General features: G+C 28.9%; 2 protein-coding genes across 2 annotated transcripts; both read right to left on the minus strand.

Annotated features, from left to right (window-relative positions):
- Positions 1-18,086: 18,086 nt before the first annotated feature.
- LOC107451532 (uncharacterized) lies at positions 18,087-32,930 on the minus strand. Its single transcript, XM_071183697.2, has 2 exons — positions 32,794-32,930; positions 18,087-20,597 (listed from the first exon to the last, which is right to left on the minus strand). The coding sequence occupies exons 1-2, from the start codon at positions 32,794-32,796 to the stop codon at positions 18,894-18,896; spliced, it is 1,707 nt and encodes a 568-aa protein (XP_071039798.2). The 5' UTR covers positions 32,797-32,930; the 3' UTR covers positions 18,087-18,893.
- A 26,979-nt stretch (positions 32,931-59,909) lies between these two features.
- LOC107451529 (uncharacterized) lies at positions 59,910-71,296 on the minus strand. Its single transcript, XM_016067661.4, has 2 exons — positions 71,157-71,296; positions 59,910-61,191 (listed from the first exon to the last, which is right to left on the minus strand). The coding sequence occupies exons 1-2, from the start codon at positions 71,193-71,195 to the stop codon at positions 60,031-60,033; spliced, it is 1,200 nt and encodes a 399-aa protein (XP_015923147.3). The 5' UTR covers positions 71,196-71,296; the 3' UTR covers positions 59,910-60,030.
- Between the last annotated feature and the right edge of the window lie 793 nt (positions 71,297-72,089).

Consider the following 72,089-nt stretch of genomic DNA (forward strand, 5'->3'; position numbering starts at 1 on the left):
TTTTAGATGAAATGCCCAATTAGTATATTACATGGAAATAGAATGTATATTTCCGTAAGGAAAATTTTACATTACAAAAACTCACATACCATATACATTTAAAATGAAATAGAACCATACAGATAGATTTGTAATGGTGTATTATATAACTTTACTTTGAACTTCTAAATTCTTTTCCTCTCGAAATTATGTTTTCGAAATCCGGTGCTTGTAATAATAAAACAAAATATACCGAATATATTTATGTTTTTACAGCAAACCAATATTATTTCAGTTTTATTTCGAAAGTAGTGATTGTTTTTTTCCTTACTGATTATAGTTTTGCTTGGAATCATACATTCGTAAAAATACCCTGTTAAAATTATAAAAGAAAACTATCAGTTGATACGCCAATATAAAAGTGTTTATTTCACAGAAAAATACTGTTATTTAAAGACGGTTGCCTTTTTTTTAAGCGTATAAGTACTTTTATTTTAACAAGCACTGTTATTTTACCAAAAACACTTTGTTATTTTTATTAAAAACAAACAAACCATAAAATAACTATGTCAGCATTATTATCAGTGCAGTCCGAAGGCTGAATTTGTTTGATCAGTCAACGCCGGTAGTTTGGTTATGAAGAAAGATATTAAATTGTTTTTATTTTAAAATTCTTACTCAATGAAATCGAGTTTAAATGTAAAAGCGGTTAAAACCACCCTCATGAAATTTTTTGGCAATATAAATTTACAGAAAAAAACTAAATATAAAGACTGATAATAATGAGGTAGAGTATCAATTCAGCAGTAAAGTTGAATCTCAATTTTATTGATAAGATGTTAAAACTATAAAATAATTTCCGAAAAGCAAGAGCAAATCTACAAAATAATTGTGAAATGATTTGAGAAAAGATGAAGTGACCTTATGGTAAACAAAACTGCATGGTTAAAACCAGAATTTGAATGGACAGTCTTGATCCGCTTATAATTAAGGTGAAAAACAGTGAAAAACTGTTTTGTGAAACTGTTTGATCTTTAAACCGTAAAATATATAGAGAGAGTCAGGAAAATGAGAGACAATTTTTTTGCATCGAGCTGGTAACGATTAAAACCAAAGAAATCTGTTTATATCTTTAAAATATTTTTTTTGTAAGAAAATTATTTTTTTCCGAGAATTTGCAGTTTTGTAATAATGTATTTTTTTGAAACTGACTAGTCCAAAATTATCTTATATTAGAATAAAATACCACTAATTATATTAGAGTAAAATAAGAAAGAAACTTCATTTATTTCAAAGAAAATCCATTTACAAGCGAGGGTCTTTTAGACCTAAATGAATGAAAACAGAAGTATTTAAAAAAATACAAGAAAAAGATTGTTTTATGTATAATTGTAGCGATATATATTAATTAAAATACCACGATAATAGGAGAAATAAACTATGGACTAAAAGATATACATTTATAAAATACTTTTTTTAAAAATGATCTAAACATGTAGCTATAACATGTAGATATAAACTTGTAGCTATAACAAAGAAAGATAAAGATATTGAACTCTTTAATACTATGAAACAAAAATCTAGTAGTAATTTTAAATTTTAATGCGATCACTTAAGGATATAATGTGTGTGTGTGTGTTAATAGTTCATTTTTTTCGGAGAAGAGTAAAATTTGAAATGAAGAAATAAATAATAAACTTCCCTGGAAGGAAAAAGGAAATTTTAGAAATATAAAGGCTTTACAACTAAAGCTGGCAATGATATTTTTTATTTATTACGGTAAGGAGGTGAATATTTGTTTTTGTAATGTGTTTCGTAGGGAAACTACTGTCCCTTCAAAATAGTTCCATTTTTAGAATGCTTTTTTATATTCATATAGTCTTACTCCATAATCTTATAGAATGCATTTACGAAATAAAAGGGGAAAAGCTATAGAAATTCTGAATTTTCTTTTGCGGAGCGCTGAAATATTCCAAAATTCGAAAACATGAAATTCTAGTTTGTTGTAGGAAATAGAATTCTGAAATTATACAGCTAGTTTTTTGATAGAATCTGGCAAAGCACACACTGTATTTATGCATTTTCTATTTTCCGAGGATCGAAAATCCATTAGAGTGTTGTGACATGTAAAAGTTAAATCTGATCTAAAAATTCCTTCTTCAGAATAGGAATGTTTCCGCAGGAAATATAGTCTTAATAACATGGCTCTCAATTTAAAATTATAAGTGCATAGCTTTAAAAAAAAAGTAAACTTAAACTTAAATTGTTCAACTCACTTGATATTTACTGCAAATATTTTAGTAAATAAACAATGGACGTTAAAATAAAGCTGAGTCACAATGGCTCAGTGTTGAAGGCACTGAATTGTCATTGTGAAGTACTGGGGTTCGATCCTCGACGACTTCAACCAGCTTCAGATCGATGAGTAACAGCTTGTCCTTGTCTGGGAAGCAATTGCGGCACGAGCGCAATATTGACCATATTGCCACCAACATGCCATTGTTCACGATATTGTTAAGCTTTTATATCCACGACCCTTCTCTTGCGATCTCAACTTTCAATGTAGAAATACGGAGTCCTGGTGGCTCAGGGGATTGAACGTTCGCCTCCCAATGAGATGAACCGGGTTACAATCCCAGCAATGGCTGGTCAAGTCCGCTCCCGAATGGCACCAGTCACAGTGCTGACGTAAAAATATGAATTATGAGTTAGGGTTAGATCGTGGTTTTCCTCTCCATATGAGGCGAATGCGGGTTAGTTTCCTCAAAAAGTTCTCCACGAAGGCAAATTTCAGCGAATAATTGATCCAAGAGTTCTCTTGTCGTCTGGATTAGGTTCAAAATTCCAAGGTTACGAGTCCCGCAGTGGACTGATCATTAAGACACGGTTCCCAGCAGATCACCGAAGTCAAGCATCACTGGCTGTGGTCAGTGTGCGGGTGTGTGATCACTTGGATCAGTCTGCGTAGGGACCGAGGGTGTGCGGTATTGGTCCTCGTTGAACTGTTCTACCGTAAAGTGCTCGACTTCGCGTGCAGGTCGTTGGGCTACCGAAGCAGGGGTGCCATCCCCTCTGCAGAGAATCAAAATTGTGATGGCATGTCCTCGGATCATCCTCAGGGATGTTTCCCAGACCGTCGACAATAGCCCATTGTGCAGCTCTAGTGCGACGTAAATAACTACAACAACAACCAAGGTTACGAAGTTGAACATTGGTTGCCTAAATTGTAGCCGTAAATTCAAATTTGATTAGACTATAATAAATAAAATAAAATAAAATGAAGAAACACATAGTTTTTTTATTCTTAAGCACCACTTATTGTTGATTAATAATTTCACATAGTATGAAGTACATAATAAATTTTTTTAAGTAATCCGTCTATTGTCCAAAACAATCTCTGCATCAATTTTTCTTTTTCAAAATCATTTCGAAATTTTAATATAAATATGTATCGTAAAGAAAGTCAGTTGAATATAGTTACTTATTCTTAAAATAATATTAGTTTTTCTAGATACTTTTAAATTAAGGTATGAGACAAATCAGTCAATACTTAGTAAATGGGAGTTTTGCAACGTTTAGTAACAAAATGGATGAGTTCTGGTATGTTCAATAATAATTAAATATTTCTTTGAAAAATCTTAGTCTTTGACTATTAAATATAAATAATTAATTTTGCACTGTCACGAAATATTACAATGTACGAAATATTTAAAATAATAAAAGTTCAAATTGGAATTAGATCCTTTTATTAAAACGCAGAAATCTTAAATTTATTCAGTTGAAAAATATTTAATATGTTACGCTTGTTTGCTTTTAATTCTGGCAGCAAAAACACTGAAATATTTAAATGCTATTAACGGCTATTTTTAAAGATTTTTAACCCAAAAATTACTTGAGTTAAAAACAATATTTATAGTCTATTTTCATTTCTTCCAGGCTAATATATTTATTGCAAATGGATTTGTTAAAACTCTGATTTGGAAAAAAAAGCGAAACGTATTTGCTCGAATAAGTAATGTCATTAAAAATTTGAGGTAATAGAAAAAATAATTTTTTTCAAAATTTATCTCACATAATCAGTTGTTTTTGTTTGGATTTCATTTATCTTCGCCAATTTCACGAGCCATACCTTCCTTCATTTTTCCTTTTATCGCCAACAGTTAAACGAAATGATTTAAAACCTAAATTTGGCTTAGAAGAGCATCCAAATGCGTATCAACCTAACATCGTTATTTAAAAAGTGTAAAAGAAATAAAGTGAAATAAGCGAAAATAGAAATAAGCAGATCAAGCACAATGATATTTCGCCATTCAAACTAGCCACTAATATGGCGACTAATGGCCTATTGCAGGAAAGTTACATTTTATAAAATTCGGTGGATTGTTTTAAGGATCAGATTTTCACTTGGTGGGATGAAATCTTAATTATTTGAAAGTTGAATACGGTGTAATATATACGGTAATTAATTACTGCATACGATAATTAATACTATGAAATAAGATACAAAAATGAGCTTTCCCTGTAAATGGGGTAATCCTACCAGTAAATGGTAAATAAAGCTCGAATCTCTAAAGACGTCATAATATTTTTAAAATCTGCAAATTTAGGTAAATGGCAAGATATTTGTTGTAAAAAGAAAATTATGTAAAAAAGGGAAATTGAAAGAAACCCATATTTTAATGTTTAAAGTAATAAATTGCGAGATAGCCAAGTGAACTAACAGTTCTTAACAGTGAATGAACACTATTTTTCCAGTCAACAAATACTTGATATTCTGATATTTGATGACTTATAAACCTCTCAAATCAATTGTTTTGAAAAATTTCATGCTAAGTCATGAAATGTAAGAACAAAAGTAACTTAAATAAAAAAGTCAATTTTCTATTTCTTTCACATACTTAATTATTCTGGTTGTAATGTAAAATCTAGAAAAGGAAGTAGATAGCACAGATGCGAGTTGAAAAAGATCAGTGATTGTTTTTTAAATGACGAATTTTGTCTTTGTGTCGAGTCTGTTTTCAAGCGAGGCTAAGTGAGCTGCGCATTTTTTGAGAGCTTATTTCAAAATCTTCTTATTCAAGATACCCGTGAAGTACTTGAAAATTCACTCAAATATTGACTTTTAAAATTTATTGAGTTGAAATATCAATTTCCTCAGTACTTGTAAGGATTCCATATTTCTTCTTATACCACAGATATCCTTTATGATTTTGTTGAAAAGTGTTGTTTTTGGAATTTTCAACTGAATAAATACATTGTCCTGACCGTGTTGTTTTGATTTTATAAAATCTAAAGCCTTGTTAATAACTAAGAAACTATAACAGTAATTTGTTAATGACTGCTATTAAATAACTAAGCCTGTCATGCTTTTTTTTTCAGTTAACATTTCTGGTCAAACGTGAAATGACTTTCAATAGGCTTCTTAAATTTGTTCTCATCGGAAAAGTAAGAAAATAATATCTCATTTCTTTAAATTTATATTAACTGCTTAATGCACAAAATAATCTATACTATCAGTTTTAAAACAAACGTAAAACGTAATATTATGAGGGTTCCTGTTGACCTTTGAGTTATATTCGTTAAGGGCTCAACTTTGGCTCTTGTTTCATCATCTTGTTGGCTAGTTCTTGGCTTTTTAATTTAAACTTGCAACTAGTGTTTGCAAATGATACAATTAGCCGTGGTGTCTCAGGGAAAAGAACATCCACCACCCCATGAGGTGATCCAAGCATGAATCCCGGCGGTGTTCGGTTGATACGAATTCTGCTCCTGGCTCGAACCGACCACAGCGATGACACAAAATATATATCCGCAGCGCGATAGATGGATCATGAGTTCAAATACCCTGGCCCTCGGGCTTAGCGAAGAAAGTTTTGTTGGATTTTTCTTTCCATGTCCTACACGTAGGTAAGTGTGTCTCATTGCTAGATTCGGGAGTTCCCTTGTCTTCTGGGTAGGGTTCAAAATTACAAGTCTGCGGAGTTGAGCACTTGTCGCAAACTCAGAATTGGGTCTGTTGTTCAACACCGGTTATAAAATAGTAAGAAAGGATTAATACATTAAAAAACATAATAGGAAGATTATTTTGATATTCTACACCTTCGGGAGTTAAATAGGGATTGAAAGGTTGTAATCTATAATAATAAAAGGAAGAGTCTCTCTTTTTCGTAAAACTCTCGAACAGTTCACACTATCATCATAAAATTTGAAAAACACTTAAAAGATGACATTTTTGTCCACATTCTTAAAAATTGCTCAAAAATTTCATTAGATTGTTCGAGAAAGACATAATTTTTTTTTTGTCTTAGCTGTAGCCATTGTTTTTAATTAAACGATAATTCGTTTTTCCTTCACATATTTAAAAAATAACAAAAAAAAGATGTTTAGTGCGTGTTCTGCTATGCTAATTAATTTTTATACATTACTTCAGATTATATGATCACCCTGTACGGCGTAACATAGGCTAACTGAGTGACCAAATGAGTATTTTTAAAGTTATTTTCGAAACCAATGTTTATATTGCTTAAAGTTATGCTTTTAAAACGTGTTGATGTAAGACAAAATTGTTTAAAATGCAGGCAATTAAAAGAAAAAAAGTTTTTGTATTGCAAAGAAACATTAAGGGAGAAATAGTACTGACTCGCAGAATAGAAACGTAAAAAAAAAAGAAAAAAAATCCATAATACGCCAATATTATCAATAGCAGCCAATGATACTTAATTGAGCCGCTCAGAAGAAAATGCGGTTAAGTCCATTTTTTGATATTTTCTGATTTTTGGAAATTTTGATGAAATAAATAATAATCTTCTTAGCTATTGAAGGATTTACTCGTTGGTTACTTTTTTCTAGGTTAGACAGCAATTTTTTTAATAGCTTCTGAATATATTATATAATGATTTCAGAAGCCATTGTGAATAAGTACACCTTTTATCAATATTTTGTTACATAATTTTTGAAATAAAAATTAAATTCTTCTTATTCTTTCGATATTTGTTAGTAACACTGAAAAACAAGAAATTCATAGTAACCAGGGTTGCCAGACGTAGTATTTTTAATACTACGGTAGTATTTTTTCCCCAAAAAAAGGGGTATGGTATTTTTCGTAGTATTTTTTTAAAATGTGGTATTTTTTATTTTTTTAAAAATTTTTATTCATTTCTTAAAACAAAGAAAAGTGCCACTTTAGTTTTGAAGTGAAAAACAATTTTTGAAATAATCCAACAGTTTATTTTCTATTAGTCACTGTATCTAGTGATGATTGAGAAAAATCGAAGTTCGTTTATACTAGAAGACATAAATTTCTTATCTTTTTCAGCTGCCAAAAGGTATAAGTCCTAAACTTTTTAAGATGCTGTCATTATTTCAATAAATACTTACGTTTTTATTTACATATCCTGTACATATCTTGTTTTTTGCAGAGTTAACACCTCGAAAAAAGAGTTTATACACTTTTCTAATTAAATTAATAAACCAGGAATTTTAAAAACTAATGTATCAAAAAACATTAATTTTCTCAATTGTTGTGTTTTGGACTTAACCGCATTGGCTTCTGAGCGACTCAATTAATTTTGACAATAGCTACTGATAGCTGAGATAAAGAAAATAGGATGTAGTTAAAAAAAAACAGAATTAATGGAGGAAATATGATTATTTACTATAAGGAAACGTAAAATGTCCCCATACTATTAATGCCGGCAATGAATCATAATCAATTACGGTAAATTGCATTTCTGGCATTATGGTAATTGGTGCGGTTTTAATAGATATCAGATACACTCATAAAGATTCAAAGAATTTAGGAGAAGAATTTGATGTCAATCGTTTTAAAAATTGCACCAATACTGTACATTTTTATTATAAATATCATGGAAATATGTTTTTGAAGACATTTCGAAAGAAAAGTGCAGGAGAAAATTTCTCAGCGTGGTAAATTTTAAATATCGTGAGTTGGCCTCGAGTAACATCATTATGCCAGATGATACTGAATAAAATTAATTAATCTTAATTTTGATGAGATGAGCTTCTAGCACCTGTTTTGCTTAATTTAATAACGTTAAGTCAAGTATATAGTTTTTAAAAAACGGACAAACAAGTCTTTTAATTTAGTGCATGATTTAGTAGTGTTGTTTATCACTGATTTAGTGACTTTTTATTCCTTTCACACCTTACGAATACAGGGCATTCATTCAGCTAGTGGTCTATAAATGTCTGAATTGAAAAATTTTCAAATTTTTGCATCACTTTAGAGTATGCAATTTTAAGTGAGAAAATACAAAATTTTCATTAAAACATCCAAATAGTTTCTACGTTCTCACGAACTATTCAACCATTCATGTTTCATGATTTTAGATTTTGTCATTTAATACTACAGTACCGCTCAAAAGTATCAGTACACCTAGAAACTTATAAAAAAATGGCAAAATTCGAAGTGTCATAACTTCTTTAAAAATGATCAAAAATGCTTCTGCTTCAGCTCATTTTGAAGCTTAAAATCTCTACTTTTATGTACTCTAATTGTTTTTAATTAATATATTTTGCAACTATGTACAATTACACTCTAAACAATCACTCTAAACAATCGCGATGTACGGGCACAAAGGGGTTAGATATTGTTAATTTTTACTATACCATTGAAAAATTTGGACTTTTGGCTTTCATTTAAAGAAAAAAAATTCCAAAAAAACATGTTTTTTGACGAAGTTATTGTCAAATAAAAAAAAAGATTTTTTTTCAGAATTTAATGATTTTTCAGCAATTATAATGAATTCTGCACAGGAACTATTTAGGTTCGTCCTCCTACCTTCGGTCTTCGATCCATTAACCAGCATAAATCATATGTGGAAAGTCCTTCAAGAGCAGTGGCGAAAAATAGACAAGATAACATTAAAAAAGCTGATTGATCGGATGCCTCGAGTGTGTGCTGCAGTTATAAAAGCGCGGGGAGGATATTTTGAAGAAAGCAAAATATGATGTAAAATATTTTTTTCATTATTTCATTTTTGTTTTCAAATTTTTTCTGAGAAAAATGCGAAAAAATAAATTTCAAAATATTAAATTGTAAACGTTGATTCTTATTTCATTATTATATTTTCCAAAAAAAAAAGAAGTTAAAATTGTTATAATAAATTATGTAATAATATTATCGAGAAATATTAAATTTTAATTTTTTTTAATTAAAAAATTTTCATATCATATTATAATTACACTAAAATTCATTATAATTGCTGAAAAATCATTAAATTCTGGAAAAAAAACCTTTTTTTTCATTTGACAATAACTTCGTCAAAAAACATGTTTTTTTGGAATTTTTTTTCTTTAAATGAAAGTCAAAAGTCCAAATTTTTCAATGGTATAGTAAAAATTAACAATATCTAACCCCTTTGTGCCCGTACATCGCGTCAAACTTCACAAAAAATTAATACAATTTTCTATGATTGTTTAGAGTGTAATTGTACATAGTTGCAAAATGTATTAATTAAAAACAATTAAAGTACATAAAAGTAGAGATTTTATGCTTCAAAATGAGTTAAAGCAGAAGCATTTTTGATCATTTTTAAAGAAGTTATGACACTTTGAATTTTGCCATTTTTTTTATATGTTTCTAGGTGCACTGATACTTTTGAGCGGTACTGTATTTAGTCTAAAATGTAAAAATTCGCGTGTTTTACATTAAAAAATGACCTATAATCTGATAAATAATAAAAATAGTAGAAGCAATAAATAGTGAAAGTAATAAATAATAAAAATAATAAAAATAATAAATAATAAATATAATAAATAATAAAAATAATAAATAATAAAAATAATAAGTAATAAAAATAATAAATAATAAAAATAATAAATAATAAAAATAATAAATAATAAATAATTAAAATAATAAGTAATAAAAATAGTAACAAATAATAAATAATAAAAATAATGAATAATAAAAAAAATAAGTAATAAAAATACTAAGCAAATTAAATTTTTTTATTGATTATCTCTGAATAAACGTGTTGATAATTAGCTACAACTTTTTGACATTTTTTTTCGCGCGAAAATAGCTGCAGAGTTATGGCAAAATAAGCGAAAACTGAAATTAACATGGAGGTACTCGCACTTTTGACTGCTCTACTGACCAAACAATTGAGACCGTTTTTTCAAATTGCGGGGACCCCCATAAAATTGAAGTCAAAACTCAAAATCCTTTGAAAAAAAAGTTATCCGTAGAGCGTGCGTATGTCTGATTTTGCAACTGAAATATCGTCTGCAGAAATGATGTAGAATACTTAAAGCTAGCTCTTCGAACAGTTTGCTTCTTAAGGTGATCAGAGCATTATAATCCGATCATTGAAAAAAATGTTCTTTAGGTGTTGAATTTGTTTTTCGCACAGTGTGCAATTAAATTATTTTTCGACTACCTTATGTATTATGTTACCACATCTATCCAGGATTATTGGTACCATTATTGCCCAAGTGACGTCATTTTCTTCTAATTACTTTCTATAATATATAATGACAAATGTTTGCCATTTTGCTATTAGTCATTGACTGTGAAAGGACAAATTTTTGTTGAGTGGATGGATATTTGCTATTACAAAATTAGTTCAAATGGACTTGAATTTTAGAATTGTTTTGTAATTTATTGCTATTATATTTTAATTTTCATATTAAATATTACATTAAAAAAAAATTCTGGTAAAATTACCTGACTGCATGGTAATAACGTTTCTGGTTTTCAAAAATATAGTTGTTATTATCACATATTTAGTAAAAAATGGCGAACTGAAAAGCAAATTTAATCGAAAAATAGTTTTCATGGCATGCTCTAAGGTTTGTGCTCTAAGGTATGTTTTCATGGCATGCTTCCAAATTTTGCCACAATTATCAAATTTTATCCCAGATTATAAAACTATATTTTATTGATAATTTTTCCGAATTCATTACCAAAGAGCTTGGGCAAAATAACTGAGCATATTGGTTCCCATAGAACCAGAAACACGGTAAATTTTACCATATTCTGGTAGTTTTAATCATATTATTTTGTTTCTCAATGTAGAAATAATACTATAACACTAAAATTTAGTTTTTGATAAATATTTTAATTGTGTTGAAATACGAAAATAAATTATCTAATTATTTTAATTAAACATAATTTTTTTGCTCCTTTTGGCTGTGGTTAAGCAGTTTTCATTAACGTGAATGTTTAGAAGACCGTGAAGAGTTAAAAAGTTCACCGTTAATAAAAAGGGATTTACAAAGGAAGTTACAAACTAAAAATACCCCAAATTCATTTAAATCTAATAAATGCACTTTACGCTAGTAGTAAATTGTATTTCATATATAAATGAAAATTCTTTGACTAAATAATGGAAGAAATTATATTATCTTTTGAAAGAAGGGGCTAGAGAATTTTTAAATATTTACCTCCTTTTATGGCATTTTTTTGCTTGTGTTTAAATCCTAATACAAATAAAAAAACAACAACAACAAAGTTCTGCATATTCTGAATATTTTGATTCTAAATGCCACTCTTACAAGTTAAGTACATGTCAAAATATATTAACAAAATATTGTACTATTATTTTCAAAACTATTCTTCGTAAGGAACATTATATAAATATTCGTTCTTATACTGCGCACTCTGTTTACTTTCTTCTTTGAAGGCAATAAACAGAGCATTCCATTTTGGTTATTCGAGTTCAAATTGAATTAATCGAGTCCAGTTTCTTAAAGAAATAATGTCCGTAAGTGGGAAAGAGTCGTAAATTTGATTTTATGTCATTAATTACATTTTATTCGCAAACAAATACATAATTGAATTGTAAGTAGGAAATTTTCTTGTCGCTGCCGATATGTTGCCAAGGAAATGTCTTAATCAAATATCCGCTATGTTTTAGTTTTTAAATTTACTCTTAGTATAGTTTCATGCAAAGCATTGATTATAAAAATGGGGAAAAGAGTGAAGCCAAATGGTCATTATATGTACATCAGTTTAGACATACTTTTTGTCACTATTTTTTTTTTTACTTCAATAGCATTTCAAACATGCTGTTAGTTTGAGTGCTTTCCCTAAGTTCATTAGTTTTATAAACATTTTATTCGTTTACAAAAATATATATTGCACTTCTGACGCTTAAAAAGCTTATGCGTAATTCAAATGATAATTAGAAAGGAAAAAAAACTTAATTGTTTTAAGTCAAAAGGGAAGTTTGTTTTTCTGGAATGTTTATTATACACTTATTTATTTTATTTTCGGAAGTAATGTATTGAATAGGATTTTCATTGTAAATAAATTATTCAATAAATAAATAAAAAAATAAAGCGTAAAAATTTAACCCAATTATCTTTTGTGAAAATTTCTCTGATTTCTAAACAAATTGTAAAAGTTAAATTCTTAGTTCGGCACAGTACAAATGGACTTGAAAAGGTAACGAGTAATGCCATATAGCATTTCTGAAGACGTTCTCGAAAGCTATAGAAATTGTTTTTCTTACTTCCGAGTATTAGAAATGTCCTATTTTTTGAAACTGTGTTAATAAAGTTTTGTTTCTGTTTGTGAAATCTCTCAAATATAATTCGGAAGGATTTGAAATACTTATATTCAAAAGTAAGGAAGTAAATAATTATGTGCTGCCATCTATTTATTTCAGAGGGAAAAAATAAATTAAAGTAAAAACGGAAAACAATTATATATAAACTAATTATGTAATTTTGCTCAATTTATAAAAATGTCGCGCATTATTCTCTAATTATTTGACCTTTTGCCTCACGATCCCCAAACTATAATTATTATTCTTTTGAGATTCGACCTCATCAATTTCATTCTAACGAATGCAATTATAATACTTATTATACCGAATCTAATAAAATATTTCCGTTCGATTATTTATGCATTTTCTATACGCACATCTAAATTTAAGTACTTTTCAAATTAAATAATTAAAAAATCTGTCACAACTACCAAAATGTTTTATTCTAAAACTGTGGTAGGTTGCTCTACCCTCTTCTCGATTCGTTCACAAACCTATTGTTATTTCTATACAATTAAGTTTGTTTTTAACTATTAACTGATTATTCTGCAGAATTAAAAATTGTTCAGTTAAAAGGTCCATATTTTATCGTAATGACAATGATTTTGCTTTCAAGTATTTGATTCGATTGGGAAAAAAACTTACATTGAATCATTGTATTCGGTTACCGTTGCACAATTTTCTTTCCTAAATTATATTTACTTTTTATAATATAAAAACACCTTAAATATTCTTGACTTGAGTATTTATACTGTGAAACGTTATTCTGAATAATATTTCCTTGTTTTGTAGTCATTATTTCAATTGCATTTGTTGACAGGGTACAGTTTGACACAGATCTTATAATAAAATAAATATTTCTTTTTATTGTTTAATAATTGAAGACATAAGGAAAGAACAGTTTTTGTCAATGTTTCATAAAAAATGACTATTGAATCACCATCTGTTGCATTTTGAGGATTACTAAGCTTTGGCAAATTAGTTTCGTGGAAAATCGGTTCTCGTCGAGAGTTAGTACACAGTGAAGATGGGCCGTGTTGTGGGAAAATCCTTCATTTCAGCGGGCAAAATCATTTTTTTTTTCTGAAAATCAGATTTTGTGGTCATCAGACCGTTCTTTCTTCGTAGTCTTCAATTTTAAAATGGTTAATAACTCTGTAGATACCATTTTAAACACATTTACTTTTTCGAATTTGGATAATATCAAAGGTTTGCTTTTTAATGAAGAAACACAGCTCTTAGTTTTAAGTTTTTAAGTTAAAATATCAATTAAAATAAAAAGTTATAATATGAAAGAATTCCATGGATGATAAATAAAAATAGCACGTGGACACCTTTAAATTAAGAATAAAAAACTGCTTTACTGGTACAATAACATTTATGCTGATTACAATCAAGGAAATCTGAATTTTTTTGTGGTTAAACGGGATCATATCATGCGATTTAACTAAGCAATGAAAATGTAGAGATCCTTCACCATTTTTAACTGCTTTTCATGTTTAATGCCCGTTCAGAATATCTGTTCTTCGCACGGGGTGAAAAAAAATTAAACGATCAATAAATCATTCTAAACTAACACTAGAAAATCACGCAATTGAAAGATATATACCGACACAATTAATTAATCTAAAACAATTCCATTATTATTTTTTTATTATTATTTGTTGCCATTCCCGATGGGCTAATGTTATTCGATTAGGCGAAATATATGTAGAAATCCATTCTTTCAAAATAAGGATTAATCACATTCAATATCGTTTGGAATAATGCTGTAGCTTCAGGTCAACTTCTAAAAGTCAAAAATTCCCAAAATCAACCATTTTTCTGGTACCTGTTCCTCACTTATACCCTTCAAGTGGTTTTATGTTATCAGATTAAACGAAGCAAGTTTTGAAAGTTATATCCTTCAAAATAAAGATAATTCAATTCAGTATAATTTAGCACAGACCTCGAGGTCAACTCCCTGATGGACAAAAATTTCTATAATCAATAATTTTCTTCTGTATCCCTCTCGGTTCGCTGTAAAGCTTATTTTTGCAGAGATATCTTGGTGCCAATATTAGTATACTTAGTACGTATTAAAATAAACCAATTAACATAATAGCAGTAATAACAATTACTAAAATTAATTAAGCATTATTGGTGCCATTAATGAGAAGACGATTTTATAATGGTTCCTTTAATGAAGAAATACCTTCCACTAATTGTGCTTATTATTACAAAACTTTTTTTTTTCATTTTAATTGGTACCTATTATGGTTCTGGGGATAGAGTGCTTTCCTTCCAATGAGATGAATCGGGTTCGAATCCAAGCGATGGCTGGTAGATACGAAGCCTGCACCCGGCTTGCACCGACCACTGTGCTGTCATGGGTTAGAGTCCCTTACCGGCAGGCTAACCATGCAAGGATTTCGCAGTTAATTAATAATTTTTCATACTAAGTTTGTTCATATTAAATGTTATGGAAATTATGGTTAAGTTAATGTTTTATTTTAATTTTTTAAGAAAAATTACAGCTGATTTAAATCAGTGACTTCTAAATAAAAATCAAATGATTTAAATCCCTCAAAATGCATTGCACTCTAGTTGTAAATTTAATCCTGACTGCAATAGCTCAAATTTAATCCCATCATAATATATTTCGATATATTTCTTGGCCAGGTAGAAGATTATAGCCAAGATAGTGCATGATTTTCATGAAATGCACCCACACATGTCAATGAGAAGACAGACCTCTATGGAAGCGCAATCAACTAGAAGCGCAATCCGCGTACTGTTAGGAGTTTGGATGTATAATTGAGGCAATTACTGAGTGCAGTCCTCCACTGCCCCACCACTGCAAAATTCTTTCTTTGAGATGTAGCGCGTGAGCCAGTGATTGGAGGAAATTTTAGTGACAGTTGGGTTCCAGGGCTAAAGAGAATAGAAGGGCTAGTTCACTCCGCTCTTAGAGCTGAAGCTACGTCCACACTACGTCACTGTGTCCACAGATCTCGGAGATCGCAAGCAAAGATATTATGATAACTTTGCGTCTTTCTCTTTGTAAAAATAAGTTAGACTTTTTCTGGTTATTAGCTTTCAAACTTTACGTAATTAGCGCATTATTTCCGTTCATAAACATAGTTCAATAAAACTTTCTTGGCCATTATATTAAAAAAAAATACCATTTTAAACTTATAAAAATGTTTTACTAGTTGTCGAAAATGACACTATAAATACTTTATTTTAAAAAGTTCAGTTTTAACTTCAATTATTAAGAAAAATGGAAGCATATATCAACACTCTTTTTTATCTACATATTCTTTTATAACAATAAGTTGAGTTAAATTTAGAATCCCTGATTTTAAAATATGCCGTTAATAGCAATTTGTTCATACTTAATCATTAGGAAACATCAATCTTAAACGCTAATTACTGAAACAAAATAATAATTTAGGTTCAAAATGACATCAGAAATTTTACAATTGTTATCATTTAAATTTACGATGATATAATTTATAAATATTTAAGAGAACATAATTTAAAAAAAAAATCATAAATATTTGAAATAACTACATTAAAAAATATGTTATGAAATTAGGAGAATTCCAACTATATAATATATATTTTATTTATACTTTTTATTTACATTTTAATTTTCTTTGACCTGCCTTTCTTTTTGAAGTAACGAGGCGGTTTCTATTTAGATAATGAATTTTTATAAAAGTTCTTAACGACAGAATAAACGTATTGCTGTTTCATATTAACTGTGTCATTTCGAAATCCATTCTTTGCATAGTTATTCATTAACTTTAGGGAATACGCGAAAAATTATATTTTTTCCTTTTGTTTTTCTATCAAAATTTTTTCAAGTTGCAATCGCGCAAACTGGCATTTCGATAATAGTTTTAAATTCTTGTAAATTCACTGCAAAAACTGAGAAAAGTCATTAAAGAAAATAAAAAATGTCTTAGAATATCTCGCAAAAAGAAATGATCCAATATTAGTTAGAGCTAGTAAGGCCGAACGCTCCGTTCTTGAAGTAAAAGTGCGAGCTTTGCGCCAAAGTGACGTTACTAGAGAAAATCGTAGGATTGGCGCGGCGAGAGCTACTTCAAAGGAATGAAAGAACCCTTCTATTCTCTTCAGCCCTGATTGGGTTCACTGTGTCTTTGAAAGTATAAACATCAAATTTACTGTGGATTTGTGTAAGGAACATACATATAAACATCCTGATACGCAATAGATACGCAACGAACCTTTTAAAAAGCAGATTAAAAATCAGATATTCGAATTTTTTTCGGAGATTAAATATTGTTTCTGAAATAAAAATGGAATAATGGATAATTCAGAGTTTATTCAGTTTTTAATTTATTGTTAGACATTTTGGAGTGTGGTAAACGGAAATTTAAAAATTTTTTTTTTTGATATAGCCTTGATATGGGAACCATGTTATGAAGTTGAACCATCTTATTTTACGTCCTAGGTTTGACTACATGATATTATGGTGAAACTCTAGCAGAAACTTTGTTCAATTTAACTCTTACTTAAGATAAAATCGAAATCGCCTTGACGTGTTTTAACTTAGAAGCGATTTTTATGAGGATGTTGTTTTGATGAAATAATTTAGTCAAACACACATCGTCAAATATTTTAATATCATTTTAGCAAATTAATTAATTATTTAAAAAATGAAATCGCTTAAATATTTTCAATCCTCGCTCTTGTATATATATTTAATGAGAAAATAGCGGACAATGAAATTAAGTATAAACAGGTTTTATTTACAGATAATTAAAATCGGGTGTATCTGTGGTATATCTATATCAGGTATATCTATATCCAAGAACAAATTTGAACTTTTTAATCTTAAACGTTTGGAATAGCTATTTAATGGACATTTTGTAACATTTAAATAGTTTATTATAACTAAATATTATAAAATGGTATGTTTGCATTTACGCGAATGGTACATTATAACAAAAATTTGAAAGTTTTATTTTTAGTATATGAACTTGCAATAAGTCTTAAGTTATGCTGCTAAAACTGGATAACTCAGCATTTTTTTATTTCAAATTATACATAAATTATTTACAGTTAGGTTATAGATTATAATATAGATTTGATATAGATATAATAATATAGATTTGAAACACAGATATATAGATTTGATTATAAGATAATATAGATTTAAAACATAAATATAGATTTGAAACATTATAACTAGATAACTCTAAAAGAAACTGCATATGAAACCTGACGGTAGGGAGAACTAAACAGTTATTAATGTAAGACAAAGCATCAATTTAAGATATTAATTTTTTCAACCTAGTTTATACTCAGAGAAAGTAATATTATCCAGATACTAGATTCCACAAGGAGAAAAAAATTCGGGTGAAATTACTGTACTCCATGGTAAGGATATTTCTGGTAAAAAAAATCTGGTTAATGAAATTAAATTATGTGGTAGTTAGTTATACCACTCATTTTGTAATTTGTTATTTGTTAATTTTTCCGTTCACATCGTAATGGTTTACTGGAAATTTCGATTTTCAGAATTATAGTTCTTATTGCTATACATTATATAAAAAATACAAAACTAAAAAGAAACAGACATTTTTATGTCATTGTGACATCATTTTTATGTCATGCTCTAAAGTATCATGATAAATTACAAAATTTTACTACATTTACCAAATTTAATCATATAATATAAAACCAAATATAGAGCCAATTATTACATAATATGAAACCAAATTTAATTGCTGATTTTTCTGAAATCATTACTATAGCTCTTCGGTAAAAATTACCAAGCTTTTTGATGTTTTTATAGAACTAGAAATACGGTCGATTTTACCATATTCTGGTAGTTTTGACCATATTTTTTTCTCAATGCGTAATTTCTCAATTAACACAAATACTTTTTAAATTTTTAAACTGAAAATAAGGAGTAAAAAATTAAGAACTAGTTCTATGGGATGAAATAAACTGCTTCTTTTCAGTCTTTTTTTTCGTTTTGAAACAAAAATAATACTTAATTGCATTTGATTTCAACGAAATATAGTCTGCGAAATAAAAAACTTGTGCCTGGAACAGTTTGAAAACCTAGAGGAGTGAAAACTTTGCTTAAGAACCAAATTTCGGTGTTTAAAAGATAGAACATTGGGAATTAATTCATGCATAGCCTATTTGTCTTTAACACAGCGTTAACATTTCCTGTCTTTTATCTTCTTCAAAAAGTTGCTTGAAAAGATATTTATTCCTAAGTTCTGTATTAATTAAGAATTACAGAATTTTTAAGAACAGTTTTCCAAAAGTGCCTCAAGGGATAAAGACAAAAACAAGACAAATGCAACATGAATTCATAAATATGAATTGATATTGTTTTCTATTCAGAAAAAAAAGGCATTGTCTTTTTTTCTATTATGTAGTAGTTTCACTTTCAGTAGTTTCTGTAATTTTAGGCTCAGTTGTTGGAACACCATCCGGAAAAATACACTCTCTTGTCATTATGACGCTCTTTGCTTTATTTTCAAATGGTAGGCCATAAGGTTGGGCACCAGGGACAGCATTAACTTCTTTGTACACAGTTCTACAACCTCTGTCGTTGAAATCAATAGACGGTATTTCAAACTTCGGCAAAGAAAACTCGGTTGTCGTTTCAGAGGACTCATCTCTTTCAATAGTATCTAATATTGATCTTCTCACTGATAGCAAATGAGGACTCGGTTGATATTGAGGAAAACCCATGCCACCTGGTACTGAATAAGACGGCGGAAGCTGTTGTGGTCTTGAATAGTATGGAGGATATTGTTGAGGGCCGTAGAAAGGATTGTATGGTTGCTGCATGGGAGGGGGCGGATATTGTTGATTCGATTGAAAGAATGGATCAGTATCAAAAGTTTGTCCATGAAATCTTGAATTTCCATAATTCGGGAACTGACCATTAAAGACACCAAAGTCTTGGTAAGGAGGACCTGGTAGAGGTGTTGTTTCTAACTGATTAAAGTGTGAAGTACTCTTTGATTCATCTGTATCATTGGACAATTTTTCGATGTTCCTGTTATCATCCAAGATTTCAAAATCTCTCGAAGTCGAGGGCGTGTTAAGTCTACCTCTTTCTTCAGATTCATGAGTTTTTGCTTTCAATGATTCATGATCTAGTACTGGTTTCAATTTGTCTGCATGTTCCTGTTTGCTTTCAGAATATTCTACGCTAGGATTATACAGTCGTCCAAAGTGGTCCCCTTGTGAAATACCATCTTTTGGAAATCTTTTTGAATCAGGGTCCTGCAAGGGCTTTGTTGAATTTTCCTTTCGGTTAATTTCTCTCGATTTAATCTCTGTCTTGGCTGCAGGTAATCTCTGGCTCTTGTAGTTTGTAGAAACAGGTGTGTCTTCAGTCTCTCTGCCTGAAAGATCAAAATCGTTATTCTGATGTTTTCGTTTTCCGGAGTTTCGCCTTTCGTTTTCTCTACTACTCGGAGTACTAGATTCTACGTTTTGAATCCTCTCACTGGAATCAGTTGCTGGCACCCACAAACTGTAGTTTTTTACTTTTTCCTTTCTCTTCGGTTTTTGATCCCTTTCTATCTTATTCACTACTGTAATATGGGCGTATGCAGAACTTTGTGTACTGGGAACTCTAGTTGTGCGAGGTGCTTTTGTCGTTTGACGGATATACCTAGGTGTTGTGGTACGGATGGGGGTTGTTGTTGTTTTTTGTGTAGTAGTTTCCCAAGCTGGTTTTTTCCTTTTAAACTTTTTCACTCTTACAACTTTTCCATCTTGTTTTTGTGCTGGTTCAGAAGTATTTGAAGTCTTATTACGATCATCACCATTTTCTTTCCTAAATTGTCTTGATCGGGACCCATTATGCAACCTAACTCGTATGATTTTTGGTGAGTTTGTAATGGCTTCATAGTTTCCACTTCCTACCACTGCTTCCCTATTTTGAGTGGATTCAACGCGTTCATCAGCATTCCTGTTTGACCACTCAGCATTTCTCTTTTCTATTTTTTTGTGAGGTGAGACTGCGAATTGTGATAACTGGTTTGTAGCCTTTTTCTCCAGTTGTGGGTATCCTTGCAATTCACTTACGACAAGGCACAGTATGCATGTAATTATCTATAACAGAAAAAATTAGATTATGTTTTGGGATAGATTGTATAATATTGCATAAAAAAATAAAGTAAAATAATTTTTTTTATTAAATAGTTATGAAAAGTTTTAAAAATGCAGCAGAAGTGTCATTAACAGATATGGTATTTTACACATTTGAATAGCTGAATTTTAAAGTTGTAGTCGTTGTAGTTGTAATTGTAGTTAAAGTCGACTATGCAACCCTGAGTGAAATGATCGACCTTTTTTCGGGGAGAAACATAATTTTATGAATGAAGTTGGATTTTTATAAATTATACTTTAATAATGACCCCTATTTTTATAAATAAAGTATATAAAATAATTGTGATTATACTAATCGATAAAATTAAAGCATCTTAACTAATAAATCAAATTTATTAACCAAACTTTATTATAAAATTTTTTAATAAAATAAATGTAGAGTCGTTATGGCTCAGGAGATAGATCATTCGCCTCCCATCGAGATGATATAGGTTTGAATACCAGTTGGGGCTGGTTGATACAAATTTTGCTCCCGGCTAGCACCGACCACTGTACTGACGTAAAATATCCTCAACCATAGACGGATCTTGAGTTAGAATCCCCTTGCCATCAGACTAACAATGGGACTGACAAATGTTTCGTGGTTTTCCCATCCTTATAATGCAAAAGTGGGTTGATTCAATGAAAAATCTTCTACGAGCGCCAGTTTGTCCCAATGCTTGCTCCAAGAGTTCTCTTTTCTTTTGGGTTGGGCACAAAAGTACTACGCTAGAGTTGAAATATGATAGTCTTTAACTCAGAATTGGAACGGCTGTTATCAACGCCGGTTATAAAAATAAAATTAAAATAAGAGAAATGCAAATGTTTTTATTATAAACAAGTTTTAAGTTTTTATGTCCGACAGTTGAATTTGCTGTCTAGGAAGTGAATCTAGTCTAGCTACATGAATTTGTTTTTGATGTATATGCAGCACCTGAAAATTAATATATATATATATATATATTATATATTATATATATATATATATATATATATATATATATATATATATATATATATATATATATATATATATATATATATATATATATATATATATATATATATATATATATATATATATATATATATATATATATATATATATATATATATATATATATATATATATATATATATATATATATATAAATATATATATATATATATATATATATAAAACACATATTTGAAAATGCAGTTCTCTTCTCGGACTCACAAGCGGCCATACAATCAATTAGCTGACATGAACGTCCCTTGACACCTGAGATTTCCCGATGTCAATACCTCTTGAGGTCCTTATTTTTGAGGGGGAAACGAATAGTCCTCCAGTGGGTGCCAGCCCATTGTGGTGTTTGGGGCAATGAGCAGGCAGATTTACTTGCCAAGAAAGGTGCCAATTTGCTACAACAACCAAATACGGCAACTTTCTTTTGGAAAATCAAACTGTTCCTTAAAAATTTATGTAAAACCAACTCATTGCAAGACCTTCAGACTCGCACAGCTTTGAAAAGTTGGAGAAGTGTATGATCTTCTTTAATTCCTGACAAACCAAGACGTGATGCAGTTGCGGCCTTCCGGTTATATACAGGCCACGATTGTCTTTCTGCTCACTTATACCGCATAGGCCTTTCCACCACGACTTTTTGTGCACTTTGTAAATCTGGAGAGAAATTGGGCACGGACCACCTGCTTCTGTGTGGGGCCCTTCATGGACACACTGAGTCCTCAAGATATTGGGAAGCAAGAGAACTTTTAAGGCAATGACTTCGGTCTTCTTTCTTTGTTATCCTACGCACATTTGTATTTGTTATTTATTTCATCTTTCTATTTGTACCTTTTGCCCTGCCATTAGGGGAAAAAAAAAAAAAAAAAAAAAAAAAAAAAAAAAAAAAAAAAATATATATATATATATATATATATATATATATATATATATATATATATATATATATATATATATATATATATATATATATATATATATATATATATATATATATATACATATATATATACATATATATATATATACATATATATATATATACATATATATATATATATATATATATATATATATATATATATATATATATATATATATATATAGTGAACTCTCGCTACTACGATATCCGATACAACAATAACTCCCTCTATTACGATAATGTTCCGTGGTCCCGCCAAACTTGCATATGGATTAATGTTATCTTCCTCTCAATATAACGATATTCTCTGAAGCAGTAAACCTCTGTAAAACGATTTTTTTCCAAATTTCAACATTATTTTCTATTTTTTTTATTGGTTTTCAAATAATGTAAAATGCCTTTTTGTCATCTTTTACCATTTTTTTCATCTTTTCTGATAAAAGGGTCACTGCTGGTTATGATCTTTCACCCCACTGTTATTTCTTTTCACATCAGAGAATGGCTTTTGTATTCAAATTTCATTCCCCCACTGTTGAGGTACTTAGACCACTCTAAGAGCTTCATGTTTTAGAATTGCCTCCCTCAGTTCTTAAGAAATCACCATTGTAACATCATGAGTCATAAATGACCACACACATCACAGTAACACCTGCTACCCTGAGAAGGTACTGTTTCTGTAGAAGGTGGGTGGAGCACGTTTATTGAAATTGAGGAGGGAAAAAAAATGTATACTGACCATTGGTCATCGTTCATCACTGTCACTTAATCCCTGATTTAAACTACACCTGGTGTTTTCATGAGCTAGCGCAAATTCTACGATCAGAGCTTTTCGCATTTAGTGCTGCTAACATTTTCAGCTTGGTGAGTCTTCAGCGTATTGGATATTTTTTACTAGTGTAATTTAGCATAAGATGGCAGGGAGAAAGTAACTTTCATTTCAAGATAAACTTAACGTTATTAAAGATATTGATGATGGAATGAAACAGATTGATGCAGCTAGAAAATACGGATTATCTCAATCTAGAGTTGCAACGTTTCTAAAGAAAAGAAAACAGATCGAAGATACTTTAAGTTCAAATTTAATTAATCCAAAGCGTAAACGACTAAAAGTCGCAACTAATGAAAACATTGATGCTGCCGTCTTAAAATGGTTTCAAGAGATGAGAGCAACAAATATCCCGATAAATGGCCCTTGTTATGCACACAAGCACGTAAATTCGCAGTAATGCTAGGGAACGAAACTTTTAAAGCTAGTAATGGTTGGCTAATGCGTTTTCGGGATCGACATGGAATAACTTTCCAGGAAGTTCACGGAGAGAAAAAATCTGCTCCGATTAACGAAGCAAATGAATGGAAGCAAGAGAAGATGACAGATATTCTTCAAAAGTATAAACCAGAGAACGTTTATAACGCAGATGAAGCTGGGCTGTTTTTTCAACTCCTTCCCGATCGAACATTGGTATTTAAGGGTGAAAAATGTTACGGTGGAAAAAAATCAAAGCAGAGATTGACTGTTCTTCTGTGTGCCAATAGCACAGGGACACACAAAAGGCAACCTCTTATTATCGGCAAATCATTGAAGCCGAGGTGTTTCAAGAATGTGAAAAGTCTTCCCGTGGAATATAAAGCCAATAAAAAAGCTTGGATGACTTCTAAGTTTTTTTCTGAATGGTTGTTGATGTTAGATAAAGAAATGAAAAAGAGGAAGAAAAAAATTGCTTTATTAATTGATAACTGCACCACTCACACCTCAATTCCAAAACTACACAACGTCTAAATTGTTTATTTCCCGGCCAACTGCAATTCGATTTTGCAGCCACTCGACATGGGCATAATCAAGTGTTTCAAAGGATACTACAGGAAGCGTTTGGTTGAATCGATACTTGTCAAAACGAAAATAAAGTAGAAGATCCTTTTAAAACTGTGAATGTCAAGGAAGCATGTGATATTATTGCTGGTAGTTGGTGGGAGGTAACAGAAAAAACTATTCAAAATTGTTGGAAAAAGGCCGGTTTGTGTGTCTTGGAAGATGAAATTGTTTCTAATAGTGAAGAAAATTCCACAGACAGTGATCTTTCAGATAATCAAGAATTTGTTTTGAATCTTCAAAAATCTTTATCCCAACTTGAGGAAAAAATGGGTAAAACATATGGTGTTAACGTGGAGGACTATTTAACTACCGATGACGATCTCACAATTTTCGCAGTGATGAAGAGATTCTCTCTGAAATTACGGATGAAATGGAAAATAATGATGAGGAAGAAGATGGTGATGATGATCCATGTGTATCACAGTCCGTATTGTCAACCCATGAAGCTCTTCAATCCGTAAAATCTCTAAAGACATTTTTCTCAAGTCTTCCATTCACAAATGAAAATCATTTTCGGGCATTGGACTCTATGCATACTTTGTTGGTTGACAGTCAGAAAAATGAATAAACAAACAAAAATATCGGATTTTTTTCAATAAAAATGTTTTTTTAAGGTAAGTTTACAATCTTATGTTCTGTATTTAGATCCATTGTTTTTAATGCTTAACCGTAATAAACACTTAGCAAATTAATTTTTTCGATAATATATAAATATATTTATAGTTAATGAATATATAACATTAAATTTCAAAAAATCTTATTGCGTCCCAGAATTATGTGGGCCCTCGATATAACAATATATCCCTCTACAACAATATTCTTATTTGGTCCGCAAAATATTGTTGTAGCGAGGTTTTACTGTATATATATATATATTATGGTTTTCGTCAAAATAAAAACAGAAAAAAAACTGCTATGTACGTGAAATATAGTAATTGGGGAAACATATTTCTTCATTAATGCAATTAGATTTTTAATTTGGAATTGAAAAGTGCGAAAGCATTACTAATGCAGTTCTTTTTATAAATGCTGGTCTTTTTCATAGCTTATTCAATAATTTGATCTTTGTTAAGTTACATCTCTTAAAAAAAATGCAATTTCTTTTGAATTTGAATTTTATTCTGAATAATTTTGTAAAGGTCACCAAAATATTAAGTATGTAATAGAATATTGATGGAACTCAAACATAATTAATTGTTTCAAAAATTCAAAAAAATACTTTAAAAAGAGTACTAACACACGGAATCCTTTTAACTTAACGCAGAACACCATTTGGGTAAATATGCATTTACATATTATGCATAAGTATTTCTCATTAAACTTTTAAATTCAAAATAATTAAATTTAAGTATAAAGAATTATGTTTCTTTGATAATCATTCTCGCAGTTTGTAATATTTTATGATAGTTATTTTTCAAAAGTATAGTTAAATTGACTCGCTCAGCTTATTTAAATGAATTTTATGCATGCGCCGAAAACAAATTCACAATTAGACTCCAGACTTTCGAATTCAATGACCTGACGTTTAACTTGATTTAAAATTGTTATTCATAAAGCAAGAAAAAAATTAATTTCTAAAAAATTTGAATAAGAAAACTTTAATTATTTGCTTTCCACGATTCGCCGAAAGAACTTCGATCATTTGGAGTTCCATAATCGTAAAATAAAGTTGGGAACCGCTGATCTATGTTCAATTATACGGATTTATTAATAATTTATTTGAAATACATGTAATTAGTTTATACCGATTCTTATCTCTTGTCGTAAACTTCTGGCATATTTACTCCAGAAATTATTAATGTAAAAAAACAAACTCAAATGAAAACTTTTGCTCATAGGACTGTTATCGATATTAATAACTTTTGAAATAGTAGGTACACCTTATTTTATTTAATTCATGCACCTTAACTACAGAACTTCAGAAAATGTAATGAATAAATAAATAAATGCAGTTTATTCGTAATCTGTGCGTCATTAGTTTGAAATTTCAAAACCATGAAATATCACGCCCTACTAATGAACCCAAAGTTAATCAAGCAGCCCAAGATCCTAGAATTTATTCGAGACTTATTCGGTATTTAAGGATGCTGCCAATTTTTTTTAACTATTTTCCGACGAGAGCTACAAACAAGGCCTGGAGTCTTTTTCGTGAGCACCTGGACAGAAGAGTTTTAGCTGTTAAGCTTTTACCCATGTAATGATCTAAATATGAAAGCATTTTACAATAGTGTACCGTACAGTAGATAAACGACATGTATTACGTATATTTTTTTATTCCCATACTTTTTTTACTTTAGTTTTTTCTTGTTTTATTACGTTTAAAAAATTTTGTTAGTGCTTATTTATCATTAAATGACCTTTGACATTATCGATTCTGATTTTTTTTTCTTTGTTCAAAAATTCTGAGAAATATACAGATTTGACTAGATAAATGTGTGATTTAATGAAAGAAAGTAAAAAATAAATGAAACAAGAGAATTTTTGTAGTCGAATTTTTCAATTATTTAAATAATTTGAATCAGAGTTGTACCACGCGCATTTTAAAGAGCCGCCATAAAACATGTTATTCGGAAACATTTCTTTCCACTTGTGTTACATTATCAAAAACCACGTGGTGCCATTTGTTTACCATTTCGAATAAAAGGCCAAATCAACATGCATCTCGAATCCCATTTAGATGCAATGTGTATAAAATTATATATTTTAAAACGTTCTAGAACACTGTCACAAATGGGCTGGGAGTGAATGAAAAAGCTCTCAGGCACGCCGGTGTGTCGTTCGGGAAGTGAAAGCGTTTCATGCTGGCACACATACGTTCAAGCCGACACAAATGGGCTCATTAACCGACATTTTATACCGTTCTATTAGAGACTCGCTCCACACATTTTGATGCTCAAACCATCTTCTTTTTACTAAGCCAAAGTTCATAACATTCAACTCCTATTAATGAACTCTAAACTATGGGTAATTTAATTAGCTAAAACTTCCTAAAATTTAATTTGTGCCGTGTCCTCTGCCTATTCAATGCATATCTATAATTTATTAATTAACCAAAGCCCTATAATATTTGTTTTACATTTTATTTGATAAACGATATTGAGCAGGAGACCCATTTTTGGCTTTAAGGCTATCAATGACAATAACTATCAATCACATAATATAAAGGAACTTCTGGGTCAAGCATTGTGACAAACTTTTTCATAAAGGACTTTTTTCGGAAGAAACACGAATTTGCGTTACATGGAGAGAAAAACCACGAAAACCTCTCCCAGATATCTCGAGGGCTAGGGGATCCATCCACTCCATCAAGGATATTTCATACCATTGCTGGGTCTCGAACTTGTGCCATTTCATTAATTTTCTAGCTTTTTATCCTTTGAGACATCGCGGCTATCAAAATAATTTATTTACATTTTAGCTTCTTACCAATGGTTCCTAAACACGATTTTTTAAAAATTTACCAAACTTTCATAAAGCATGGTTTGAAGACAAATTTCCCCCAATGCTTGATCCAGAAGTTCTCTTGTCTTCTGGATCAAGTTCAAAAGTTACAAGGTTACGAAGTTGAACATTAGTAGTAGTAAACCCAAAAATTGAGTCGGCTGTAAAATAGCAGCCATCAAAAAAATAAAAAAAATAAATAAAAACATAATTGAGAATCTTGCCTTGTAAGTGATGATACTAAAACCAATATTTCCTAAATCAAAACTTACTAACATTCTTTAAGAAACTCCCTTAACTATTGAACCTGAACCTGAGTTTTATTAATTTGCAAATAGCATTATTCACATTTAATCAATATCATTATGCATATTTAATCAATATCATTATGCATCTTTAATCAATATCAGTATGCATATTTAATTGAAATTGCATTTCCCACCTACTAAATCGGAATCGAGAATTCAGTGATTAAATCTAATGTTTTATATTTGACCAAAACTTAGTAACAATAAATTAAAATTTCATTTCCTTCCTATAGATTTTGAACCTAATATTTTCCAATTCACCAAAACTTCATGATTTTAAAATAAAATATTGTTCTCAAGTCATTGATCTTAAAACAAACACTTTAAATTAGCCAAAAAATCTTAATATTTAATTCTTATTTCATTTTACCCATGTATTATTAATTCCCAAAATTTATTAAATTGCCCTCAACCCAAAATTTATCAATATTTAAAATATCAAAAATTTATTAATATTTAAATTGGATCTAGCTTACCATTGATGGATTCTGAATCTAGTATTCCTTAATTATAAATATAAATTGGAATCACGTATTCTTCATTTGAATTTTCAAAATATAAATTAGAAGAATTTTAATACATTTTTGTTATTCACCAAATTAATATGCTTAATCAATTTACTTTTAAAAAGGAAGTAATTTCGAAAAAGGAATTTTTCCGAAAGCTGTATATCATTTTAAAATACTTTCATCCATAGCTACACAGAAAAGCTACTCATGCATTGATAATCTATTTTGAAAGTAATTGCGTTAATTATCCTGAATATGTATTTAATCTCATACGTGATGAAACTTCGCGAATTTATTTCTTGCAAAAAAACTTTTAATCCCGCTTTGCTAATTCTCTAGCTTAGATAATAGTTTGAAGAATTTACATATTTATTTAATTAGAAACCGATAAAATTAATGAGATCATTAGCAAGAATTATAACAGCTTTCTGGATAAATTATTTGCATTACAGAATAACTGTTTCGAAAGCGTTTAAAAGAAAGATTTTTTTTATTTTTAAAAATTTTGAGTTTTAGCATTAAAAACAAAAAAATTACCAAAATAGCAAATTATTTTAACAAATTATTTTGTTTTTATAATAAATATTAGGTCTGATAATTTGATCTAATTTCTAGTTGAAATATAGTGTAAGTATTTTTGGTATAGAAATTCAAAACTACAGACGATAATAAGGCTGTTTTCGGTACTTGTAAGGGGAAAAAAAGTGCGAATTGACATATAAGCATACATAAATTATATGAATAGTAATTTTTTAATATTTTTATCGTATCTATCTAGTAATAATTGTGAGTATAAGAAAACATGAAAAATCACTGTATAAAAATGTAAAGTAAATATGCCTCAATTTCATTTCATCTAACAAAAATTTATAAATGAAATATTTTTAACCCAATAAAACGATAATATTTCAGAGATTTTACAAATTATTCATGTCTCTAAAATGGTATACTAAAGCTTAAAGAATGTTAGAATATTTATGGCAGCTCATATTTTCTCCATTTTTATTTTTAAGAAAAAATCTGATTTTGTATGTTGAGTCTTTTCTGTTATTTCCATCAACAATATTTACTGAAAAATTAATTGAAAGCAATCAATTCTTTAAAATTAAGTATAAAGTTGTGAAACTTGTTTAAGATTTAGAATTTTTTTCCATGGAAAGAAGTAAAATATGAGGCTAACGGCAAATTGTTTTATCATCACTGAAGAAAAAACATTTTGAGGACATTTTATTTTTCAATAAATGAAAATTAAATTATTGGTCTACTATTTTTCTAATAGGTGGAATATTTAATACAGGAGTGGATATAAAAATGAAGTATTCAAAAATTTTTTTCATTCAATATTTTTTTTTATTTAGTGAATTCAAAAAATATACCTGTGTATCTTAAGACATTTTCCATTTTCTTAAAAAAGAATGAATTGTTTTGTGAAACATTCTGTGCTACAATTTTATTTGCAAGTAAATTTTAAAAAATGGAGTTGGGAAAAACACTTAACACCAATCTGTGTCCACATTTGAAATACCGAATTGTTACACCCTACGATGAAGAAAGCTTTCATCCACTTATGAAGTGACAAAAATCTACAATAAATGAACACGAGATATAGCTAGGAATTTAAGTTTATATTTCTTAAAGTCCTACATTGGAGAAATGAATTACAAATTAAGTTTAAAGCAATGCGAAAACATTTAATCTTAGTATCAAAAATGTCACGAGATGTTTTATTCAATAAAATACATTTTTGCACCACTACCACTATTAAATTTTGCTCTTAGAAAGAGAAGGCCAATATAATTTTTTTTGTAATAACCTAGAGCACTCCTCAAACTTTGTTAACTACTGAAGTACATAAAAATTTATTTTTTTAGGCTATCCTTTAACTGCTGACCACCTTAAAAATTTTAAAATAATATTCACAATATAATATTCACAATAAGTTGCGACTTTTTTGATTTTTTCTGATTTTGTATTTCTTTCTACTTAGTACAACATGGCCAACATGACTCCATAAATTCTTTAAAACTACCCAGAAATCCCTTTCAAAGAAAAATCATACCAAGCATGTGAGAAAGGCTTAATCTATTAGTGGATTTTCAGGTGATAATCTATCTGGATTCAAGATTGCTAATATAATAAAAATTTAAACCTGGATATAAAAGTTTTTATTGCTGTTAAAAATGAATTTTTACTGTAATAATTTTTTTAAAAATCTTGAGCTTTGAAAACAATTGAGATTCGAAATTGAATATTATTTTAGGAAAAATGGCTGAAATACTGAAAATGCTTCAAAATATCGTCTATGAAATTAAAAATTTACTTATTGAGCATTATAAACCAGGCATTCAAGCAATGCTAATTTAGTAGTATATTGTTAAAAATTAATTTAATTTACATTATTTTTACTTAAATAGTATAAGTAACAGTGAATATGTTACAATTTTTGCGGGGAAAAGAGGTTTTTTCTGCGATCGATTTTTATCACGCTATTTACTGTTGAACGAAAAAAATATTAATTAAATTTGATAGAAATATTTTACTTCTATGTTACAAGCTTATAAATTTTTCTATTTGGAATCAATGCATTTTTCTTTAACAAAAGTATTTAAGTCCTCTTCATATTCTGCAGGAAAGGGTTGCATACTTGTCATATACAAAATAGAAAAAAAAAACATGCATTTTCTTTAAGATTAACCTTCTATTATATTGCATTATTAACTTCATAATCAATTTATTTAGCCAATTACCCCCTATGTTTTTGAATGTATGTAAAATTTATCAGCGCAAATAAAATACTTGATGCAAACACATAGCGTATACTTTTTAATTCTTGTTTTGAATATTTTTGGCCTGAATTTCCGCTTCTATTTTATAATTATGTTTATATTTTTTACAAGAACAACGCAATTTCACATCTGTCAAAGGCAAACTACATTTTTGAATTCAACGAAGTTTCTAAAAAAAAATCAGAGATTGAAATCCATGCTTTTAAAAATCCTGTGTAAGTAAGTTGAATTCGAGTATTTGAGATACATATTTGCATTCGTCAAACGCACGCTAACAAAGTTAAAAAAAATTTAGTCAATACTATTGTCAATTTTGTGGTTAAAATTTCCAAAAGAGTTCATGTCGATTTTATTGTTTGCTTACAAAAACTAAAAAAGAATTAAAATCAGCCTGTTACTTAAACCGAATCAGCCCTTTACTTAAAATCCAATTCATAATTTTTGCTTTGTAATTATATTGTTCTTGAACATTTTTAATCACTTTTTTCTTTTACATTGTGTCAATCGGTTTTTGATTTAGACAACTGTGTGCCTTCCGTAGCTCATTTGTATCAAAATTTACTAAATTTTCAAACCAAACGCAGGCAGAGTACTTTTGCATATGCGCAGCTAACTCTTGTTGTTTTTCATTGTATGTACGTTTCTCTACAAGGACAATGCAATTTTTAAACTGTCTTATGCAATCAAAATTCTTGAATTCCAGAATGTCTTAAGAAAACTCGAATTTGAAACACGCTTTTCTAAGTAGTCTGTATGTGCAAATATTTTCAATAATTATGCTTTCACATTTGAATTAGTCAAAGGCAATTTATTAAAAATTATTTTTCTTGTTTGAATTTCCAAAAATATTACGCCTGTTTTTCTCCGTATATTCACGATGATACCACTTACAATACAATTTTTAACCATTATTAAAACAAGTTTAGAATAAAGTTTAAAATATTCTGCCTTCTTTTATGTTAAAACTGAGATCTTGTCGGTCGAGCAAAATTGGTAGTCAAAATGCAATTAGCCAGAAGAGAGGCTTAGAGGAAGATGTGATACAATGCCTCGATTGTAAAACGTGGGCACGTAAAGCCTATTATATTTCACAGAGGCAAGATAAAACCTTTATTTGCAATTTCTGTTCCCAAATTTGATAAAAATTTACAGAACGTTTCAATACTTTATTTTAAAATTAAATAATCTTTTTGGTTATAGAATCAGATTGCTTAAAATTAAGCGTGAACGTATTTAAATTAAAAACTATTTTTACCTCTATAATATAGCGTTTTTACCTTATATAATATTTAATTTTGAAATTAAAGTTCTTACTTACCATTTAAATAAAAGCTTAAGCTATTCGATTCACGTAATTGCTAAAGGAAGAAAAAAAAAAGGAAAAATTTAAGACTCGGTCTGTGCAGCTTTCCCATTATAATTATCGCAGTTAAAATGCACTGCACCATGATGACAGTAAACCTAAGTTCTCTTCCTCGTCTTTGGCCACAAAATATTTCAAATTAAATACAGAGGAAAGTTTAATCTAGAACAGAAATCTAATTTATTTTTACAAGACCGGAATGGTGTCTTTATTCCATTCATTTATTTTCTTGGCACACAAGGATAACAAAATTAATCCTCTAGTTTCTGCCATCCCAAGAGACAACAGAAATAAGACATTTCACTTTCGACTACCAGGAAGCTATCTTCTTCGTTGCTACTGTTACAGGATTTATGACTGGGGTATTACTCTGATACAGCAGCAACACGTAGTCATTCGTGTCTCAGACAGAGCATGATGGATAAATATGGATAAATATCCACCAGTAGCGTGAAAGTGAAATAATTTAAAGGATTGAAAGCATGTTTGATAAATAAACTGTCAAAACAATTTTGTTCTTGCTATATGCGTTAATTAAAGGAGATAAAAAATTAAAAAAAAAATTAATTAAAAATAAAATATTGACAAATTAACGACCGAAAGATTTTAACCACTTCTTCAATCCACGCTGTTATATCTGCAAAAAAATAGTGGTTTTTGATATTGTATTGTATTAATATCGTTAAAGCAGAATAAATAAATACAAAGGTGTAAAAATCACTGAAATAAAAATGAGACCAAATCGTTAAACATAGTAATTAAGCATAAACAACACAAAAATTCGAAATAAAACAGGAAAAAAAAAAGAAAGAAGAAAAAAAAAGAGAGAGATTATGAACTTACGATCAACTTTCAAGAATGGTTGAAAATATTTCCGTAACTAAGTTACCATATTACAAAATATGAAATTAATGCATAATGGAGGGTAATGAGGAAAATTAAGGTAATGAGGAAATTTAAGGTACCTTCATGCTAAAGTTAAGAACCAATATGATTGGTTCGTTACCTTGGATTTTCCCCCCAATTTTTTTTTAATTAGGTAACAACATATTAAACTGAATACGACAAAACTTATTAATAAAAGGTCGTATTTTAAATACAACATTTCAATTCAATGGTTTTTATAGAAAGCCTTGAATTGAAATTTTAATAAAAACTGGACTTTTATTGAATATAATTTATCATTTAATTGAATAAAGGGGGAGGTTGTTGATTAGTCATGAAATTTCGAAGTATTTACATAAAGTTAGGATCTAATTTTAATTGTTGTTTACCAGATATTTCTCCGAATAAGATAGCTTAAAGGAGAACTTAAAATTTTTCTCTTTTACATAACTTAAAATTTTTATTATTTTTTGTATATTTAATTTTCCTTTAATGTAATGATTTAGTGCAGAATATAAATACATTAGTTAAACAATAGTTTTTATTTCTTTTAAAAAAATAGGTAGTGCAAGTCTACTTGTTTTATGGATAAATAAATAAGACTATAAATTCTATTAATTTAACTAAAAGAAGTATTTATAGAAATATTTTTCGAAAAATTAATTAAAACATGTTCAGTATTTTCTTTACAATTGCTTGCTATTTAGTTTCATTGAATTTCATATAATTAACTAAACAATTCAAAAATTAAAAATAGCTTATGCAAATAACTGTAGCTTAAAAATTATATTTTGGATTAAATTTTGAGTAAACTGTTTTCATATTTGGCCAATGATTTGAAATTTCTTATGTGCAAAGTTTTTATTTTGAGTTTTCATTTGTTTGCTTTTATTTTTAAGTGTATTAAATTATTGTGTAAAAATATCCTTTTGCTCTTTTTTGTCAGAAAAGCTGAATGAATATTGCGAACAGAGTTTTATTTTTTATTGAAAAGTAAAACTTTCCCCCCTAACTTTCCTGATATCGGATTACCGTTTGAAGTGAGTTATGTTAAAGATTACTGAAATCGGTTAAAGAATGATTTTAATGCCAAGATAAAGTAATCATTACGTTATTTGCGTTGGCGGAAAATAATTTATTTTTAGCATTAAATGAGAGTTTCAAATCATGAAATAAATATTCGAAATCTATCTTCCCCTTAAGTTATTTACTTTAGAATAAAAACTAATGTTCTGATCTTGAAAACTAAATTACCAATCTTGAAAAACTTATTTTAAGTTGAACCTCACAAAATAGACATTCTAGTTGCCAGCTTTTCGCGTCTGAGGGTCGTCTAAGGTGTAAGACATTAATTTGAGATAAAGATGATGCGACACACTTGCATTAATTCAACAAATTCTACAATCCGCACGTCTGCTACAGAATATTACAAAATATATATGCTTGTCTTTGATAAAAACTTTATTCGTTTCAAAAGAAAAGCTGGTAAAAGCCGGCATGATTCGAATGCTTAATGTTGACGCCCATTGTCTGGATCCCTAAACACGGAAGTACTGAAAACAGAAACCTTGATGGAAAAGCAAAACATTGCTGACAAGAAAATAGAAAAGAAAAGGAAAGTGAAAAACCAATCAAGAAAAACCGCGGCAGCTGAGGAGAGCGATAGTGGCCGAATAATGGAATAATTTAATGAGACACCAGTAACCCACCGAGTATGCGTTAAAATGGCTATTCTAATTGGATATTGCTTCAAATGGTAGATGAGAAAATACCAATTGTTTTTGAATACTAAATATTACTTTGTTCATACTCCTTGCTGCTAAAGTTGAGATCCGCTTTCAAGAAAAAGACCGTAAACCTTCTAAGAACTAAATATAAAACCATTAGATTTTTTTAAGGAATATGTGAAATGATTTAGAATGCCACATAAAAAATAGATTACATAAAAAATAGTTATATTTAACTCAGTCATAAGCTTTCAACATTTCCAAAAAGCCTATTTCAGTAAATTCGTTCTTACCAGTGTTTACTACTTTTTTGGTAAAAACATATTTCCCCTGGCAAAATTATTAATCATTGTAATTAATACAATCCTTATTATTTGAATTGCATCAAAATATTAGATTTTTTTAAATTTAGATTTAAATTTAAGTTTCATTAAGTTTTTTTCTTTTAATGTGAAATGAATATCATAGCGTACTGATTTAAACATGTATATTGATGTCATTTAAAGTAATTAAATTACTATGCAAAAATTACAGCTACAAAATAAAACATAAATATGTGTAAAAATTTTTTAAAGGCAAATTTTCTCATTATAAATTTTTTTTCAGACCGTTTTGAAAGTAATTAAATTATCTATTTAACATTTTTGCTATAGTTAGTTCTAAAAAGTAATTAAATCCTTTAAAACTCACGTTATAAACGGGTATAAAACCTTTTTGCAAGAAAAATAACTGCAAATAATGGTATAAGAAATTACATATTATTTACTGAGTTTGTAGTATTTTAAATATTTCATTGCAGTAGTATAAATGATCAAAAAGCTAAATAGTCTTTTTAAAATTATTTTCTGCTACTATTTGAGAAAAAATACTAGGGTAATTATTCTACAAGTTCATTAGATATATTTTCCAACTCTATAAATAATTAATTTACTTCATTGAAATAAAATCATTTGGTGAGGAGTAATAGTGAATATTTTGAAAAATAATTATGATTATTATAAAGTAAAAAAAAATTACCTGAAACAAAATTATAAGCATATTAGAGGAATTTTATTTTTGATTTTATGCTTAATGAAAAAAAAATTATTTTCGGTAAAATATACTTTTAGTATACTAACTATTGAAACAATTTATTTGGAATATAGTTATGTGATTCATTACAGCAAAAATCATATTCGAAACGTGCTATCAATTTGTTAAAAATACGAAGCAGCTGGAAATATTTTGAAGTGTAATTATGAATATTATAAAGTAAGAAGATGCAATTTGTAAAATAAAAAATAAAATATATTTAAATTTTTTATCATTTTTATGCATAATGCCCCAAAAACTATGCATTCGTAGGAAGAATAATAGAGCGGCTGAGATTATTTAAAAAAATATTTTAAGAAAATACTACCAATACAATGATAAAATCAAGTCTGCTTGTGTTAAGTCACAAATTGCACACATATTTTAGTGTTTAATGAATGAAATTTTTATTAATGGTAACTAAAGCTGCTAAAATGAAATAAATACTGTTATTTTAATTATTATCGAAATATAATATTTATTATCAAAGGAATATAATTCCTACAAGCTAAAAACTTATAAATCTTGAAATGATATTCCGAACTCAACCCGAGTACTTTTTAACTTGAAATTTAAAACTTTAAAAGTTATTGAATAGAGAAAAGTACTTGCCTGAGTTTTTAAACTGAAATCCATTATGTGAAGTATGAAACCTTTGTCTACCATTTTAATCTACTTAAAAACCTCGCTCATGTTTTAAAATTTTCTCTTTAAAAACTATTCCCTTCTTCGTCTTAAAGTTGAAATTCTTCTTCGCTGAAAAGAAAAACACTCCACTTTCACAAGCTTCTCATTTTAATTTTATTTAGTTTGCTTTCCGGGTTTGGCTTCAATAAGCCAGAAATCTAATTGGCTTCCTTAATACAGTTGAAGCAAGACATGGTTTATTGGTTTTTCATTCTTAAAGCTCCATGTTAAAATAGCAGAAAAAAAAAGCTTTTGCCGCATTTAGATGAACTTGAAATTAAGTTTACGAAACCACTCTATGTAATGTGGAAAGAAATGTGTTTTTGGGCCAGTAAACAAAGAAACGATATTTCATGTCGGTAAAGAGATTATTAAAAGAAAAATCAACCAAAAATGCTCAAATAAGAAGTTTTTATTACTTTAATATAGTTTCAATCACTCACGATGAATTAGAGATGAGATGTAAAGTTGAACTGGATCATTTTGAGAGTTACTCCAGATTTCATTGTTTATAATTTAGAGAAAAGTATAATTTTTTGTGAATTGGATAAGAAAATTTGAATTCACTTGCGCTTTCACTTAACAATGGTAGGAAATTCATTCAATTGTTGTAGGTCAATCACCTGAATGAATTAAGTAAACAAAGAAATATTTGCACCACATAAACTTAAAATATTTTACGCGTAGTTATGGCTCCGAAATTAAATTGTTGAATTTTTACAGGATCGTAAAATAAGTTATTAAAAATTAAATAAACTTTAATTTAAATTGCACGAAATAATGTTTTGAAACATAATAATAAGTTCTTAGCATTTTTAAAATAAGGGTAAGGAAATAATAAATTAATTTATAAAAAATGCTTGTGTTCATTAAAAAAAATATATATATTTTTCTTGAAATGAACTACATAACATATCAAAATAAATAAAAGGAATTCATAAGACTCATGCTTATCTGAGATTGTTAGATCGCTATTTTGAGTTGTATTGCTACCTGCACAAAAGTAAACATATTTATAGGGACGGAGAATTTATATAGAATTTATGGTAATAAATTTATTCTCAAAACAATTGAAGAAAAAAATGCATCCAGTTAAATGCTCAGGCATACTTTTTGGGTACAGAATTTTTTACACAATATATATAACTGTTTTAAATTAAATGTATTGTAAGTTTCAATTAAAACAGGAAAATTAAAAATTCTTTATTTATTATTAAATAGCCTCTAAATAAATATTATTTGACGAAGAATTTTATTTTTAAATTTAAACAATTTATTTGCATACGCTATAGCTTATTAATTTCAATTAACGCATTGTTTTGTTTCGAAAAAAAATATGCTACTGAATAAACTCCCACATAAATGTAGTTTTTTATTCAAGCAAAAATGTTTTTTCAAGCATTACACACAAAGAAAAAAGTATAGTCAGAACTATATTTACCTCTATAAGAACACCATAAAGCTTTGTAATTTTTAGCAAAGCCCTATGGTATTGATTTCCGTAAATTTAACAATAAAATATGGTTTTATATAATGTATAATATGTGTTTTAAATTTGGTAAATAAGGCAACGTTTGGTAATTTTATCATGTTACTTTAAAGCATAACATAAAAACCATTTATTCATTTAAATCGCTCTTCAGTTCTGTATTTTTATCTAAATTTGTGCGAGAATAAGAAGTATAATTTTGAAAACGCGAATTTTTGGTATAGCGTTACCATATGAACGGAAAAATTACCAAATGAATAGTTTAAATATGGTATATTATTGTTTTATTAACCAGAATTATGGGTTTGCTACGAGAAATGTCATTTATGTACAGTACGGTATTTTTACTAGAATTTTTTCCTCCGTGTAAAAGGATTATTTACTCTTTTTTTCATCCAATATTTGTTACAAGAATGAACTAAAGCAGTTTTACAAGTAACAGTGGAGTAAGTGTTGCATTAGAATAATTCATTTCGCATATTTTTAATGTAAAAAGATCGGGGTGTTTTGATAATATTGAGCACTAATGAAAATCCAGAAATTAAATCTAAAAGTAATTTTCGCACTGATTTGACGAAAGGTTTTTCCATATAATGGCTATATTGATTTTTCGTGTAAAACATTAAGCAAAAATGGCTCAATACATTGTTCAAAATATCAGTTCAGCATTTAACCATAACATAGGTACATTCAGCCAGAATAATATTCTTAATAAACTTGCAGTATTCTTAATAAATTTGCAGTATTCTTAATAAATATGCAGTATTCTTAATAAAATGTTTCATTCATTTTTACTTTCGTCTAAATGAACAATAAAATCGAATAACCAAATTTAAATAACGTGATAATAGGGTTAAGTTTATAATTTATTTTTAAAGGTTAATTTATAAAGGTTGTAGCAAACTAAAACACGTTTAAAAGTCTCTAATATTATCAATGTACATTCCTGGTGAATCGCAAATGAGCCCATTTCAAATATAAGGTACGTATGTGAATTTTTTAAATTATGTTTATAAAATAAAAAAAATCTTTTTATATAAATGAAATAATTTTTATTTAGCCAATTCTCGCATTTTTAAAATGGTATAATATAATATGCATGTAAAAAGCTTCTTTTTTGTTTTACTTATTTTGCTTTCATTGAAGACATAACGAATTAAAATGGGTACTAACTTTAATTATAAATTATCAAAAAGAAGCAAAGACTTTAATAAAAAAAAGGAAAAATGGAGCACGCTGTCTCGGGGACATGTGTGACAAAAACTCTATTCAACACTTTCATCAATTGCATTCGAAAACTTTTATTCTTCGTCGTTAGCTTAATGAGATCTTGATGCAATACATAAGATCCTAAAAAACTCATTTTTTCAGCCTGCAGCTATAAGAAAACTATGTATGCTGTAATTGTTTTTCTGAGTAAAAGATAATTGCGTACTAGGTTGTTTGGAATTGTCTAGAACAAAAACAATTAGATATTTAAGGCAAAAATATTTTAGTGTCTTGAAGTTACAATTTCAGTTTTGCTCTTAAACCAAAACTTATTAATAGTGGATTTTTTTCTTCACTGTCAGAAATATCAACTCAACTTTAAATCGCAATATTAGTACTTTAAACATTATTACACTACAAATTTAATGCAACTTAAATGAGGTGTTAATTAAAGTCTCATTTTACCGTTCATTTTGAACCATAATATTGAATTATTAAAATTTAAGAAGCATGATTATATGGATAGACTAAAAATAAACTAAAGATGCTGTTTGAATAAAATTGTGGTTTAACTCTTAGCAAACTTTTTAGCATTGCAGAAAATTCGTTTAGCAGATTAGAAGAGAAAGTTGTTAAAGTTGTTAAATTACTCTTCGGGCTATTTTTTGAAACATCTGGTAACGTCTTTCAACGCGTAGCTAAACGCGTATAGCTACAATAGTCATAAAATGTAATTATTAAATTTTATTTCTGAAAAGTTTTGAGAATTACAATGCATAAATAGTGAGTCCCAAAAATTATCTGTTCAAAATTATTATATTATTTTATCTTGAGAGTTATGCTAAAGTTATTTGATCAATGTTATTAAATGTTACGTGCTATTAATAAGGTGCTTCAAAATAAGTGCTATTACGTGCTATTAATAAGATGCTTCTTAAAATTATTAACTATAATTTTATGAAGGGTTTTGAAAGTCACGTGGTACTAATTAAATATTCCAAAACTTATCATATTAAAATTATCAGTTGTTGTTTTATTAATGATGTTAAAATTTACGTGCTATTATTAAAGTGTTCCAAATAGTGACTCTGAGTCAATTTGTCTCGCACAATTCGTCGTAGCGACGATTCGTCGATGGACAATTTGTCCTGAGCCAATATATATATATATATATATATGAAGAAAAATGAAGAATAAAACAAAGTAATTTTAATATGATAAGTTATAGACATATGAAAAAAGGGGGGTGGGAAATAATAGTTAAAAAAATAACAAACAACATTTTATTAAAAAAAAAAAATGAAATGTTAACTAAAAAACCGGAAAAAAAAGATATAATCTTTTCTTCAGCCCACACGATTATATCCGCAAAACAGAGTGCTTTCTGACATTGCATCAATAAAGCCAAAGCAAAATATATTAATACAATAGTGTGAGGAGCACTCAAAATTGTTTTTTATAAGATAACAACAAATAAAATAGATCACAAAAAGTAAAAATAAGTAAAAATAACATGTAAAAACAGATAATAAAATAAAATAAAAAGAAAAAACATTAAAAAGGGGGGACTATAAAGCTAGTAGCAAAATCAGAACAACTTACATGGACGGATATTTTTCAGGAATGATTTAAAAATGTTTTCGCAGAAAGTACCCCCTTTTTAATGTTTTTTCTTTTTCTTTTATTTTATTATTTGTTTTTACTTGTTATTTTTACTTATTTTTACTTTTTGTGATCTATTTTATTTGTTGTTATTTTATAAAAAAAAATTTTGAGTGCTCCTCACACTATTGTATTAATATATTTTGCTTTGGCTTTATTGATACAATATCAGAAAGCACTCTGTTTTGCGGATATAATCGTGTGGGCTGAAGAAAAGGTTATATCTTTTTTTCCGGTTTTTTAATTAACATTTCATTTTTTTATATTTCTTTTTTTTTAAAAAAAAAATGTTGTTTGTTATTTTTTTACTTATTATTTCCCACCCCCCCCCTTTTGTTCATATGTCTATAATTTTTCTTTGTTTTATTCTTCATTTTGAACTTATTTAATGAGTGCTGTTTACTTGCAGCTTAAGCGCAATAAATGAAACTTATTGTTTTTCTTAACTTTCTTAGTGTTTTCTTGTATTTATTTATATATATATATATATATATATATATATATATATATATATATATATATATATATATATATATATATATATATATATATATATATATATATATATATATATATATATATATATATATATATATATTTATATATATATATATATATATATATATATATATATATATAAATATATATATATATATTATATATATATATATAAGATTTTTATTTTAAAGAATTCAAAGTATAGATGGTAATATTGCGTCTTAAAAATTTTCCTAAGAGGTACTTAATTTTTCAAACTATTTCCGTAGCAAGATATTTCAGTACAATCATTAAAATATAAAATTAATGTATCCGCAAGAGTTTCGAAATTTATTCTGACAGTTACAGTTTTATTCAAAACACGCATTTCCAAATTATTGTGATTATTTCTTCGTGTTTGTGACCGGATCAAATAAATCTGGTGTATTTTTATGGATAGTTTTTTCATTTCATGCTTATAGCTTTAGAATATCTATGAACATTTCTCTTCCAATAACAAACCATTAGTGTAGATTTAAATTTTATGGAACAATAATTTCCCCGATTAGCCTTTATTTTTATTTATTTTTTCTTACTCTTCCTTATTGTATATTTGTTTTTTTCCTCTTTTTCTGAAAATATTGAATGCATGATGATTAATTAGAGAATTTATAAATTCGAAATATTATTCTTTTATTGAGTTAATATTATATTTTTACATTGAAAAATAATTAGGAAAGCAAAGGTATTAAATGAATGCTTCAGTTTTATTAGAGACATTAACAAAGGAAACAATAGCATATAATACCTGATTTAGTTCAAACTAATAGCTTTTATTTTATTATATATACAGCGGCCTAGGCCAATAGGCCCATACGCCAAATACAATGGATCATTTAAAAGGTCAACAGACCCTTATATAAATAAAATACAAAAATTATATGAATATACAAAATACAACACTTATTAACCCTTATATAAATAAAATACAAAAATTATATCTAAACTAATAGCTTTTATAAAAGTAAACTTCTTTTGTGAATTTATTAAACATACTGCAATTTAGTTTCTCAGTATGTAGTGTTTTATTCAATATTAAAACGTCGTAAGCATTTTAACATTGCTCAAAAAATAAAAGTAATTATTCCAGATTTTTACGGACTTCAAGCTCAAGTCAAACTGTTTTGAAACATCTTATTAGTGAAATCAAGAAAAGTTTTTAAAAATTTAATCAACCGTTTCTAATGAGTTTAGTTTCAAAAGCAACAAACATAATGAGCTTTGTATTGTTTACTTGTCACTTGTATTATCTGTTTCAAAAATTAATAACTGCTATCAGAAAAAACACAATATGCGTTGCGAAAATGTACTTCTTAGTTTTATAATCGAGCTTACAAGTTCGAAAAAAATATGCATTTTAATAATTGTCTTTGCCTTGTTTTTCTCCAAAGTTTTTTCAAGTTTGAATAATTTGAAAAAATAAAATTTTGTTTTTTAGAGATAAAAGTAAATTAATTTATCTTTATTTATTTATTTAAACTTTTTTAGTGAGACTAATTGTAAACATTAAGATAGATGAAGTGAATAGAGTATCAAAATTGTTCTTTATTCACGCGACACAGCTTCATTTTCACACGCAAACGAAATTCTGGTAAAATTACAGAACTATATGGTAATGATATTTTCGAGAAACCCCCCCCCCCCATAATTCTGGCTCATGAAATCAAATTATACGGTATTAAACGCCTTCCTTTGGTAATTTTTCCGTTCTAACAGAAATGGTTTCAAATATTATACTTCTTATTACTGTATTTATTTAGTGAAAAATACACAAGAGAACAATAAGTTTAACCGAATAAGTGTTTTTTATGCCATGCTCAAAGGTATCATGATAAAATTTCCAAATTTCATCACGTAATTTAAAATCTTATTTTATTGTTAATTTTTTCCAAAATAATTACCTACTCACTTCGGTAAAAGTTACCGAGCTTTTTAATGTTTCCATAGAGCTAGAAACACAGTAAAGTTTTCAATATTCTAGTAGTTTTGACCATATTTTTTCAGTACATCTATAGTACAAAGTATGCTCTTTCTTCATTAGGATAACTAAATAATTTTATTGTTTTATCTTGGAAAAAATAGTTCAAGTTGAACCATTGTATGGTATGATCAAGCTCGGGATTGTATTTGATAGCTTGTGTACTAGCTTCGATATAGGATACAACTTGGCATTCAATTGAGATTGCAAAATACTTCCGCTATATTATGTATAAATCTGCACCAATAATATTAATATTCTTAAGTCTAAGATATTTCGTGTAAATTAGCTTTATTACTATCAATACAATCATAAAAACCCTTTAAAGTTGCCCTTCAAACTTTAATTCCGTGTCAGCTATAAGATAAAAATGAATGGGTACTTTGCAAAGAGTTCGAAATGGAATAACTGCGTGTATTAAGTTCCTACGCGACATTATACATGACGTAACAAAACTGTAAGTCAACTTTTAAAATAATGTAAAATACCCCAAAGTTTTATTTTTTAACAAAATTTATGAAGGCATCCTCGCAGTTTTAATTAGTACACTGTAAAATATTTTTGCGTATCTGAGCACAAAAAATGGCTGCAACTACTTTACACCAAAGTGGTGTTTCATTAAGTGTTCCACTGCACTTAAATCAAGGACAGTTTCTGATGTAGTGAAGCAGCAAAAAATGTTCTTTAACACTACTTGGTGTGATGTAGCCGCCACCATGTCTGGTATTCAGTTACATTAAAATTTCTAATTACATGCAATATTTCTTAAAATTAAATTAGTTTTATGTTTTCTAGCATACGCCTAGCACGGTCAGAATATTATCATAAATATATTAATGTAATATAATATAAACTAATATATTTATTTTCTCATAAGATAAACACAAATTTTAAATTGTATAAAATAATTTTATAATATTTAACCTCTATTCACTTTAATGAAGAGTTACATGAAATTTCAGTTACAAAAACATCACAGTTACATGAAATTTTTTAACAGTGTATTTGTAACAGATACTGATTTTTTTTGTATTGTTTGATTGGCAACACGACTTACACTAAGTAAATCGATAAAATGATTGAATGATAACCTAGAATCTGGCGAAGTTCTGAATCAAGGAATTTTATAACAATGAGAAGTGCGATTTTAAATTAGTAAATCAAACTATTTAAAACACGGTATAAGAATTTTGTTAATTTAATGGATTATTGATTTTTACGATGGCGCATTTTTATAGATACTCTAAAAATGAAGCTAAAAACGGTAAATCAAACCAGCTGTTACGTTTAACTGTTAATGATATTTAGTTCGTATTTTCAAAGTTATCACCATGTGCATCAGTTTACATAAATATTATTCTATTACTATTATGCATTACATAATTTAGAACTAATTAAATTACTCTAGCATGCTTGGGAACTAAACACTGGGGGTTCCGCGTTCGGCTGACCACCTGACCGGAACATCTGCTCCTGCACCCCAGAGCCCAAGGTCAAGAAAACTGAGATGGGCACAGTAGGCCTTGGCTCTCCATGAGCTGTCGCGCCGCTGAGTTTAGTTTAGTTTAAATTACTCTAGACATATTTATAAGGTAATCCTCGGAAGCAATATTCTAAATCAATTCATTACTGAAAGTTGCTTTATTTTTCAAAATATATCCATTTAACCGTTTGTTTCCTACATCTGAGGCATTCACAAACTTATGAGTTCCTAGCTCAATTTAATTTGAAAAGAAAAAAATCATTTTTGTTCTGTTGTGTCAAAAATATCCTGAAATAATTTTGCATTGTCAATTTTTTTGTTGATTTCCCTACATAAATGTAAAGTTAAAACACATAAGCAACGTTACGAGAATTTTTCGAAGTGAAAAAAATATAATTTTAGCACTTTATCGAAGTACCTTTTTTGAAAAAAATCCAAATTGCTTATAATACTTAGACGAAATTTTCCACCCGACCTTAAAAGTTAAATTTAAACTGATTCACAAACGGATTCATGGAAATGATAACATGATCACTGCAACAGATAAAATCACTGAAAAGCTAAAACAATACTGAAACACTTTAATAACAAATCACTAAACTATTAGTTGAATTTTTAAATTACTTTCGAATGAACGATAACAATCTATAAATTACTGAGTCAGTGGAATCACTATTAGAAGAATCCTCTTCCTAATATTGCTACTGCTTTAGTAGCTGAATCATGAACTAATTTGAAATCTTGAAATAATTTTGAAAGTTGGAGCTATGATTCAATAAGGGTATCTGAAGTTTTCACTCTCTCCAGAGGTGAACTTTAGCCACTGTCTTGACTTTACCGAGAAGGGGAGGGTATTAACAAGGGATGTGACTAAAACATAACTTTCTAGAAAAGTGAAGTATTGTCTTTTGCTTATTTTATTTTTACGAATGATGCCAAAATGAATGTTGATGGAACTAACAAATATTATTTATCCAAAAGTTATGAGGGATTTATTAAGTATGAAGTGCAAAGAAATTCCATTTCTTTATTAAATCCTTACGAAACTGAAGTTCTTATCCAGACAAGTAGTGCTTCTTGATATTTTTTAAGCTAAATAGAATGGAAACAAAAGAAAGGGAGATTACGCCAAAAATGGCCCTGAGTGACTAAATTTCCAAACTTATGGTAAAATTAAAAATTAAAAATTTTCTGAATCTAGAAAATCTTCATTTTCTAATAGTTGATATGAGTTTTGAAATTATAAAATTTTTTTAGTTAAATTCTAGAAAAGGTGGAGCACGCTGAATTTTTACTCAGGTTCTCTACATTGTTATGTTACATTCCCATGGAGTTTTGAAAATATTGAAGAGCAGTAAAATAGTTTTTAGAATTATTTACAACTATTTGACTCCTCTTTCTCTTTATATTATATATTTTTTAAAGTTTCCCTTCATATTTTTTTCTCTAATTAAAAGATTAATAAAGATAATATAATTTCTCAGTAGCACATGTGACATAATTTTGAATATTATTTTCTGTAAAATATTTAGTTAGATGGAAAATTTTAAAACTACAGTGAAACCTCTCGGTAAGGGCCACCTGTCCTTCCATTGAAAATTGGCCCTTATGGGGGGTGGCCCTTAAATGGGGGTGACCAAAAAATAAAATGAGGAAATCAAAATTTATGTAGAAAAAAACTGTTTATTAACATTTAAAGTTTTTATACATGTTTAAAAAATTTTTTCAATTGAAGTTTGTTTACTTTTTGCAATTTTTTCGCAAACAATTTTAGTTTCTAATGATTCCTTAACTCTATAAAACAAATTAGTTAAAATCGCATCAGTTATTAATGCCTTGGATTGGGATATCAGTTTATTTACTTCTATTAGCGCTTCTTGGTTTGATAAATATGGCACAGGGGACTCATGGGACGGGGGAAAAATGGCCTTTATTGGAGGTAGTCAGGAAAATGTGGCCTTCTAATGGGAGGAAAATTAACATTATGCCTATGGGGAAAATTTTCGTTCCTCAAAATATTGGCCCTTAATAGAGGTGGCCCTTAAGTAGAGGTGGCCTTTAGGAGAAGTTTCACTGTATTTGGTTTACAAATTAGGAAGGCAAAATATTCAACAGAAAAAGTCTCGAATTAAAATTCTCCATGATTATTTTTAAAAAATTGATTTTATTCAAAGTTACAAACGCAATAAAAAGTTAGGTGTGTTAGAAGTACCTTAACATTTTATTTCGCATGCAATCTATTCTATTCTTTTTTTTTTTTTTCAAAAGAAAATTGGAAATTCATGATTGCATATTTTTCGGCTAGATCAATCAAGATTTTTTTTTTATACTTCTGATGATTTTTACTTCAGAAGTGACATCGTTAACACTATACTTGGATTTAAGGCTCCTCTTATTCAGGGGCTCTACTTGGATTGAAAAATGAGACAGTTGTTTGGATTAATAAGAAAAATACTGGTAAAAAGCGTATGTACCTTCTAACCATGTTTTTAGAAGAAACTTATGCTGTTTTTTGTTAGTTGCATCCTGAACCTTCAGTTTTGTTTCTGAAATTTTGCTCTTGGTGGCTAAATATTGCATTGCTGCCGAAGAATACCCATTTGAAGCAAAGCAAATGCAAAAATCATGAACATATTATTCTTTTATTTAAAACCCTAAATCAAGTTTATGACAAGACATGGTGGAAAAAGTATTTCTGTAAATCAGGTGAAAGAAATTTTGATTCCAATTGTTGGAAGGGTGCATGTGATATTTCCAAAAGTGGCTCATTGATTGATATAGATTTTAATCCATTCATTTTTCTAGTTCAGCAACAATGGGGAGAAGATGCCCATAGTCACACAATAAAAAATGTGTTGACAAATGTACAGGACAATTATTTAAAATTACTCTTAAAAGTTGGGCTATCTTTTAAAATAATAATGCATCATTTGTCTAGATAAATATTGTTTAAGTCGCATCTTTTTGACTCTCTCTCCTTTTTTAAAAAATCGAGATAAGATAGTGGTTAAAACTCAACTCAGAAGGGCCTAATTTTAAGCTTCCATCTTAGGGCAAGACCGCAAATTTTAAAATAATTCGTGAAATAATTAGGAGACTTCCAGTTATCCCCTAATTATTTTCGTATTAAGCTATTTTTTATGAGACTGGAACTTCCCTATAGGTCACTATTACTCTCATGCTTCTAGATAGCTTAGTTAAGAGACATATGCCCCATACTGTCATATTTTCCATGACAAATAAATAAAAATAATTTTTAATGAAACAAACTTTAAAAAAAACTTAACAAATCATATTATATCCCTTATAAAATGCTTTTGTTATTAACATATTTGAAATCATTTTAAATATTTTGAATACGAATAAATTTTAAACTGTCAAATAAATTGAAATTCTCAAGTTCAAATTTTTTTTACTCTTTAGCAATAGTATAGAAAATGACTAATATATTAAACTATTTTACCACTATAATAATTTAACACATGGCACTAAACGCAATATCACTGTCTTATTTCATTTAAAACATTTTCTACATTTATAGATTAAATTAGTTCGGTCTATACAGCGTATATCTGTACAAAATTACTTGTCATCACCGTGACATAAATCTGTCAGTTAACCTGAATTACTTGTACATGCCAGCTTTATGAGAACCAATCAAGGAATTTTATTCCCAAAGGCGTAGAAAACAGATAAGAGTAGAATAGTTCTATGCGAGGGTATAAAAAAAATGACTGTTCGTTTCTTTTGTAGAATGTCAACAATTGTAGCCTAGATATTTTCTTCTCAAAAACACAAATGAAACTCAAATAAAAGTTGTTTTTTTGTGCAGGAAACGACTTAAATCTTTGAAAAGACTTCAGAGAAAAGGTGTAAAAAGACACCGGTTTTAAGAAAACATTGTTTCGTTACGCCAAGTAATGTGCCAAGCGATATTTTATGAAGAATGTAGAACGAAATAGTTAGAAAAAAAAAGAGTTAAATCATTAGACTATTTATCATTATTATTATTATTTTAAATTTTAAATGCATTTTTTCACATATACGACTATCTTCGTAACAACAACGTTTACTAATAGTAACGTATTTTGCTTAGTTTTGAACTCAATTCAGAGAATGGAAAAATTTATTTATTATGAAGTAAAATACTTTTTGTACAGATAATTTCCAGTAATGCGCTGAATTTGCATGTAGAAAAATGATTCAATTGATTTTCTAGGAAATTAATTTTCCATGAAATTAATTTGAAAGGTGAATGGAAAATTGATTCAATAGTTTCTCTGGGAAATTATTTCAAAAGGTGAGCTGAAAATTGATTCAGTGGCTCCTCAGAAAATTAAAATTGTTTTTTTAATTCCCAAAAAATTACAAATGCATGCATTTTCCCCCTTATCGTCGACATCGTCTATCATCCTCGCAACAATAACGTTTAATTGTAGGTAACGTAGAGCGTGTGCAGGTAACTTTCACATATTCTAAGTAATTTTGAAACAAAAAATCTTAGTAAGAAGATACTTAAGAAAAGTATTATGACAAATATTCTTTTTGTTTGGATGATTTAAAAAAATAAGCAAAATTTGCATTTCAAATAAAAAAAAATAGTTTTTGAAAATTAATTAAATAGTTTCTACATTAAAAGGTGATTAGAAAAGTTTTTTTTTGCTTTTTAAAAAACTAGTATTTTCATGTTCTCCTCTGAAAACTACAATTTCTATGTATTTTTTCTCATTTCTGTCGATATCGTCTATCAACAACAACATTTTTCTTAGAGATATATTAACGTTAAAGTATTCTGTGTAACAGATAAACTTAATCTGAGAATTATGAAACTAAGTCTATTTTCGCCGATTTTATAACTTTTTTCTAAGCTTACACGTTGATTATCACCTTTCAGGATAGTTGTGAAATGACCTACACATCCAGGCATTTCCATGTTTCAGTTTTTAAAGGTATTTACTAAACATTAGTTAGAATTGATAAATTTTAGCAGTAACTAACATCTAATTTCCATTAAATCTTGAAGATAAAGAAAACAAGCAGATGCTCCTATTTGATACGCTCTGAAAAATAAAGCATGTTTTCAGTTGGCTCAATGAATTTAGTTTACATGTTATTGCTGTCAACTGGTTTTCAAAATGGTAAATAAATAAAGTAATCAGTCATCATCTTTCAAAACAGACATATCGCATATTTTTTCCTTGTTTTATGCGAGTTAATAGTTGATTTCTTAAAATAAAGCAATTTTATTTAAATAACAAATTGAAAAAGTTTTTGTAGAAAAAATTAAAAAAACTGAATAAATATTCTTATAACGGAATAAACTGCTTATATAGCTGAACTGCTATATTATAAACCGTTTATATAACTGATTAAACTGCTAATATTTACAAATAATAGCCTATTTTTATTTGTAAATCTAAGCGAAACTTGATAAAATTTAAATTTTATATCTTAAAGTAAGTAGATGTGCTTAAAAATTATGAATTGTTTAGTATTTTGTTATCCTCTAAATACAAGATTTAAAAGGGATTTTTAAAAAAATGTAATTTGTTATTTATCATTTTAATTAATTTATTCTTTGTTTTCCTTCTTTTGAGTATAGGAACATCATTCATTATATATATTTCGATTTTTGGGTTAGTTTAGACCCCTTTATCTGCCATGTCATTATTCACAAGACGTGTCGATTTTGTAATCAGTATATATACTCATTATTATTTTTTCTCCCTCCAGTTTCTTTTCTATTTTGCAGGAGCAAAATACCTTCTCTTTTCCACAGATAACTAACATAATTTTTTTGGTATTAATTATTCATAATTAATTTTTAACTGTTTCTCATAAACGATTTATTTATTATTAACTTTCCGTGGTTTCATAACGTACCTAATAATATTTTCTTTAATTATTTTTCGTAAGTTAACAAGTAACAATATCTATGAGTAATAGATCTGAAAATTAAAAGTTTAGTTAGCAGATAGCATTAATAAATAACTCAATATAAAGATATTTAATGCCACGTGCCATGCCATTCGGCCCATTGGCGAAAACTTAAACCTTCCACAACCGCTGCAGATTAGCAGAGGACCAAGCAAATGTAATGTGGACTCGTCAGCTCAAGGCCTCGAGTTACGCAGGAGTAGGGCATGACAATTGGGTCCATGAAAGGAAGAGACTTCCTAGCACTCGTAAGCAACGAATACAAGATCAAAGGGCGGCAGCGCCAATCATCTGCAGACAACTGGAGAATTTTCAGACCGACAGCAGAGAGACAAAACAAAATATATGGTATTTAAACCAAACACTTGCTTTCCCGTTCATACGATTACGGTTTAACGGAAATTCTAGTTTTCACAATTTTAATAGTTATTAAGGCATATTTAGTAAAAAATACAAAACTGAAAAGCACATTTAACCAAATAAATATCCATTTATTCGGTTAAATGCCATGCTCGAAGGTATCATGATGAATTTCAACATGTTACCATTTTTACCAAATTTTATCACATACTAAAAAACCATATTTTATTGTTCATTTTAGCAGAATCATTTCTGAAGAGCTTCGATAAAAATTACCGATCTTTTCGGTGTTCCCATAGAGCAAGAAACATGGTAAATTTTACTATATTTGAATAGTTTTAATCCTCCTTTTTTGGGGGGCGGGGGTTCTATTAACGTAATAAAGAAAACCAACTATAAATTCTCATAAAATGCACTCTTCTCTAATGATTATCTCTCATTCTAATTATATCTCTATGCGAAAATAAGTTCGTAATCCGTATCTTGTTATCATCATTTTTAGACATTTATGTATTTATTTTATTTTATTACCTGCGTTGAACTGCTTATTCGACCGGGATAGCCTGGTTGACAGGGCGTTAGACTCACGTTTGTGAGAACGGGGGTTCGAAATCACCAGTCGAAGACTCCCCGTGTAGTAAACAGTGACTGGTGCACGTTAAATCAGTTGGCCCACAAAGTCCTCCATGTTCCCATAACAAACCAATACCTCAGCGGGTACTGAATTGGATTGATAGTTCTCTGGTTCAGGTCAAAATTACGATCTGTGGACGAATGAATGGATGTATTGTGTGGGTGTGGCAGAAGTCGAAATCTTGGCCGTAGATGGCGACACTGGAAAACAAGAACAATCGCACCCCCTCTGTCTTAATGGCCGACGACAACAACAACAACTCATTATTCAAACAGCATGTATGTGTGAAGTTCTTACTGCTGAACTTAATAACCTCGTCATTTTGATCCTAGGACAAAAGTACTCTTGCCTTAACTGTCACAAATGCAAGCCGATAGCAATAGCATACGATTCGAACAAGAGTTGGCCGATACATTCGATACCACACGAAAAGAAGATTTGTTTCAATTTCGAAAAATCCTTCTGATTAATAAACTTTTTATGAAATTTTGAAACCATTTCAAAATTATGTATAAATGAAAATAATACAATTTCTGAATTCTCGTCAACTTGCTTGTACAGAGAGTGAAAAATTACTTTGAATAATAATAATGAAGGATTTAATCAGCACAAACTAAAGCGACGTGCATTAAATGTTAATAGTATCTTGAGTGCTATGTGAAGAACAATTGTTATCTAAGTTAATATTAATTCTTTATCAACATACTATGTAAAAAAATAAATAAAAAAAAGTATGTTTAAAAGCCCACTTATACTTTAGAAGTATATAGTTCGTACTATCAAAATAAAAACTATGATTAAAATTAAAATAAATAGGTAAAGTTAATTTTCGAGGTATTTCTGAAATCATTAGAATACTTTGTGATAGGATAGGAAAAAACAAATAATTTAATTTTTAAAAAAATGTAATTATTGTAAAAAGGTTACTGAAAATTGCTGAATAACTAAGCTAAAATTCTAAAATTAAAAACTATGTAAAATATAGTAAGTTTAGTAAAAATAAAATGTAATAACAGAAATAATGCAATAACTAATTCGAAAATGCATTAAAATACTTCGTTGCTTGGTATTGATATTTTTTACTCATTGTTACAAGATTTTTCCGAAGGTTGCTAAGAAACGAGAATAAATAAATAACAAATGTCGCAGTGTCGCCATCTATTGATTTAAAAAGAAATATTTTTAAACTATTTCAATAATAATATTAATAAATAAATAAATAAAATTCAAATAAATAAATAAACAAATCCTTTTCTTTCTTTTTTTCTTTTCACTAATTTGATAAAAAGAAGCTACTATTTGCAGTTTATAAAATTGATTATTTACTCTACAGTTACTATAAGAACTCAAACAAAGAAACAAGTAAAGTCATCAAAATGGTACTAATTTTTGCATCTAATGTGCTTTCACAATTATGTTTATTTTAATTAATTGAGGTACATTAATAATAATTTATAATTAAGGAAGGATATCTCAAATATCTGCAAATCAGTTTTAAATACAAACTATCATATTAGAAAACTATTTTTAATGTTTGAGTTGTGCAGATTTTATATATATAATTAAGTGGAATTTTACTTTTATTTTATAAAATTGCTTGACAAATTACTATTTATTACCAGATAAGGTGCAGGTAATATTTATGATGTGCCTGAATAAGTATATAAATTTTGGAAAGACACATTTTAAACAACATTTGATAATTAATAAATGTTTTTTCGATAATTAAGAATTCGAAAGAAAAATGTGTTCTTTCACACTTTATTGATGATTGAATCTTTGGTCAATAAACTAAAATATATTTTTTTCAAAATTTGTAATTCTCTACATTCTACATCATAACTTAACTTAATGGAAACATTTGCCTGCATAATTTTTTTATATCTATTTTTTTATACTTTGCTACCTGTATTTATTCGAGGAAACGATCGTTTCTTGAAAAGTATATAATTATTCCCTTATTAATAAAGAGGGGAAAAAATGATATCGGTATAGTAAGAATGATATATGATAATGTATAACATTACATCCTCAATTCTCTTTTTCGCAAAGTAATTATTATTCTTCAATTTTTTTATCACAATTTTGTTATTAAAAAAAATGCTTAATATGTATTACTGAGTATTTTTGGACAATTAAAGACAAGTTCAAATTCTCATTTTTATTTTTTCTTCGAATCGTGTAAAAAATTCTAGTTTTCGATTCATTAAACTAATTGTTTACTGTATCTTGATCCGTTTCACTTTTCACATGTCAGTTAAAAATGCTCGTGTATGGCTTTAGAAGTGACATGCAACATTCTATTTTATGTCATGAAATTCTTCTGCAGTCAGATTTAAATCTGGAAACATATTTATATCTATTAGCGTTCTTTTTCCGCTGAATGTTCTAAAGTTCCAAGCATACCTTTTTTTCGTATGTAACTCAATCTAATTTTGTAAAGAACGTCTTTATTTCTGACTAGTATTGAAAGAAAAGTTTTCGCATCCACTTGATATTCGTATCAGCTCCAAACATTTTTTTATTTTAAGAAATAGGAAAGAAAAGAGGGAAGAAGAGTTGTTCTGTTTAGAGAGAAAAAAAAATGGTTGGAAATATTTTAAATTATTTTGTATATTCTCAGTTCTTGTAATCTAAGAATTTGAAATAAAGTTATTTTAGTATCCTATTAAGTTCGTTTCTTGAACAGAACTCAGATAAATAAAAATAATTTATTTTCTTTCGGATTAATTTTATTTTCTCCGTTTTAGTTTTAAAGTAGCTTTTTTCTGAACATGTCGTCAGTTTTTTTTCCTTTTTTTGGTTAAGCTCTATATTGATTAAAAAACAATGTGGGAAACACATTTGGGAATGTACTGAAAGCCTAAAAAGAAAAAAAAAACAGACTACTCTAAATAACTTTTGATCTAATGAGCGGACCTTCACGTTCTAGGACTCAATTTTAATGATTTAAGGTGACCTCAAATATGCTCATTAATTAATACAGACGATATTTTAAGTTGCGAAATCGGACACAAAAACGTACTTTCACTGAATAAACATACCTTTTTTCAACATATTCAGATTTCTGATCGCCAAAATATAGGGTGTAGTAGCAGTCTGGGAATTATGGTCCCCTTAGTTTGGTTTTGCGTATTTCGCAATATTTCGAGAACTTTTTACGCGAATCAAAAATTTTTTTACACAGTTATAAAAATACTTTTTCCAAACGTATATCCATGTAAAAAGCAATTTCTAGTAAATATTTATTATTTTTTATTATTTTACAGAATAATAGTCGAAAAATTTTTGAATTGAATTTACATAATAATCGTCGAAAATTTTTATGCCGAAAATTTTTATATAATTTTTATGCTATGTAAAATATGTAATTTTACATAGCAAAATACAAAATTTTGACGAAATTGGTTGAATAATTCCTGAGAAATCGAATTTTAAAGAAGTAGAATATTTAAAATTTGATTTCTCAGGAAAAATTGTGTATCTTACAATTAAAAATTTTTCCACTCTTATTGAATAAATAATAATATTTACAAAAAATATAATAATATTTACTAAAATTTATTTTTTAAATGGAGTCATCTTTGAATAAACGAATTTTATAACTGTTCGCAAAATTTTTTCCATTCGCTTAAAAAAATCAGGAGATATGGCGAAATACGCAAAAAGTAAAATTTATGTTAAAGGGTCCAAACTTTGAATCGCTCTCCTGACCAAACTATGGGGATCTTATTTCCCAAAATGCTGCTACCCTCTTTATTTTAGGGGTCAAAAATCGGAATCAGTTGAAAGAAAGGCATGTTTATTCAGAAAAAGTACGTTTTTGTGCCTGATTTAGTGAATTAAAATATCGCCTGCACTAATTAATGAGCGTATTTGAGGTCACCTCCCCAAACCATTCAGATTGAGTTCTGGAATGTGAAGATCCGATCATTAGATCAATTCCGAATCAAAAAGTTATTCCGGATAGTCCGTTTTTCTTTTGGCATACTGTTCGCATGGGAAAAGAAAGAAGAGAGCTAAATTCGTTTTGTTATGAATTTGTAAATTTGTTTATAGTTTTAAGAATATTATTTTGTCATGGGGGCTAAATGTTTCAAGACAGTTTTGTTTCAAACAGTTTAATTAAAAAAAATTGCAAGAAAGTTGCGTAATTTTAACGTAATTAAGAGAGGAAATAACGCCCAATCGGCAATATCACGGAAAGTAAGACATGGTGGATGATTTTCTTCTTCAAATCAATCTATCGTATTTTATATAAGTTTTCAGTTCAAAAAAAAAAAAAAAAGAAAGGAAAAGAAAAGAAAACTAAGCTAATAAAATTTCTCATTTTTCTTTGTTATTTTTTTTTGATAAATGGTCTGGAAAAAAAATTTTCTTATACCAAAAATTTATGAATTTTAATGCCGATATGCATATAGTTAGAATCAATGCCTATATACATATAGCTAAAAAAATATACATATAGTTATACATATTGCTAATTCATATAGGTATTTCGATTGCTTTTCAAAGTATATTTTTATTTTTTTAATATTAGTGAGTATCCTTTTCTTTCAGTTTAAAAATATTATAAAAATATGTATTACTGTGATAAAAAGGGTTAATTTAATAACTCTTTGAAACGTAGCAAGAGTGACCAAAAACTTATTAAAGTTTATCCTAAATTAGAAATGTTTTTGTAAAATATGAACGTGTGACCTTCCGTCATACAGGTATCTGAAGGGCAGATTAGGTGGGTCAGCGTTGGTCCCACAGTAAGGACAGATAGTACAGAGAATGAAGGAACATCTATGCCTTGCCAGGAATATAACCCAGAACCTTTCTGATCCAAGGCCAGTTGGCCCCTACTCAGTTCAAACCATATACTTGTCCTTAATTTTTATTACTTTGTATTTAGTTGTACATTATTTATTCAAAGTTTTCTTGAGAAACCTCGATAGGTTTTGAAACATTCTGAATTGATAACACTGGGGAACAATTTCTTTGTTGCATTTACTTGATCTTCATTTAGTTTTGATGTAAATACTTGATCTCGCCTAATTTTGGGTGTGGGGATTTTAAGTATGAAATTAGTTTTGCTACTAAAGCTACAGATTTTTTTAAATGACATTTTTAGTGTACTTTTTGCCGAAATGTTTAAGTTCAAAAACGTCTCCGCATAAATGTTGTGATAAACTTCCAGGGGAGTTAGAGCAAATCATCAGGATTTAAATTACATAAGAACCCAAGCCTAGAAATGTCGTCGTACGCTGATAAAGGTTACCTTTTGTGACCGGTTAGTACCCCTAGCGGCGTGTAACGACATTTCCGGGCATGAGTTTCTATACAGTTTTAATTCAGTTCTATCCTACAGTTCTATCCTGATGATGTGCCTTAACTCCTCTAGAAGTTTGTCGCAGCATTTATGCCACCCCCTGTTACATATAAAGTCTTTAAATTGTATATTTGGAAGAAAAAAACTCAAAAATGACATTTAAAAGGAAAAAGCGATTGCATATTTGAAATCAACGCTACAAAAGTATCTAAGATTTGTTAAAAAAAGTCTCCTACAACAGAAAATAAAAAAAATTTGTTTTCGTTTGTAATTCACATTGTCGTTGATTTAAAAAATTAAATTATTTATGTAATTAGTCAAAGGTATAAAATATGATTTGTGTCAATTTCTTACCATTGAACTAGATGAGGATTCAGAATTTAGTGAGGAGTTTCCCAATTTAATTATTTTTTAAATTTCTTTTCACGTATTTTTTAAAATGCTTTAAAATTAATACTATATTTTTTTCCGTATGAATAGATAGCAACTACATTATTTTTACTATAGTTTTAACTTCACATTTTTTCCTGATAAACATAAAAGTTTTAATTATAAACTATTTATAAAAGCACTTGTTAGTTATTTATATTCCTAACTTGCTAATATAGTATAAGACGTCACTTTATTGGCACACGTGTCACGAAAGTTGTTCCATCCTAATTAATAAAAGTGTTTAATTAAATAAAATAATGAGTTTTTTTCTGTTCTGTAGTAGTGGTAACCAAGGTAACAGAGAAAAGCAAGTTTCGCTTCCCAAGCGAATAATATTTAAGCACACAGTCTTGTTTTCTTCTATTTAAGATTAAGTAACAAGTTTTCCTCTAGTATTTTGTTAATTAGATTATTTCCTAATTTTAGATGAAAGCATTTCTAAACTTAACAATTTCCTGAAAACTATTTTTTCTAATTGATACTTGAAACATATAACAAAAGCATGAACTTCTAACAAAAATTTTAAAAAAAAATTCGTAATTTTGTTTTATTTTTTCAAAACTTTCAGATTTTTTTGAGAAAATGCAAACATTTTGGACTTAAAATAACTTTGAATGTAAGTTCAATTTGTACAAATTGAATTATTTATAGGTTTGTTAAATCAAACTTTTAATATTCCAAATATTTATATACGTTTTAAGTTTTTCTGTTTTTCGTTTGAAAAACTTTTGGGAGTCCTGGGATCAATCAATCTTATTTTGAAGGAAAACGATTATTTTTTGTGATTAAAATAATTCTTAAGCTAAGAAATATTATTCATTTTACATGATTTGTGTAAAAAGATCTGTAATAGAGTAATTTTAAAACGCGTAATTTAATATAGTAAAGTGTAGCTCTGGAATCACCAAAACCTGGTCGTGTCGTCAAAAAATAATTACAGAAAAAAGTTTTTCCTTGTGGCATACTCTAACCTCCTCTTATTGAGTGATAAAAAGCATTTTAGTAGTTCTTATGTATAAAACCCCAATATTTTTCTAAATTATTAATTCCATTAGTTCGTGTTTGGTTTCATTCAGCATAAAAAATGTATGTGAAACAATACTTCATTTTTCTGGATAGCAAAGTTGGATGCAAAATAAGTAGTAATCAAAGATAGTATTTTCGGTGCACTAAACTATAATACAACTAACTATAAAATTCCATCGTCTCGAACGTGATGTCATTTGATTTAGTGTTAAAAATTCATCGGTAAAAGTGTCTCATTTGCCTTGATAGTAATATTTAAGTCGATTCTCCTCCATTTTCTTGTTGTTTTTTTTCATTCCTTTTTCAACCGAAATTAGACACGAGAAATTGTGCGATTTTTTACACTTACTAAAAAGAGAATAACATTTCTTTGCTGGATGAAACTTTTTTTATAAGTTAAACCTTGTTTTTACTGTACTTTTTATTTATATAATTTCGATCTGTTCCAAATAAGTTGAGATATCTGATCGCTTAGTACTTAGTAATCGTATCATACGGTTTAAGTATACTAAATGTATATCTTTAATAATTTTTTTCTTCGTGTTTATCCGAATCTTTCGCAGAATTCTTAAGAAAAAAATCACTCTGAGAAAACTAAATTAATATTCAATCACTTTAGATAATAGATGTTATTTATTTCAGAATTTGTTCGATTCAACTCACACTTCTGAGTAGGATGAAATCAAATAAATATTAATGTAACATATGTTCTAATGAAACCTCAGTTTTGTTTTGAGAAGTAAGAGGATATTAATATTTTAGTAAGCAAACTTTGGTCTACTCCTTCCTCTATTAGCAAACCTTTTGTCTCTGTATGTCCTTTTGCCATTTTCATAATACTTGCCCTCATCTAAATCATGCCCGTAAGCTCTGCCAGGCCGCCATGCTTGTCTCCAATTTCTAGTGTCTTCAGCTTCTTCTTCATCATTGTTCTCATCAGGATCTTCTTCCTGATCAATGTCTTCTTCTGACTCTTCTTGGTCATCATCTTCGTCAGACGTAAATGTTTCCGTTTGGTCAGATGGGGATCTTGCACGATCTCTGGATCGTCTTCTATTTCGAAATCTAGATGGTCTTCGTCTTCTACCATCTGCACCAGGAGGATAGATTACTCTTCGCCAATAAAACCTCACCAATCCTTTGTGGTGCTGATGGCATTCTGGACCATGACATGGTTGTCTTTGCCCAGGACCTGTTATTTTATTCATGACAGGTCTTGGTGGAAAACTGTTTCGAGGCCCTAAATAAGACGCACCAGAAGGATTATCATCATAATCTAAGGGATCCTGTCTTCTCACGCCTCCCTTACTGGGTGACACGTAAGCAACTTGATCAGCAGGAGGTATGTATACAGCCTCTGATTTGACTCGTCGGACCACGTATGTTTTAGATGATGGCACAACATAGGTTGCTACTTTTGGTACAGCTGCAAAAATTTTGTTAACAGATGGTGACGATTCTGACGGATTCATATACATGGTCTTTGGTGACGTTGAACCTCTGATGACATACTGTGATGGTGGTGGCGTTACTCTTGAATAGGGTGGTGCATAGTTATCATAATCATAATCGTAATCAGGTTGGTCATCAAAATCGTCGTAATAGTGCTTGTCTTTCTTACTTGTATTGTTATTATCAGATCTGCGTCGTATTTTTTCTTCATTTTTTACCTTTTTTGGTTTGGAACTCGGCCTAGACATCTTCTTTATGCTTATTGGTGAAGATGTTGGAGGTGGAGTAACTACGAGTGTGGTTGGGGTGATAGCAGACGAAAAGTGTACGTAAGGTGATTTTGGAATTCCAACCCAGTGATTCGCAAGGTCACTCATCGTCATTAGGCTGTGACGATGATTAGGATGATGGTTCTTGAGCTCATTACAATGACTTAAGTGTGTGCTGATAATGAGTACGAAGACTACCTGGAAATAATAAAAAATAACAGTTTAATATATTTTGGCTCTTCATAATTGTATATTTTTAATTATATTATAAAGGATGTATATTAAAGCCTGTATCTCTCTCACATTCGAATGGCTTCTACTATACACATAAAATGTGCGTCTTGGTACAGTAAAAAGGCTAGCGTTATAAAATAACATATTACTTACAGCGCCGCATGGTTGAGTACTACAGAGTAAACTTTTTTCTTCTCGTAAATGGTATCATATAAGCAAAACAAGAATTAAATAGAGTTTTGAAGTTGAAAAGCATAATTGAATTAATCGTAACACAAAGAGATAACTTTGCGACCAAAAAACAGTTTAACTGCGTATTTGTATTCTTGTAATTTTCTACCTTGTGACGAGACAAAACAAACGAAGACAAAAGAAAGCTAGTTACCACAAGATACTTTTATTTTATCTATTTAATTTTTATAAGCTTAAATTTCCCTTACTGTTTGTAACACTTTAAAATCTGTAATTTTTTGTAAACTCAGACTAACAAACCCGTTTTAGTGCTTGTTTTTTCCTACCATTAATGTTCACAAAGTGCTCATTTGCACGAAATCGATGGTATTCTACAACTTCTTAATTTGCTTTTAATGAAGTGAATTAAAGCATGTTTTGCTCACAATTGTAAAACTTGTTTGTTCCAATGTGATCCCGTATTAGAAATAATTTATTTATTTATTTATTGTTCAGTTTACAAATGATCGAAAAAATTTTGAGTTGTAAGTTTTACAAACTTTTAGACCAAACCGAGAAATATTCTTTTTACCTTTATAATCGAGCTTACTAGTCCGAAGAAAAAAATATCTGTTTTAATAATTTTCTTCACCTAGTTTTCGCCAAATTTTTAAGTTCGAAATGACAAAAAAAAGTATAAAATTTTTTTCAAAGATTAAAAATCAATAAACGAAAATAACGTATTTTTATTCAGTTATGTTTTTATTGAGCATAACTAATTGCAAAGATGAAGCTAGACAACTTGTATAGAGCAACAAAACTGTACTTTATTCTCGCGACCAAGCTTTATTTTTACAGGGCGAAAAATTCTGGTAAAATTACTATAGATGGACCTAGTTGGTGTTATAAAACTCTGGTTGTTTTACTGTACTAGGCGGAAGTGGTTTTAACAGTTAGTAACGGTATAGCATAAATGGTTTTTGCCACAGTTAACAGTTTGAGTACCATCTTATTCATGCTTATTTGATTGCTTTGTTTGAATATGGGGAAATAACAATAAATAAATTGATATTTGACCAATATTTGGTGAAATTTCTAACAGTGTGTGTAATGCTATGAAATGAGATAATCCTACACCACGTGACCAAACAGTTGACCTTGAGAAGAGCCATTAACATTCATGAGTCCAAATTTTCATCCGTTCTCCTGCCTTAAACTTGACTTGACTTGATAGAAATTTTCGTAGAAGAGGGGAGAGTGGGGTCAATTGTAACATTTTTTACTTAACTATTTTTAACTAACAAAAAATCCAATATATTATTAGTATTAATTGACAGACGAGTAAAGTAGACTACCCTCTACTAGAAAAAAAATAAATACCCGATTTTAAATATTATTATATTAGTTATTAACAATTTTTGACAGTCGTGCAGTTGTTACAATTGTCCCCACTTACGGGGTCAATTGTAACAGTTCATAAATTCAACTAAAACATAGTTAATTATACATATTATCATAGTTGTGATATATTTTTTTATTGATCAAAATAGTAGTGATATTTTAGGAGTAAAAATAATAATGAGCAGAAACCTAAAGGGTAAAACTTTTAACTTTAAGGGGTTAAAAATTTTAATTTATGCTGTGAAAGGTGACAAATAAAATAATGCACCTGCAACTTAATATAAATGATATAGGAAACTATTGGTGGTTCTTAAAGAGTTAAGTAATGGTTTATAAACATAAGATTATTTATTTTCAGCTGTTACAATCGTCCCTTTACTTATTGTTACAATTGTCCCCAAGACGCCATTTCAGCTTCATTTGTTAAAAACAATGCTAGTTAATTAGCAAAACTAATCTTTTTTTTTATTGAAATGTTAATTAAAGTGTCCACTTACATATTCGGTTACTAATTTTTATTTGTTTAAGCAAAATTACTTTGTTACAATATAATATTCTAATACCAAAAAAAGTACTTGCGTGGAGTGAAAATATCTTTTGTGATGTAACTCTTTCAAAAGTACATAAAAATGGTTGCCATCAGGGGTGTACATGTAGATTTATTAAATACACCTTGTGCGCCACCTAGGAACCAAATCTAGAACCCGACACTCGAAATTTTTGCTCTGTTACAATCGTACCCTGTTACAATTGACCCCACTCTCCCCTACTTGCCCGCGAAGCGGTCATCTCACTCCTTCATCTGGTCTGTTAAAATGATTGAGACTAATGGCATTGGTAAAGAAGAGATTCGAGTGGTGGCAATGTAGCCTCTGTAGAATTACAGTCATATCTGAGTTATCTCCGGCCTTAAGTACTGAGACCACATTTTTATAATGCGGTAACTTGATACCTTTCATAATATAATCATATTTACAAATTGCAGTTCGATATTTCGAGAATGAAAATTTAAAATCGTCGAAAAAATGTGCGCGTTTTTTCAAAAAGAGTGCGTTTTTGTATCTGATTTCGAAACTTCAAATATCGGCTACAGAAATTATATAGAATAAGCTGCGTGTCTGTTAAGAATGAGTCTGAGTACGTGTAAAATCTGATCATTGCATTAAAAGTTATTAAGATATTTTTGAATTATTTATTTTTCTCCATATTGTACTTAAAAGTGCACAGAAATTTTTTTTTCATCTTCTTGTTTCCTCTAAATTTTTTGTTATTAAGCATTAGCACTGAAATAAGTGTTAAATGAATAAGTAAGTTTCTAAATAGCCGTGCATAAAAATTTTTTTGTAGCCATTTTTATGCAAATAAATAAATGAATAAAGTTTCACACAATAGCGTTTTTTAACCTTCCTCTCCAATTTTTAACCATGGAGCAATAGCTCTGAACTTATTGTTAAATTAAAAGAGGTATTTCTGAATAGTCGACTATAAGTTGTTTTTACACTCTTTTAAGAAAGTAAATATGCATGCGTAAAGTGTAAAAGAATTTAGTGGTGACTAACCGTCAAATTAATAAGTATGTTTCGAAATAGTCGTGCATAAATAGTTTTTAAGAGCCGTTTTTCATTCAAACAAATGTATGGGTAAAGTTTCACGCAATAGGTTTTTTTGACCTCCCACTACAAGTATTAGCCATAAATCACCAGCACTGAACTGATTGATAAATTAAAAGATGTATTTATAAATAGTCGAGTATAAGTTGTTTTTACACTCTTTCATGAAAGTAAATATGCATGCGTAAAGTGTAGAAGAATTTTCGTAAATAGATTTTTCGAATTTATATTTTTGGTAATTATATATTTTATCATTTTTTTGACAGGGAATTTAATAGCCAACATTAAACTAATTGTCGAGTTAATAAATGTGCCTCTCAATTGTCATGCTTAAGTTGTATTTTACACAGTTTTGCATGCAAATAAAATTGTTAAGCAAGTTATTGTTGTTAAGCACTGACACATGTATTATTGCCTGGCACATATTTGTCTTCTTAAAGCGAGGCTATTCTTGTGGAAGCATGCGTTTAATTAAAAAATTGCAATTAATGTTTACGACGTAGATTTAAAAATGGTTTTGAATATTGTTATTATTTAATATGCTGTAAGATGAAAATAAGGAAACAATATTGTTTCAAGGTTCATTACTCTCTTTAAATAATTTAGGAACGGCAGAAATTTAAATCATTACTTTTTAAATAGCATTCATAACTCTTAGTTGAAGAGCTTTTTAAATGAAATATTTCATAAAAGCAAAGTTTCCAAAATCAGTCCTTCGGATACTTGGCCTTCCAATAATTAATTTTAAGAGTTGAGTAATCTTCTACAAACTTTTGCACTTTATTAGTTCATTCGTTTATTTATTACGAAAAGCTGCGTTGACTCTAATAATAGACTCAATTCAATTTGTGACTCGAAGTTCGTACATAAAGGACTTGTTAAGAGGAGGAGGAATATTTTGGAGGAGAAAGTATTTTTGTAGAGACTTAATCTAAAACTGCAACATTCAAAACAAGAGTCACGCTTCTTAAAGAATAAATTTTCCCTTTCTAAGAGTGTGTTTAAGAACTTTTAAGGCGTGTAAATATATAGTTATTAATTAAACTTGAATGTTTGACAAATTACTAGACTGACATCGCTTAGTTCTAACACGTTTGATTTATTTTAAAAATATTTTCATCGAATGCTAGAAATATATATAAAATTTAGAACTTTTACTGAAACATTTTTATAAATATTATATGCGTAAGTAGAAAATAAAAAAGAAAAAATCACTGACTTGGCTTACGAATAAAACTTTGTTTGCATGAGATGTAACAGTAAATGTAATTTTTTAATTATAGTGTTTTGAAAATGGGATATTCTGTCCAATAGTATTTTTGAAGTTATACTTCTTATGCGACTTCCAACAAGGTTGCGTTAAACGTTTAACGCTAAATTTTTATTGGCTAAATCACGTGGTAGGATCCAGTTTTCCCTCATTTCCATATTGTTTTGGTTCTCACTAACATAAAAATAATAAAAGTCATAAAAGTATTGTTTTTCCATAAATATTTTTTTTAGTTTGTTTTAATACACATATAAGAGCTATAAACGATAAGCAGAGAGCTCGCCGCACTTAACTATACTCAATACTCAATACACATATAATTTAATAGGGTAGTATTTTTTATTTTCAAATTTAGTGGATAACAATTGTAAAAAATGAGTGAAAACAATCCCACGGACAATGCGACGGATTTAAGGTTATGTTAAGGTACGCCTCTTGTGAATATCAATTAATTGTTAGGTCTTCTCTTCTGAAATTACATTATGACGCATTCACATACATTATTAATACAAATACATTTTCCAAGGCGAGACGATGAGGCAAACACAAGAACTTCCACTGGTTCAAGAGGGAAAAATGCACAATATTACCGTTATTACAGAGCACGGAAGCGAGCGGAGCAGGAAAAAGAGTCGTTGAATAGAACTAGTGATCCTTCTACGACTGCTGATTCTTCTACAATTAACGTCGCAGATTGCGAAGTTTAACTTCTTCCGCGCGGAGGGACTCCACGCACAATTTTTTTTTTCATATAACATTCTGCCTCCATTATTTTATCTTTGCGAGAACATGTTTTCCACTATTTTTCTTTTTGTGAGATCCTGCACTGCATTATTTTGCTACTTCTTTTTTAATTTTATTTTACATTTTTGGGTTGAACTGACAAAATGGTAAGAAATAGTAATTATAAATAAATAAGTGGGGTTCAGGTGACACTTTTCAATATTTTGTGGATTATCCCTTTAATATATTCATTTGTGGTTGTTGTGCCATTTCAATTCGACATACAACTGGAAATTTGCGGAATTGTATTGAAGAATTTGCAAAACGATTAACATTTTGTGTAACGCTCTGTATGTCGTATGTTACTAAACTAAGGATCACAACTGCAAGGGTGATATAAATTGTCAAAAATAAATGTCATGTAAAAATTTTGAGTGATGAGCAAAAAACAACTTTGTACTTTTTGTTTCCGTATTGTATATAAATCCTTTTTTTAAATTAAAACAGTAAATAACCTGAAAATTAAGTGGTAAGTTCGTCGTATTAACTCAGTGGTATTTTTACTTACGGTTTGATACGATTAAACATTTTTATTAAATTAAAATATGCTTTTCTAAACTAATCAATTTATTTTTCATTTCATGCTTATTGATTATAAAGTGTGTCTTTCTTTTTGCATATTATAAGATATATCTTTCTTTTTGCCCAAATTATGACAGATGGAAACAACGTTAAAACAAAAAAAACTCTGTTATTAAGTGCAGTAAATGCGATCAAATGAAATTGATCGGTTTTCAAACAAAGATGTCCTCTTTAGACAGCCCTACTTATTACGAATATTTTTATAAAATATAAAGAATATATATATATATATATATATATATATATATATATATATATCATCCCATTGAAGTAACTGAGTTATCTTATTAATCTTGAGGCTCTATAAAAGAATAATTACCGTTTCTTTTCCTTGGATGCTTATTTTATTTGTTACGAATCAGCTTTACTTATATCCCTTCAAAATAAAAAAAAAATGTTTGTTGCAAATTATAAAAAGAAAATGATTACTAGGCATAAAGCTGTTCCCAAAATACAATTTTCTTTCGTGAGGAAAGCTTTTAATTACGCTTGAGTTATTTTAGTGTGCGTGATACGCTTGATCAGGACAAAAATAATTAAGGAATTGTATTTTTACTTTACTGTTTTTGTCTCAGTGACACAAAAACAAAGTGTAGTAGAAAATGAAAATAATAACGAAAGGCGTTGATCCAGATAAAAGTACAATATTGTTTTTGTTTTAAGGAAATGGAGGAGATAGTTTGAAAGTCCTACGTAGTTATACTCAGAATAGAGTGTATTTCGATAAAGTGTAAAGCTTTGAATAGTTAATTCTAAAACAGCCAGTTTGTCTTAAAGAAAAATATCTTCCCACCAAAACACTGATTAAAAAGGAATCATTTTTACTTTAAAACACACTGTCAGAAAAAAGGGAAAAATATACTTGACTCCATTCCTGTTTGCGTGGAACACCGTGGTAACAGGAATGGCGGCCTAAACATAATGATATTTCAATAAAACATTGAAAAATTTCAACAAAGCATCGGCCAAAACTTGCAATGAACCCTATGTAAGCAATATTAATAAACCCAATAAAAAGTATTTTGAATCGAAGCAAAAATTAATGGAAAAGACGCAGAAAGAAAAGGGGAAAAAAAAGAAAAACAACTCATGGCACCAAAATGGCGTCTGTAATACCGGACTAGCGGTGACATTTTTTTCTAAAGTCCCTTTTTATGACTGCCCACATACCTTCCATCTTATTGATCAGAATCAAAAGTAACCTTACCAGCCGGCATCCAACGTGGAACTAACGGACCTGTGAAATTATGTATACCGTTGAACATTTAAAAATAGCGCTAAAACCTAAACCAAAAAGAATCACGCTTGGGTTTCAACATCGCCCAACTTGGCGATCAACCGCGATCACAACTTGGAGAGAATCAAGGGGCACCCTCAAATATAGTCTACCCAGAAAAAGTATGTAATTCAAAATACAGTACATCAAAACACAGTCTAATGTTTTCATGCGGATGCTTGCTTAACATCAAATAGTTGCAACAGGCGAGTGCTAGTCTCATAAGGATATTATATATAAACTAGGAGGCTCCGCCCCCTGCTCGCTAACGCTCGCCAACCCCCGAGAATTGCTACGCAATCCTATGTGGATCACGCCGTGAACCATGACTCGTTGCGCTCGCTCGCCAATGAACACAATGTTCTAGCACAAAGACTTAATATATTATCATCAAAGACATAGTATTTTATCATCAAAGACATCGTATTGTACTTATGTAGAAGAATTCTACCAATGTTGTTATTGGCTTTTAAAAAAGTATATTAGCTATTTAGATTGTACATAGTGAAAAAATCAAAACATTAGCTAAATAAGAAACATAATAGCAAAATAAATTATCAAATATTGCTTCACTAATATTCTGAATTTTAAAGCGTGAAAATTCAATGCATAAATAAACGCGAAATATAAAAAAATTCAATGCATTCAATACAAACACTTAAACGTTTTTTAGACGTTTAGGTAGCTCCCAGAAGAAAAATATCAATTCAACAGCGGCCTTTTAAAGCATTCTCACTTCAATTAATTAATTAATTCCTAATTGAGTTTAAATTAAATATTGTCATGTTTTTAGTGCATGAATCTGAATTGAACAACCTGATAATGTTATCCTGATAATGTTATTATTGTTATCTGGTTGCTCACTACGTACCGAATCCAATCAATTAAAAATGAAAACTGTTGCCAGCGCGAGAAAAGAAATATCATCGGTTTTATTGATACATACATACGTACGTATTAGCGTTTTATATAATATAGAAGATTAAATACAACTGAAGAAGTAAAATATCCAAGCCTCAGATCGATGGGGACCAGCTTGTGTGCAAAGTAAATATGGCTTGATATTAATGCTGACCAAATTCTCTCAATTATTTTGAACTCGAATGTTTGGCGAATGTTGATATTTTGTTTCATATTATGGACGTTGTTCATTCATTTATTAGAGTTTTATATTTTAGCATCGCTATATTTGTTATGTATAATGCCCTTATTTTACCGGCTGATCCTATATTTGCTACAATGTTGAATTGCGGCGGTTTCGTAATTTAAGGTTTAACATTAACATTTTTGAAATATGGAAAAAACTGGCTGTATTTAGACGTTATTGTCGGTCTCATAATTATTTTAATAAGGCCGTTGCTTACTAATGACTCTATACAAAAAAAAACATTGCATTTATATTTATTTTCAATTAATATGCGAAAAGCTTTCGAATTTTCCCGAGATAAGTTATTTCTGCAGTTAAAGATATCATCAAATTTTATTTACAGCAATTTTCAATCAGCAATACTCAACAGCAAAAATTTCGAATAGGAAATTATACCTAATTTCTTTTATTGAAAAAAGAAAAAACTGTTTTGAGAATGGTTTTCTCAAATTATTATGTTTTTTTTTCATACAGCTCTGCGTGTGACCTGCATTTTTAAAATTTATACACCTGAAAATATACACCTGAATTCTTTAGAATTTCTTAAATGCATACAATATTTGTACACATAATTTTTACAAATACAATAACCGTGGGATATATTTTAAGAATTAATGAAATAGTTCTTTGTAAAATTAAAAACATAATTTTTTGAAAATGTTTTCAAAATTATGTTTTAATTTTACTGTATGAAATTTTATTATAACAGTTTAAATTATATACTAAATTAAAACTGTTTTTGAATAAATATATTCTCGATCCTTTTTTTAAAATGATTTTTATTATATTTCTTTATTTGAATTCTTGAACTTTTTGTCGTTTGAAATACGGATGTAACGATAATTCAAAAATATGGACTCAATTATTTAGTCAAGAGAGCTTCAAGTTTATATCATTTAATATCAAAACCACTGTTTTGTGTATTTTACCATATAACTAGATAACTAGAAAGTTTATAGTGAATCCAAGCGTTCGCGCACAATTATAAAGTTTGTCAAAATTTTATGTGAAAACTATTTTTCAATCAGTTATTTTTTTATATACTTTACTAATGATAGAGCAATTTTGAATTGTAAAGAAACTGATCGAACAGTTTCTTCAAGATTAAAAATTTAAAAATTCGACCTCTCCGAGTTGGCTAGATGCAAAAGAGTGAGAATGAATCAGAAATGAGGGGTCCAAATTTTCAACTGCTCTTCTGATAAACTATTAGAACCATATATTCTAGATTGCAGCTTGCCCCCACATGTATACATATATTTCGACGAAAAAAACGTGTTCATTCATGAAAAATACGTTTCTGTATCGGATCAAACTGCAAATATCGTAAGCACAAATATATTTAACCCATTTATGGCTAGTCTTTTGAATCATTCTATCACAGTACGTCAAAATACTATCTTCTTATAGTAATTAAGCCGCTCTCTTTCAAATTTTGTTACATATAGTTTTTAAAGTTAAAACACTAGGTTTGTTAACAAAATAGCTTTCAAACCTGCAACATTACCGGCAGTTAAATGTGACAAAAGAACGAAACTACTTTTTATTTAGAGTTCTTCTTCAAAAACAAAAAGTATTATTTCGAAAAATAATTTAATAATTTTTTTTCTCTCTTTAAAAAATATCAACAGCATTCTTAACAACATTCATAAAATTCTTAAATAGTACAATTTAGGTAAAGTAGCTTACCTTAACCAAGTTCTTGAATCCAAAGTTCCTCATAACCATGACTGTTCCCCAAGTTTTAGCTCTTGTACTGACAGAGAGATAAGAATAATATTTCCAGCATTATGGCTTTAATATTTCTTTGCTGACCCCATGGACGTCATACGCTTCGATGGGCAAAGTCACAGTAAAGGGTGAACGACAAAATCTTTTCGTGGAAGATTCAAAACCGTACCATTCTCCACCCCCCGTTGGTTCGAATCTCTCTCTCACGCGATTCATTCGACAAGGTCAATGTCTTAGAAGTTTACCGGATACGCTCTGCTTTTTGTTTCGTTTCTGGACATAAATATTTACAAAGTTTTCATTTGATTTGAATAGAAATAGTGGTCAATCGCGTAAACCTTTTCAAGCCTTAAAAACAAATGGCGATGTTCTGTGCGAAGAGGCTCTACGGCTCAGCTGTTTTTGATTGAAGCAATAAAACCGTATAAAACTCAAGCATTTGTAGGAATATATAATTTATACAGATTTAGAAATACTAGCTTTAGCGAATCTTTCTGCTCATAGTGAAAAATTTTGAGACTCATTGATTCATAATATCGCTTAAATTTGCTGAAGCTGGTGCTTGGTTGAATCATAATATTTTGTTTGTTAAACTGGATTACGTGATATTGAAGTTCAACTTGAATCGAAGCAAGGTTTTATTTAGAATTTTATTAAGGTTGTGACAAATTTTTCCCCTTCACAAGACACTGATATAATGGTTCTCGGTTGAAATTTTTTTCACTGTTTTTCTCTTCATTTCCCCTTTAAAAAGCTTTATTATTAAGTTTAAAAGATGCCTTATTTTATCCTTAAATAAATGTTATTTAATTTTTTTATTAGCAAATGAATTTCTCAACTAATTCGATAGCTTTTTGCTCATTTCACATTATGCAAATAAATTGTAGCTTA

Source organism: Parasteatoda tepidariorum, chromosome 7, assembly GCF_982258835.1.
Source record: "Parasteatoda tepidariorum strain Cologne lab strain chromosome 7, Ptep-v5.0, whole genome shotgun sequence".
Classification (NCBI taxonomy): Eukaryota; Metazoa; Arthropoda; class Arachnida; order Araneae; family Theridiidae; genus Parasteatoda; species Parasteatoda tepidariorum.

Coding starts and splice junctions, on each gene's coding strand:
- LOC107451529 (XM_016067661.4), bottom strand. CDS start 71,195: ATGGTTATGAGGAACTTTGGATTCAAGAACTTGGTTAAG. Junction 61,192..71,156: donor GATTCAAGAACTTGGTTAAG/GTAAGCTACTTT, acceptor TATTATTTCCAG/GTAGTCTTCGTACTCATTAT.